Source organism: Lepus europaeus, chromosome 21 (genome assembly GCF_033115175.1).
Source record: "Lepus europaeus isolate LE1 chromosome 21, mLepTim1.pri, whole genome shotgun sequence".
NCBI lineage: Eukaryota > Metazoa > Chordata > Mammalia > Lagomorpha > Leporidae > Lepus > Lepus europaeus.
This window is the reverse complement of record NC_084847.1, coordinates 37,251,992-37,324,080: the sequence shown is the minus strand read 5'-3', so window position 1 is coordinate 37,324,080 and position 72,089 is coordinate 37,251,992.

Genomic DNA, 72,089 nt, shown 5'->3' with positions numbered 1-72,089 from the left:
TGTAGAGCTGGTGTCTGCATGTGGAACCAATCAGAGTTTCCCAGTACAAAATTAAATGTTCCCTGATTAAAAAAAATCTTTAAAAACAATAAAGTCCATCTATAATATCCAGAAAACACAAACACAGAATCTGCGGCAATATCCGGCATTGAGTTAGCCAAAACACAACCGGATATTTCCGGTTTCATTCAGTCAAATCCGGACAAAGTGGTGTGGAATTCGTATGCAATGGTCCCAGAAAATCACAATAAATATGTTTTGGGGTAAAGCAAAGTCTTTTCGTTAGGCAAGTGTATAAAATGTCATCTATACATGCAGAAATATCATGTTTGTTTGCCGCAGTTCCTCAAGTTTTCTCGCTAGAAAATACGAATGTGTAGAGCTTGTGTCTCCATGTGGAACCAATCAGAGTTTCCCAGTACAAAATTAAATGTTCCTTGATAAAAAAAAACAATAAAAACCATAAAGTCCATCGATCATATCCAGAAAGCACAAACACAGAGGCTGCGTCAATATCTGGGATTCGGTTAGCCAAAAAAAAAAGGATATTTCTGGTTTCATCCACTCATTTCCGGACAAAGTGGTGTGCAATTTCTATGCAATGGAAAGATAAAATCACAGTAAAAAAGGTTTTGGAGAAAAGCAAAGTCTTTTCATTAGGCAAATGCATAAAATGCCATTTCCACAAACAAAATATAATGTTTGTATGCCGCAGTTCCTCTAGCATTCTACCTGGAAGATACGAATGTGTAAACCTGATGTCTCCATGTGGAACGAATCAGAGTTTCTCAGTACAAAATTAAATGTTTCCTGATAAAAAAAAATCTTTCAAAGCAATAAAGTCCTTTGATTTTATCCAGAAAACACAAACACAGAGGCTGTCGCAATATCTGGATATCACTTAGCCAAAACACAACCGGATATTTCAAGTTTTCGTTAGGCAATTCCATAAAATGCCATCTATACAAACAGAAATATCAAGTTTGTTTGCTGCAGTTCCTTTAGATTTATCCCGAGAATATATGAAAGTGCAGAGCTGATGTCTCCATGAGGAACCAAATAGAGTTTCCCAAATCAAAATTAAATGTTCTCTGATAAAGAAAAAAAATTTCAGAACAATAAAGTCCTTCGATAATATCCAGAAAACACAAACACAGAGGCTGTTGCAATAACTGGGATTCAGCTAGCCAAAACAAAACCGGATTTTTCAAGTTTCATCCAGTCATATCCGGACAAAGTGGTGTGTAATTCGTATGCAATGGACAGACAAACTCACAGTAAAAATGGTTTTGGAGAAAAGCAAAGTCTTTTCGTTAGGTAAGTGCCTAAAATATCATGTATACAAACAGAAATATCATGTTTGTTTGCCGTATTTCCTCTAGATTTCTCCATAGAAAAGACGAATGTGTAGAGCTGGTGTCTCCATGTGGAACCAGTGAGTGTTTCCCAGTACAAAATTAAATGTTCCCTGATAAAAAAAACTTTCAAAACAATAAAATCCTTCAATAATATCCAGAAAACACAAACACAGGGGCTGTGGCAATTTTGGATTGAATTAGCCAAAACACAATCAGATATTTTCGCTATCATCCAGTCATATCCAGACAAAGTGGTGTGGAATGCGTATGCAATAGACAGAGAATTACAGTGAAAGTGGTATTGGAGAAAAGCAAAGTCTTTTCGTTAGGCAAGTGCATAAAATGTCATGAATACAAACAGAAATATCATGTTTGTTTGACACAGTTCCTCTAGTTTTCTCCTAGAAAATATGAATGTGTAGAGTTAGTGTGTCCATGTGGAACCACTGAGTGTTTCCCAGTACAAAATGAAATGTTCCCTGATAAAAAAACCTTTCAAAACAATAATGATCTTTGATAATATCCAGAAAACACAAACACAGAGGCTGTCGCAATATCTGGGATTCAGTTAGCCAAAACACAACCGGATATTTCTGGTTTCATTCACTCATATCCGGACAAAATGGTATGGAATGCGTTTGCAATGGCCGAGATAATCACAGTGAAAATGGTTATGGAGAAAAGCAAAGTCTTTTTGTTAGGCAAGTGCATAAAATGTCATGTATACAAACAGAAATATCATGTTTGTTTGCCACAGTTCCTCTAGCTTTCTCCCTAGAAAATGCGAAGGTGTAGAGCTTCTGTATCCATGTGGAACCACTGAGTGTTTCGCAGTACAAAATCAAATGTTCCCTGATAAAAAAAAAAAACTTTCAAAACAGTAAAGTCCATCGATAATATCCAGAAAACTCAAACACAGGGGATGCGGCAATATCAGGGATACAGCTAGCCAAAACACAACCGCAATCTTTCCGGTTTCATCCAGTGATATCCGGACAATTCGTGTGGAATTCGTATGCAATGGACCGAGAATATCACAATAAAAATGATTTTGGAGAAAAGCAAAATCTTTTCGTTATGCAAGTGCATAAAATATCATGTATACAAACGTAAAATCATGTTTGTTGGCCGCAGTTCCTCTAGCTTTCTCCTAGAAAATACGAATGTTTAGAGCTGGTGTCTGCATGTGGAACTAATTAGAGTTTCGCAGTACAATATTAACTGTTCCCTGATTAAAAAAAACTTTCAAAACAATAAATTCTATCGATAATATCTAGAAATCACAAACACAGGGGCTGTGGCAATTTCTGGGATTGAGTTCGCCAAAACACAAGCAGATATTTCCGGTATCATCCTGTCATATCGGTACAAAGTTTTGTGGATTCGTATCTAATGGATTCAGAAAATTACAGTGAAAATGGTTTTGGAGAAAAGCAAAGTCTTATCATTAGGTAAGTGCAAAAAATTTCATATATACAAACAGAAATATCATGATTGTTTGCCGCAGTTCCTCTAGGTTTCTCCTAGAAAATACAAATGTGTAGAGCTGGTGTCTCCATGTGGAACCAATTAGAGTTTCCCAGTACAAAATTAAATGTTCCCTGATAAAAAAAAAACTTTCAAAACTAAAAAGTCCTTCGATAATATCCAGAAAACAGAAACACAAAGGCTGTCGCAATATCTGGGATACAGTTAGCAAAAACACAACCGCATATTTTGGTTTCATCCACTCATATCCAGACAAAGTGGTGTGGAATTCGAATGCAATGGTCTGAGAAAATCACAGTAAAAATGGTTTTGGAGAAAAGCAAAGTCTTTTCGTTAGGCACGTGCATAAAATGCCATCTATAGAAACAGAAATATCATGTTTGTTTGCCGCAGTTCCTCTAGCTTTCTCTCTAAAAATACGAATGTGTAGAGTTGGTGTCTCCATGTGGAACCAGTGAGTGTATCCCAGTACAAAATTAAATGATCCTTGATAAAAAAAAACTTTCAAATAATAATGTACATTGATAATATCCAGAAAACACAAACCCACTGGCTGTGGCAATATCTGGGGTTCAGTTAGCCAAAACACAACCGCATATTTCCGAATTCATCCAGTCTTATCCGGCCAAAGTGGTGTGGAATTCGTATGCAATGGACCGAGATAATCACAGTGAAAATGGTTTTGGAGAAAAGCAAAGTCTTTTCGTTAGGCAGGTGCATAAAATGACATCTATATAAACAGAAATATCATGATTGTTTGCCGCAGTTCCTCTAGCTTTCTCGCTATAAAATATGAATGTGTAGAGCTGGTGTCTCCATGTGCAACCACTGAGTGTTTCCCAGTAGAAAACTAAATGTTTCCTGATAAAAAAATCATTCAAAACAATAAATTCCATCGATAATATCCAGAAAACACAAAGAGAAGGATCTGTGGCAATATCTGGGATTCAGTTAGCCAAAACACAACCGGATATTTCCCCTTTCATCCAGTTATATCCGGACAAAGTGGTGTGTAATTCGTATGCAATGGACTGAGAAAATCACAGTAAAAATTGTTTTGGAGAAAAGCAAAGTCTTTTCGTCAGGCAAGTACATAAAATGCCATCTATATAAACAGAAATATGATTGTTTGCCGCAGTTCCTCTAGCTTTCTCAGTAGAATATACAACTGTGTATAGCTGGTGTCCCCATGTGGAACCAATTAGAGTTTCCGAGTAGAAAATTAAATGTTTCCTGATTAAAAAAATACTTTCAAAACAATGAAGTCCTTCGATATTATCCAGAAAACACAAACACAGGGGCTGTGGCAATATCTGGGATTGAGTTAGCCAAAACAAAACCGGATATTTCCGGTTCATCCAGTCATATCCGGACAATGTGGTGTGCAATTCGTATGCAATAGACTGAGAAAATTACAGTGAAAATTGTTTTGGAGAAAAGCAAAGTCTTTTTGTTAGGCAAGTGCATAAAATGTCATGTATACAAATAGAAATATCGTGATTGTTTGCCGCAGTTCCTCTAGCTTTCTCGCTAAAAAATACGAATGTGTAGAGCTGGTGTCTCCATGTGGAACCACTGAGTGTTTCCCAGTACAAAACTAAATGTTTCCTGATAAAAAATTTTTCAAAACAATAAAGTCCTTCGATAATATCCAGAAAACACAAACACAGAATCTGTGGCAATATCGGGGATTGAGTTAGCCAAAACAAAACCGGATATTTCCGGTTTCATCCAGTCATATCCGGACAAAGTGATGTGGAACTTAAGAAATAGACAAACAGAATCACAATAAGTATGGTTTTGGAAAAAGCAAAGTATTTTCATTAGGCAAGAGGATCAAATGCCATATATTCAAACAGAAATATTATGTTTGTTTGCCGCAGTTCCTCTAGTTTTCTCCTAGAAAATACGAATGTGCAGAGCTGGTGTCTCCATGTGGAACCAATCAGAGTTTCCCAGTACAAAATTAAATGTTCAGCTGGCGCTGTGGCTTAACAGGCTAATCCTCCACCTTGCGGTGCCGGCACACCAGATTCTAGTCCCGGTTGGGGCGCCGGATTCTAGCCCGGTTGCCCCTCTTCCAGGCCAGCTCTCTGCAATGGCCCGGGAAGGTAGTAGAGGATGGCCCAAGTGCTTGGGCCCTGCACCCGCATGGGAGACCAGGAGAAGCACCTGGCTCCTGCCTTCGGATCAGCGAGATGCGCCGGCTGCAGCGGCCATTGGAAGGTGAACCAACGACAAAAAGGAAGACCTTTCTCTCTGTCTCTCTCTCTCACTATCCACTCTGCCTGTCAAAAAAAAAATTAAATGTTCCCTGAAAAAAAAAACTTTAAAAACAATAAATTCCATCGATAATATCCAGAAAACACAAACATAGATGCTGCGGCAATATCTGGGATTCAGTTACCCAAAACAAAACCGTATATTTCCGGTTTCATCCAGTCATATCCAGACAAATTGGTGTGGAATTCATATGCAATGGACAGACAAAATCACAATAAAAATGTTTTGGGGGAAAGCAAAGTCTTTTCTTTAGGCAAGTGCATAAAATGTCATCTATACAAGCAGAAATATCATGTTTTTTTTGCCGCAGTTCCTCTAGCTTTCTCGCTAGGAAATACTAAGGTGTAGAGCTTGTGTCTCCATGTGGATCCAATTAGTTTCCCAGTACAAAATTAAATGTTCCCTGATGAAAAAAAAAATCTTTCAACACAATAAAGTCCTTCGATAATATCCAGAAAACACAAACACATAGGCTGTCGCAATATCTGGATATCAGTTAGCCAAAACACAACCGGATATTTCCGGTTTCATCCAGTCATATCCGGACAAAGTGGTGTGGAATTCGTATGCAATGGACAGACAAAATCACAGTAAAAATGGTTTTGGAGAAAAGCAAAGACTTTTCGATAGGCAAGTGCATAATATGTCATCTATAGAAGCAGAAATATCATGATTGTTTGCCACAGTTACTCTAGCTTTTTCGCTAGAAAATATGAATGTGTAGAGCTGGTGTCTGCATGTGGAACCAGTGAGTGTTTCCCAGTACAAAATTAAATGTTCCCTGATAAATAAATCTTTTAAAACAATAAAGTCCTTCGATAATATCCAGAAAACAGAAACAAAGTGGCTGTAGCAATATCTGGATATCAGTTAGCCAAAACACAACCGGATATTTCCGGTTTCATCCAGTCATATGCGAACAAATTGGTGTGGAATTCGTATGCAATGGACCCAGAAAATCACAGTAAAAATGTTTTTGAGAAAAGCAAAATCTTTTCGTTAGGCAAGTGCATAAAATGTCATGTATACAAACAGAAATATCATGTTTGTTTGCCACAGTTCCTCCAAATTTCTCCTAGAAAATACGAATGTGTAGAGCTGGTGTCTCCATGTGGAACCAACTAGAGTTTCCCAGTACAAAATTCAATGTTCCCTGATAAAAAAAAATTTCAAAACAATAAAGTCCATCAATCATATCCAGAAAACACAAACACAGGCTCTTCGGCAATATCTGGGTTTCAGTTAGCCAAAACAGAACCGGATATTTCCGGTTTCATCCACTCATATACGGACAAAGTGGTGTGCAATTCGTATGCAATGGATAGACAAAATCACTATAAAAATGGCTTTGGAGAAAAGCAAAGTCTTTTTGTTATTCAAGTGCATAAAGTGTCAGGTATACAAACAGAAATATTATGTTTGTTTGCCACAGTTCCTCTTGATTTCTCCCTAGAAAATATGAATGTGTAGAGCTGGTGTCACCATGCGGAACCAATTAGTGTTTCCCAGTACAAAACTAAATGTTCCCTGATAAAAAACATTCAAAACAATAAAGTCCTTTGATTATATCCAGAAAACACAAACACAGAATCTGTGGCAATATCGGGGATTGAGTTAGCCAAAACAAAACTGGATATTTCCAGTTTCATCCAGTCATATCCGGACAAAGTGATGTGGAATTTATGAAATAGACAAACAAAATCACAGTAAAAATGGTTTTGGAGAAAAGCAAAGTCTTTTCGTTAGGCAAGTTCTTAAAATGTCATTGATACAAACAGATATATTATGTTTGTTTGCTGCAGTTCCTCTAGTTTTCTCCTAGAAAATACGAATGTGCAGAGCTGGTGTCTCCATGTGGAACCAATCAGAGTTTCCCAGTACAAAATTAAATGTTCAGCTGGCGCTGTGGCTTAACAGGCTAATCCTCCACCTTGCGGTGCCGGTACACCAGGTTCTAGTTCCGGTTGAGGTGCCGGATTCTAGCCCGGTTGCCCCTCTTCCAGGCCAGCTCTCTGCAATGGCCCGGGAAGGCAGTGGAGGATGGCCCAAGTGCTTGGGCCCTGCACCCGCATGGGAGACCAGGAGAAGCACCTGGCTCCTGCCTTCGGATCAGCGAGATGCGCCGGCTGCAGCGGCCATTGGAAGGTGAACCAACAACAAAAAGGAAGACCTTTATTTCTGTCTCTCTCTCTCACTATTCACTCTGCCTGTGAAAAAAAAATTAAATGTTCCCTGATAAAAAAAAAAACTTTAAAAACAATAAATTCCATCGATAATATCCAGAAAACTCAAACACAGAGGCTGCGGCAATATCTGGGATTCAGTTACCCAAAACAAAACCGTATATTTCCGGTTTCATCCAGTCATATCCAGACAAATTGGTGTGGAATTCATATGGAATGGACAGACAAAATCACAATAAAAATGTTTTGGGGGAAAGCAAAGTCTTTTCGATAGGCAAGTGCATAATATGTCATCTATAGAAGCAGAAATATCATGATTGTTTGCCACAGTTCCTCTAGCTTTTTCGCTAGAAAATACAAATGTGTAGAGCTGGTGTCTGCATGTGGAACCAGTGAGTGTTTCCCAGTACAAAATTAAATGTTCCCTGATAAATAAATCTTTCAAAACAATAAAGTCCTTCGATAATATCCAGAAAACAGAAACAAAGTGGCTGTAGCAATATCTGGATATCAGTTAGCCAAAACACAATCGGATATTTCCGGTTTCATCCAGTCATATGCGGACAAATTGGTGTGGAATTCGTATGCAATGGACCCAGAAAATCACAATAAAAATGTTTTTGAGAAAAGCAAAGTCTTTTCGTTAGGCAAGATCATAATATGTCATCTATACAAGCAGAAATATCATGTTTGTTTGCCGCAGTTCCTCTAGATATCTCTATACAAAATACGAATGTGTAGAGCTGATGTCTCCATGTGGAAATAGTGAGTGCTTCCCAGTACAAAATTAAATGTTCACTGACAAAAAAAAAAACTTTCAAAACAATAAAGTCCATCGCTAATATCCAGAAAACAAAGACAGCCTCTTTGGCAATATCTGGGTTTCAGTTAGCCAAAACAGAACCGGATATTTCCGGTTTCATCCACTCATATACGGACAAAATGTGGGGGAATTCGTATGCAATGGACAGACAAAATCACAGTAAAAATCGTTTTGGAGAAAAGCAAAGGCTTTTCGTTAGGCAAGTGCATAAAATGTCATGCATACAAACAGAAATATCATGTTTGTTTGCCGCAGTTCCTCTAGGGTTCTCGTTAGAAAATACGAAGGTGCAGAATAGTTTCTCCATGTGAAACCAGTGAGTGTTTCTCATTAGGAAATTAAATGTTCCCTTATAAAAAAAAACTTTCAAAACCATAAAGTGTCGATATTATCCAGAAAACACAAACACAGAGGCTGTTGCAATATGTGGGATTGAGTTAGCCAAAACACATCCGCATATTTCCGGTTTCATGCAGTCATATCCGGAAAGAGTAGTATGCAATTGGTATGCAATGGACCGAGAAAATCACAGTAAAAATGGTTTTGGAGAAAAGCAAAGTCTTTTCATTAGGCAAATGCAAAAAATGACATGTATACAAACAGAAATATCATGTTTGTTTGCCGCAGTTCTTCTAGCTTTCTCCTAGAAAATACGAATGTGTAGAGCTGGTGTCTCCATGTGGAACCACTGAGTGTTTCCTAGTAAAAAATTAAATGTTCCCTGATAAAAAAAAACTTTCAAAACAATAAATTCCATTGATAATATCCAGAAAACACAAACACAGGCTCTTCGGCAATATCTGGGTTTCAGTTAGCCAAAAGAGAACCGGATATTTCCGGTTTCATCCACTCATATATGGACAAAGTGGTGTGCAATTCATGTGCAATGGAGAGACAAAATCACAATAAAAATGGTTTTGGAGAAAAGCAAAGTCTTTTTGTTAGGCAAGTGCATAAAATGTCGTGTATACAAACAGAAATATTATGTTAGTTTGCCGCAGTTCCTCTAGATTTCTCCCTAAAAAATACGAATGTGTAGAGCTGGTGTCACCATGTGGAACCAATCACAGTTTCCCAGTACAAAATTAAATGTTCCCTGATAAAAAAATCATTCAAAACAATAAATTCCATCGATAATATCCAGAAAACACAAACACAGGGGCTGCGGCAATATCTGGGATTCAGTTAGCCAAAACACAACCGGATATTTCCCCTTTCATCCAGTTATATCCGGACAAAGTGGTGTGTAATTCGTATGCAATGGACTGAGAAAATCACAGTAAAAATTGTTTTGGAGAAAAGCAAAGTCTTTTCGTCAGGCAAGTACATAAAATGCCATCTATATAAACAGAAATATGATTGTTTGCCGCAGTTCCTCTAGCTTTCTCAGTAGAATATACAACTGTGTATAGCTGGTGTCCCCATGTGGAACCAATTAGAGTTTCCGAGTAGAAAATTAAATGTTTCCTGATTAAAAAAATACTTTCAAAACAATGAAGTCCTTCGATATTATCCAGAAAACACAAACACAGGGGCTGTGGCAATATCTGGGATTGAGTTAGCCAAAACAAAACCGGATATTTCCGGTTCATCCAGTCATATCCGGACAATGTGGTGTGCAATTCGTATGCAATAGACTGAGAAAATTACAGTGAAAATTGTTTTGGAGAAAAGCAAAGTCTTTTTGTTAGGCAAGTGCATAAAATGTCATGTATACAAATAGAAATATCGTGATTGTTTGCCGCAGTTCCTCTAGCTTTCTCGCTAAAAAATACGAATGTGTAGAGCTGGTGTCTCCATGTGGAACCACTGAGTGTTTCCCAGTACAAAACTAAATGTTTCCTGATAAAAAATTTTTCAAAACAATAAAGTCCTTCGATAATATCCAGAAAACACAAACACAGAATCTGTGGCAATATCGGGGATTGAGTTAGCCAAAACAAAACCGGATATTTCCGGTTTCATCCAGTCATATCCGGACAAAGTGATGTGGAACTTAAGAAATAGACAAACAGAATCACAATAAGTATGGTTTTGGAAAAAGCAAAGTATTTTCATTAGGCAAGAGGATAAAATGCCATATATTCAAACAGAAATATTATGTTTGTTTGCCGCAGTTCCTCTAGTTTTCTCCTAGAAAATACGAATGTGCAGAGCTGGTGTCTCCATGTGGAACCAATCAGAGTTTCCCAGTACAAAATTAAATGTTCAGCTGGCGCTGTGGCTTAACAGGCTAATCCTCCACCTTGCGGTGCCGGCACACCAGATTCTAGTCCCGGTTGGGGCGCCGGATTCTAGCCCGGTTGCCCCTCTTCCAGGCCAGCTCTCTGCAATGGCCCGGGAAGGTAGTAGAGGATGGCCCAAGTGCTTGGGCCCTGCACCCGCATGGGAGACCAGGAGAAGCACCTGGCTCCTGCCTTCGGATCAGCGAGATGCGCCGGCTGCAGCGGCCATTGGAAGGTGAACCAACGACAAAAAGGAAGACCTTTCTCTCTGTCTCTCTCTCTCACTATCCACTCTGCCTGTCAAAAAAAAAAATTAAATGTTCCCTGAAAAAAAAAAAAACTTTAAAAACAATAAATTCCATCGATAATATCCAGAAAACACAAACATAGATGCTGCGGCAATATCTGGGATTCAGTTACCCAAAACAAAACCGTATATTTCCGGTTTCATCCAGTCATATCCAGACAAATTGGTGTGGAATTCATATGCAATGGACAGACAAAATCACAATAAAAATGTTTTGGGGGAAAGCAAAGTCTTTTCTTTAGGCAAGTGCATAAAATGTCATCTATACAAGCAGAAATATCATGTTTTTTTGCCGCAGTTCCTCTAGCTTTCTCGCTAGGAAATACTAAGGTGTAGAGCTTGTGTCTCCATGTGGATCCAATTAGTTTCCCAGTACAAAATTAAATGTTCCCTGATGAAAAAAGAATCTTTCAACACAATAAAGTCCTTCGATAATATCCAGAAAACACAAACACATAGGCTGTCGCAATATCTGGATATCAGTTAGCCAAAACACAACCGGATATTTCCGGTTTCATCCAGTCATATCCAGACAAAGTGGTGTGGAATTCGTATGCAATGGACAGACAAAATCACAGTAAAAATGGTTTTGGAGAAAAGCAAAGACTTTTCGATAGGCAAGTGCATAATATGTCATCTATAGAAGCAGAAATATCATGATTGTTTGCCACAGTTACTCTAGCTTTTTCGCTAGAAAATATGAATGTGTAGAGCTGGTGTCTGCATGTGGAACCAGTGAGTGTTTCCCAGTACAAAATTAAATGTTCCCTGATAAATAAATCTTTCAAAACAATAAAGTCCTTCGATAATATCCAGAAAACAGAAACACAAAGGCTGTAGCAATATCTGGATATCAGTTAGCCAAAACACAACCGGATATTTCCGGTTTCATCCAGTCATATGTGAACAAATTGGTGTGGAATTCGTATGCAATGGACCCAGAAAATCACAGTAAAAATGGTTTTGGAGAAAAGCAAAATCTTTTCGTTAGGCAAGTGCATAAAATGTCATGTATACAAACAGAAATATCATGTTTGTTTGCCACAGTTCCTCCAAATTTCTCCTAGAAAATACGAATGTGTAGAGCTGGTGTCTCCATGTGGAACCAACTAGAGTTTCCCAGTACAAAATTCAATGTTCCCTGATAAAAAAAAATTTCAAAACAATAAAGTCCATCAATCATATCCAGAAAACACAAACACAGGCTCTTCGGCAATATCTGGGTTTCAGTTAGCCAAAACAGAACCGGATATTTCCGGTTTCATCCACTCATATACGGACAAAGTGGTGTGCAATTCGTATGCAATGGATAGACAAAATCACAATAAAAATGGCTTTGGAGAAAAGCAAAGTCTTTTTGTTATTCAAGTGCATAAAGTGTCAGGTATACAAACAGAAATATTATGTTTGTTTGCCACAGTTCCTCTTGATTTCTCCCTAGAAAATATGAATGTGTAGAGCTGGTGTCACCATGCGGAACCAATTAGTGTTTCCCAGTACAAAACTAAATGTTCCCTGATAAAAAACATTCAAAACAATAAAGTCCTTTGATTATATCCAGAAAACACAAACACAGAATCTGTGGCAATATTGGGGAATGAGTTAGCCAAAACAAAACTGGATATTTCCAGTTTCATCCAGTCATATCCGGACAAAGTGATGTGGAATTTATGAAATAGACAAACAAAATCACAGTAAAAATGGTTTTGGAGAAAAGCAAAGTCTTTTCGTTAGGCAAGTTCTTAAAATGTCATTGATACAAACAGATATATTATGTTTGTTTGCTGCAGTTCCTCTAGTTTTCTCCTAGAAAATACGAATGTGCAGAGCTGGTGTCTCCATGTGGAACCAATCAGAGTTTCCCAGTACAAAATTAAATGTTCAGCTGGCGCTGTGGCTTAACAGGCTAATCCTCCACCTTGCGGTGCTGGTACACCAGGTTCTAGTTCCGGTTGAGGTGCCGGATTCTAGCCCGGTTGCCCCTCTTCCAGGCCAGCTCTCTGCAATGGCCCGGGAAGGCAGTGGAGGATGGCCCAAGTGCTTGGGCCCTGCACCCGCATGGGAGACCAGGAGAAGCACCTGGCTCCTGCCTTCGGATCAGCGAGATGCGCCGGCTGCAGCGGCCATTGGAAGGTGAACCAACGACAAAAAGGAAGACCTTTATTTCTGTCTCTCTCTCTCACTATTCACTCTGCCTGTCAAAAAAAATTAAATGTTCCCTGATAAAAAAAAAAAAACTTTAAAAACAATAAATTCCATCGATAATATCCAGAAAACTCAAACACAGAGGCTGCGGCAATATCTGGGATTCAGTTACCCAAAACAAAACCGTATATTTCCGGTTTCATCCAGTCATATCCAGACAAATTGGTGTGGAATTCATATGGAATGGACAGACAAAATCACAATAAAAATGTTTTGGGGGAAAGCAAAGTCTTTTCGATAGGCAAGTGCATAATATGTCATCTATAGAAGCAGAAATATCATGATTGTTTGCCACAGTTCCTCTAGCTTTTTCGCTAGAAAATACAAATGTGTAGAGCTGGTGTCTGCATGTGGAACCAGTGAGTGTTTCCCAGTACAAAATTAAATGTTCCCTGATAAATAAATCTTTCAAAACAATAAAGTCCTTCGATAATATCCAGAAAACAGAAACAAAGTGGCTGTAGCAATATCTGGATATCAGTTAGCCAAAACACAATCGGATATTTCCGGTTTCATCCAGTCATATGCGGACAAATTGGTGTGGAATTCGTATGCAATGGACCCAGAAAATCACAATAAAAATGTTTTTGAGAAAAGCAAAGTCTTTTCGTTAGGCAAGATCATAATATGTCATCTATACAAGCAGAAATATCATGTTTGTTTGCCGCAGTTCCTCTAGATATCTCTATACAAAATACGAATGTGTAGAGCAGATGTCTCCATGTGGAAATAGTGAGTGCTTCCCAGTACAAAATTAAATGTTCACTGACAAAAAAAAACTTTCAAAACAATAAAGTCCATCGCTAATATCCAGAAAACAAAGACAGCCTCTTTGGCAATATCTGGGTTTCAGTTAGCCAAAACAGAACCGGATATTTCCGGTTTCATCCACTCATATACGGACAAAATGTGGGGGAATTCGTATGCAATGGACAGACAAAATCACAGTAAAAATCGTTTTGGAGAAAAGCAAAGGCTTTTCGTTAGGCAAGTGCATAAAATGTCATGCATACAAACAGAAATATCATGTTTGTTTGCCGCAGTTCCTCTAGGGTTCTCGTTAGAAAATACGAAGGTGCAGAATAGTTTCTCCATGTGAAACCAGTGAGTGTTTCTCATTAGGAAATTAAATGTTCCCTTATAAAAAAAAAACTTTCAAAACCATAAAGTGTCGATATTATCCAGAAAACACAAACACAGAGGCTGTTGCAATATGTGGGATTGAGTTAGCCAAAACACATCCGCATATTTCCGGTTTCATGCAGTCATATCCGGAAAGAGTAGTATGCAATTGGTATGCAATGGACCGAGAAAATCACAGTAAAAATGGTTTTGGAGAAAAGCAAAGTCTTTTCATTAGGCAAATGCAAAAAATGACATGTATACAAACAGAAATATCATGTTTGTTTGCCGCAGTTCTTCTAGCTTTCTCCTAGAAAATACGAATGTGTACAGCTGGTGTCTCCATGTGGAACCACTGAGTGTTTCCCAGTAAAAAATTAAATGTTCCCTGATAAAAAAAAACTTTCAAAACAATAAAGTCCATTGATAATATCCAGAAAACACAAACAAAGGCTCTTCGGCAATATCTGGGTTTCAGTTAGCCAAAAGAGAACCGCATATTTCTGGTTTCATCCACTCATATATGGACAAAGTGGTGTGCAATTCATGTGCAATGGAGAGACAAAATCACAATAAAAATGGTTTTGGAGAAAAGCAAAGTCTTTTTGTTAGGCAAGTGCATAAAATGTCGTGTATACAAACAGAAATATTATGTTAGTTTGCCGCAGTTCCTCTAGTTTTCTCCCTAGAAAATACGAATGTGTAGAGCTGGTGTCTCCATGTGGAAGCAATTAGTTTCCCAGTACAAAATTAAATGTTCCCTTATTAAAAAATCTTTCAAAACAATAAAGTCCTTCGATTATATCCAGAAAATACAAACACAGATGCAGTCGCAATATCAGGATATGAGATAGCAAAAACAAAACCGGATATTTCCGGTTTCATCCAGTCATATCCGGACAAAGTGGTATGGAATTCATATGCAATGGACAGGCAAAATCACAGTAAAAATGGTTTTGGAGAAAAGCAAAGTCTTTCCGTACGCAAGTGCATAAAATGTCATCTATACAAGCAGAAATATCATGTGTGTTTACCGCAGTTCCTCTAGCTTTCTCGTTAGAAAATACGAATGTGTAGAGCTGGTGTCTCCATGTGGTTCCAATTAGTTTCCCAGTACAAAATTAAATGTTCCCTGATAAAAAAAAATTCAACACAATAAAGTCCTTTGATAATATCCAGAAAACACAAACACAGAAGCTGTCGTAATATTGGGATTGAGTTAGCCAAAACAAAACCAGATATTTCCGGTTTCATCCAGTCACATCCGGACAAAGTGGTGTGGAATTCGTATGTAATGGACTGAGAAAATTACAGTGAAAATAGTTTTGGAGAAAAGCAAAATCCTTTCGTTAGGCAAGTGCGTATAATGCCATCTATACAAACAGAAATATCATGATTGTTTGCCACAGTTCCTCTACCTTTCTCCCCAGAAAATATGAATGTGTAGAGCTGGTGTCTCCATGTGAAACCAATTAGAGTTTCCCAGTACAAAATTAAATGTTCCCTGATTAAAAAAACTTTCAAAACAATAATGTCCACTGATAATATCCAGAAAACACAAATACAGGGGCTGTGGAAATATTTGGGATTGAGTTAGCCAAAACACAAGCAGATATTGCCAGGTTTCATCCAGTCATTTCAGGACAAAGTGGTGTGCAATTCGTATGCAATGGAGAGACAAAATCACAGTAAAAGTGGTTTTTGAGAAAAGCAAAGTCTTTTGGTTAGGCATGTGGATAAACTGCCAGCTATACAAACAGAAATATCATGTTTGTTTGCCGCAGTTCCTCTAGCTTTCTCGCTGGAAAATACGAATGTGTAGAGAGGTTGTCTCCATGTGGAACCAATTAGAGTACCCCAGTACAAAAGTACATGTTCCCTGATAAAAAACAAACAAAAAAACATTCAAAACAATAAAGTCCATTGATAATATCCAGAAAACACAAACACAGGTGCTGTAGCAATATCCGGTATTCAGTTAGCCAAAACAACGGGATATTACCAGTTTCATCCAGTCATATCCGGACAAAGTGGTGTGGAATTCGAACGCAATAGACCAAGAAAATCACAGTAAAAATGGTTTTGGAGAAAAGCAAAGTCTTTTCCTTAGGCAAGTGCATAAAATGTCATGTATACAAACAGAAATATCATGTTTGTTTGCCGCAGTTCCTCTAGCTTTCTCCTAGAAAATAAGAATGTGTAGAGCTGGTGTCTCCATGTGGAAACAATTAGAGTTTCCCAGTAAAAAATTAAATGTTCCCTGATTAAAAAAATTTTTCAAAACAATAAAGTCCATTGATAATATCCAGAAAGCACAAAAACATGAGCTGTGGCAATATTTGGGATTCAGTTAGCCAAAACACAAGCGGATATTTCCGGTTTCATCCAGTCATATCTGGACAAATTGGTCTGGAATTCTTATGAAATGGACCGAGAAAATCAGAGTAAAAATGGTTCTGGAGAAAAGCAAAGTTTTTCGTTAGGCAAGTGCATAAAATGCCATGTATACAAACAGAATTATCATGTTTATTCGCCGCAGTTCCTCTAGCTGTCTCACTAGAAAATACGAATGTGTAGAGCTGGTTTCTGCATGTGGAACGAATTAGAGTTTCCCAGTACAAAATTAAATTTCCCTGAAAAAAAAACATTCAAAACAATAAAGTCCTTCGATAATATCCAGAAAACACAAACACAGAGGCTGTGGCAATATCTGGGATTCAGTTAGCTAAAACACAAGCAGATATTTCCAGTTTCATCCAGTGGTATCCGGAGAAAGTGGTGTAATTCCTATGCAATGGACCGAGAAAATCACAGTAAAATGGTTTTGTAGAAAAGCAAAGTCCTTTCGTTAGGCAAGTGCATAAAATGTAATGTATACAAGCAGAAATATCATGTTTGTTCGCCACAGTTCCTCTAGCTTTCTCGCTAGAAAATACGAATGTGTAGTGCTGGTTTCTGCATGTGGAACGAATTAGAATTTCCCAGTACAAAATTAAATTTTCCCTGAAAAAAAAAACATTCAACACAATAAAGTCCTTCGATAATATCCAGAAAACACAAACACAGAGGCTGTCGCAATATCTGGGATTCAGTTAGCTAAAACACAAGCGGATATTTCCAGTTTCATCCAGTCATATCCGAACAAAGTGGTGTAATTCCTATGCAATGGACCAAGAAAATCACAGTAAAATGGTTATGTAGAAAAGAAAAGTCCTCTCGTTAGGCAAGTGCATAAAATGTAATGTATACAAGCAGAAATATCATGTTTGTTTGCCACAGTTCCTCTAGCTTTCAAGCTAGAAAATACAAATATGTAGAACTGGTTTCTGCATGTGGAACCACTGAGTGTTTCCCAGTACAAAATTAAATGTTCCGTGATAAAAAAAAAACTTTCAACAATATATATATATATATATATATATATATATATATATATATATATATTCCCTGATAAAAAAACAAAGTCCTTTGATAATAACAAGAAAACACAAAAACAGGGGCTGTGGCAATATCTGGGATTGAGTTAGCCGAAACATAACCGGATATTTCAGGTTTAAATCAGTCATATCTGGACAAAGTGGTTTGGAATTTTTATGCAATTGACTGAGGCAATCACAGTAAAAATGGTTTTGGAGAAAAGGAAAGTCTTTTCGTTAGGCAAGTGCATAAAATGCCATCTATATAAAGAGAAATACTATGATTGTTTGCTGCAGTTCCTCTAGCTTTCTCGCTAGGAAATACGAATGTGTAGAGCTGGTGTCTCCATGTGGATCCACGGAGTGTTTCCCAGGACAAAACTAAATGTTTCCTGATAAAAAACCTTTCAAAACAATAAAGTCCTTCCATAATATCCAGAAAAGAGAAACACAGGGGCTGTCACAATATCTGGGATTGAGTTAGCTAAAACACAAGCGGATATTTTCGGTTTCATCCATCATATCCTGACAAAGTCGTGTGGAATACTTATGACATGGACTGAGAAAATTTACAGTGAAAGTGGTTTTGGAGAAAAGTTTTTTCATTAGGCATGTGCATAAAATGTCTTGTATACAAACAGAAATATCATGTTTGTTTGGGGCAGTTCCTCTATATTTCTCCCCAGAAAATACGAATGTGTAGAGCTGGTGTCTCCATGTGGAACCAATTAGAGTTTCGCAGTAGAAAATTGAATGTTACCGGATTAAAAAAAATTGAAAACAATAAAGTCCATTGATAATATCCAGAAAACACAAACACAAGGGCTGTGGCAATATCTGGGATTGAGTTAGCCAAAACAAAACCAGATATTTCTGGTTTCATCCAGTCATATCCGGACAAAGTGGTGTGGAATTCATATGCAATGGACAGAAAAAATCACAGTAAAAATGGTTTTGGAGAAAAGCAAAGTCTTTTCGTTAGGAAAGTGCATAAAATGCCATCTATACTAACAGAAATATGATTGTTTGCCGCAGTTCCTCTAGCTTTCTCCCTAGAAAATACGAATGTGCAGAGCTGGTGTCTCCATGTGGAACCACTGAGTGTTTCCCAGTACAAAATTAAATGTTCCCTGATAAAAATCATTCAAAACAATAAAGTCCTTTGATAATATCCAGAAAACACAAACACAGGGGCTGTGGCATATCTGGGATTGAGTTAGAGAAACCAAAACCGGATATTTCAGGTTCCATCCAGTCATGTCCGGACAAAATGGAGTGCAATTCGTATAAAATGGATGGAGAAACTCACAGTAAAAATGGTTTTGGAGAATAGCAAAGGCTTTTCGTTAGGCAAGTGCATAAAATGTCATGTATACTAACAGAAATATCATGTTTGTTTGCCGCAGTTCCTCTAGGTTTCTCGTAGAAAATACGAATGTGTAGAGCTGTTGTCTCCATCTGGAACCAGAGTTTCCTAGAACAAAATTAAATGTTCCCTGATTAAAAAAAAAAAAACTTTCAAAACAATAAATTCATTCGATAATATCCAGAAAACACAAACACAGGATCTGTGGCAATGTCTGTTATTGAGTTAGCCAAAATAAAACCGGATATTTCCAGTTTCATCCAGTCATATCCGGACAAAGTGCTGTGGAAATCCTATGCAATGGACTGAGAAAATCACAGTAAAAATGGTTTTGGAGAAAAAAAAAGTCTTTCGTTATTCAAGTGCATAGAATGTCATGTATACAAACAGAAATATCATGCTTGTTTGCCGCAGTTCCTCTAGCATTCTCGCTAGAGAATACGAATGTGTAGAGCTGGTTTCTCCATGTGGAACCACTGAGTGTTTCCCAGTACAAAATTAAATGTTCCCTGATAAAAAAAAAGTTTCAAAACAGTAATGACCATGGATAATATCCAGAAAATACAAACAGAGGGGCTGTGGCAATATCTGTGATTGAGTTAGCCAAACCAAAACAGATATTTCCGGTTTCAACCAGTCATATCCGGACAAAGTGGTGTGGAATTCGTTTGCAATGGACTGAGAAAATTACGGTGAAACTGGTATTTTCGTTACGCAGGTGCATAAAATGTCATGTATGCAAACAGAAATATAATATTTGTTTGCCGCAGTTCCTCTAGCTTTTTCCTAGAAAATACGAATGTGTAGAGCTGGTTTCTCCATGTGGAAGCCCTGAGTGTTTCCCAGTACAAAATTAAATGTTCCCTGATAAAAAAAATTCAAAACAGTAATGACCATTGATAATATCCAGAAAACACAAACACAGAGGCTGTGGCAATCTGGGATTGAGTTAGCCAAAACAAAACCGGATATTTCCGGTTTCATGCAGTCATATCCGGACAAAGTGGTGTGGAATTTGTATGCAATAGACCAAGCAAATCATAGTAAAATGCCTTTGGAGAAAAGGAAAGTCATTTCATTAGGCAGGTGCATAAAATGTCATGTATACAAACAGAAATATCATGTTTGTTTGCCGCAGTTCCTCTAGGTTTCTCGTAGAAAATACGAATGTGTAGAGCTGTTGTCTCCATCTGGAACCAGAGTTTCCTAGAACAAAATTAAATGTTCCCTGATTAAAAAAAAAAAAACTTTCAAAACAATAAATTCATTCGATAATATCCAGAAAACACAAACACAGGATCTGTGGCAATGTCTGTTACTGAGTTAGCCAAAATAAAACCGGATATTTCCAGTTTCATCCAGTCATATCCGGACAAAGTGCTGTGGAAATCCTATGCAATGGACTGAGAAAATCACAGTAAAAATGGTTTTGGAGAAAAAAAAAAGTCTTTCGTTATTCAAGTGCATAGAATGTCATGTATACAAACAGAAATATCATGCTTGTTTGCCGCAGTTCCTCTAGCATTCTCCTAGAAAATACGAATGTGTAGAGCTGGTTTCTCCATGTGGAACCACTGAGTGTTTCCCAGTACAAAATTAAATGTTCCCTGATAAAAAAAAGTTTCAAAACAGTAATGACCATGGATAATATCCAGAAAATACAAACAGAGGGGCTGTGGCAATATCTGTGATTGAGTTAGCCAAACCAAAACAGATATTTCCGGTTTCAACCAGTCATATCCGGACAAAGTGGTGTGGAATTCGTTTGCAATGGACTGAGAAAATTACGGTGAAACTGGTATTTTCGTTACGCAGGTGCATAAAATGTCATGTATGCAAACAGAAATATAATATTTGTTTGCCGCAGTTCCTCTAGCTTTTTCCTAGAAAATACGAATGTGTAGAGCTGGTTTCTCCATGTGGAAGCCCTGAGTGTTTCCCAGTACAAAATTAAATGTTCCCTGATTAAAAAAAAAAACTCTCAAAACAATAATGTTATTCGATAATATCAAAAAAGCAAAAACACAGTTGCTGTGGCAATATCTGTTATTGAGTTAGCCAAAACAATACCGGATATTTCCGTTTTCATCCAGTCATATCCGGTCAAAGTGCTGTGGAAATCCTATGCAATGGACCAAGAATATCACAGTAAAAATGGTTTTGGAGAAAAAAAAGTCTTTTCGTTAGGAAAGTGCATAGAATGTTATCTATACAAACAGAAATATCATGTTTGCTTGCTGTAGTTCCTCTAGCTTTCTCCAAGAAAATATGAAAGTGTAGAGCTGATTTCTGCATGAGGAAGCAGTGAGTATTTCCCAGTACAAAATTAAAATATCATATATACAAACAGAAATACCATGTTTGTTTGCCGCAGTTCCTCTAAGTTTCTCCTAGAAAATATGAATGTGTAGAGCTGGTGTCTCCATGTGGACCAATTAGAGTTTCCCAGTATAAAATTAAATGTTCCCTGATAAAAAAAAAACTTTCAAAACAATAATGTCCATTGATAATATCCAGAAAACACAAACTCAGGGTTGTGGCAATATCTGGGATTGAGTTAGCCAAAACACAAGCGGATATTTCGCCTTTCATCCAGTCATATCCTTACAAAGTGGTGTGGAATTCCTATGCAGTGGACCGAGAAAATCAGAGTAAAAATGGTTTTAGAGAAAAGCAAAGTATTTTCGTTAGGCACGTGCATAAAATGCCAACTATACAAACGAAAATATCATGGTTGTTTGCCGCAGTTCCTTTAGATTTCTGCCCAGAAAATACGAATGGAGAAATCTTCCATGCTCATGGATTGGAAGAATCAATATCATCAAAATGTCTATTCTCCCAAAAGCAATTTATACATTCAATGCAATACCAATCAAGATACCGAAGACATTCTTTCAGATCTCGAAAAAATGATACTGAAATTCATATGGAGACACAGAAGACCTCGAATAGCCAAAGCAATCTTGTACAACAAAAACAAAGCCGGAGGCATCACAATACCTGATTTTAGGACATACTACAGGGCAGTTGTTATCAAAACAGCATGGTACTGGTACAGAAACAGATGGATAGACCAATGGAACAGAATAGAAACACCAGAAATCAATCCAAATATCTACAGCCAACTTATATTTGATCAAAGATCCAAAACTAATCCCTGGAATAAGGACAGTCTATTCAATAAATGGTGCTGGGAAAACTGGATTTCCATATGCAGAAGCTTAAAGCAAGACCCATACCTTTCACCTTACACAAAAATTCACTCAACGTGGATTAAAGACTTAAATCTACAGCCCGAAACCATCAAATTATTAGAGAGCATTGGAGAAACCCTGCAAGATATAGGTACAGGCAAAGACTTTTTGGAAAAGACCCCAGGAGCACAGGCAGTCAAAACCAAAATTAACATTTGGGATTGCATCAAATTGAGAAGTTTCTGTACTTCGAAAGAAATAATCAGGAAAGTGAAGAGGCAACCGACAGAATGGGAGAAAATATTTGCAAACTATACTACAGATAAAGGGTTGATAACCAGAATCTACAAAGAAATCAAGAAATTCCACAACAACAGAACAAACAACCCACTGAAGAGATGGGCCAAGGACCTCAATAGACACTTTTCAAAAGAAGAAATCCAAATGGCCAACAGACACATGAAAAAATGTTCAAGATCACTAGCAATCAGAGAAATGCAAATCAAAACCACAATGAGGTTTCACCTCACCCCGGTGAGAATGGCTCACATCCAGAAATCTACCAACAATAGATGCTGGAGAGGATGTGGGGAAAAAGGGACACTAACCCACTGTTGGTGGGAATGCAAACTGGTTAAGCCATTATGGAAGTCAGTCTGGAGATTCCTCAGAAACCTGAACATAACCCTACCATACAACCCAGCCATCCCACTCCTTGGAATTTACCCAAAGGAAATTAATTTGGCTAATAAAAAAGCCATCTGCACATTAATGTTTATTGCAGCTCAATTCACAATAGCTAAGACCTGGAACCAACCCAAATGCCCATCAACAGTAGACTGGATAAAGAAATTATGGGACATGTACTCCATAGAATACTATACAGCAGTAAGGAACAATGAAACCCAGTCATTTGAAACAAGATGGAGGGATCTGGAAAACATCATGCTGAGTGAATTAAGCCAGTCCCAAAGAGACAAATATCATTTCTTTTCCCTGATCGGCGACAACTAACTGAGCACCAAAGGGGAAACCTACGGAAATGAAATGGACACTATAAGAAACAATGACCTGATCAGCTTAGGTCCTGACTCTAGATATAGAATGTAATACTTTATCCTTATACTTTGCGTTTCTGTGTGGGCACAAACTGATGAGCTCTTTACTAATGATATACTGAAGTGATCCTTTGTATATAAAGAGAATTGGAAATGAAAAAAAAAATAACAACCTGGTATTGAAGGGGAAATGGCATAGAAAGTTAATTAATTTGAAAAAAAAAATCATGTGGGTTCTCTGTCTTTAATGTGCTGTACATTGCTATTTGATGCTATAATTAGTAATCCAATGGTAGTTTTTTTCACTTTGTAGTGCTATATGGGCAAAATGTTGAAAACTCTACCTAATATATACTAAGCTGATCTTCTGTATACAAAGAGAATTGAAAATGAATCCTTACATGAATGGAAGGGGAGAGGGAGCGGGAGAGGGGAGGGTTGCGGGCGGGAGGGAATTTACGGGAGGGGGGAAGCCATTGTAACCCATAAGCTGTACTTTGGAAATTTATATTCATTAAATAAAAGTTAAAAAAAAAATCTGAAAAAAAAAAAAGAAAAAAAAAAGAAAATACGAATTGTAGAGCTGGTTTCTTCATGTGGAGCCAGTGAGTGTTTCCCAGTACAAAATTAAATGTTCCCTAGTTAAAAAAAAAACTTTCAAAACAATAATGTCCATCGATAATATCCAGAAAACACAAACACAGGATCTGGCAATATCTGGGATTCAATGGCCAAACCAATACCGGATATTTCAGGTTTCTTCCAGTCATATCCGGACAAAGTGGAGTGCAATTCGTATGCAATGGACCGACAAAAATCACAGTAAAAATGTTTTTGGAGAAAAGCAAACTCTTTCAGTTTGGCAAGTGCAAAAAAAATCATCTATACAAACCGAAATATCCTGACGGTTTGCCGCAGTTCCTGTAGCTTTCTCCCTAGAAAATACGAAAGTGTAGAGCTGTTTTCTCCATGTGGAATCACTGAGTGTTTCCCAGTACAAAATTAAATGTTCCCTGATAAAAAAAAAAACCTTTCAAAACAATAATGTTCATTGATAATATCCAGCAAACACAAACACAGGGGCTGTGGCAATATCTGGGATTGAGTTAGCTAAAACAAAACTAGATATTTCCGGTTTCATCCAGACATATAAGGAAAAAGTTGTGTGGAATTCGTATGGAAGGGACTGAGAAAATTACAGTGAAAATGGTTTTAAAAAAAGCAAAGACTTTTCCTTAGGGAAGTGCATAAAATGCCATCTATACAAACAGAAATATCATGTTTGTTTGCCGCAGTTCCTCAAGCTTTCTCCCTAGAAAATACGAAAGTGTAGAGCTGATTTCTGCAAGTGGAAACAGTGAGTATTTCCCAGTATAAAATTAAATGTTCCCTGATAAAGAAAAACTTTCAAAACTGTAGTGACCATTGATAATATCCAGAAAACACAAACAGAGGTGCTTTGGCATTTTGGGATTGAGTTAGCAAAAAAAAACAAAAACAAACAAAAAAAACGGATATTTTCGGTTTCATCCAGTCATATCCGGACAAAGTGGTGTGGAATTCATATGAAATGGACTGGGAAATTACGGTGAAACTGTTATTGGAGAAAATCAAAGTATTTTCCTCAGGCAGGTACCTAAACTGTCATGTATACAAACAGAAATATCGTGTTTGTTTGCCGCAGTTCCTCTAGCTTTCTCTTAGAAAATACGAATGTGTAGAGCTGCTTTCTCCATGTGGAACCTATTAGAGTTTCCCAGTACAAAATTAAATGTTCCCTGATAATAAACATTCAAAACAAGAAAGTCCATAGATAATATCCAGAAAACACAAACACAGGGGCTGTGGCAATATCTAGATTCAGTTAGCCAAAACAAAACCGGATATTTCCCCTTTCATCCAGTCTTATCCGGACAAATTGGTGTGGAATTCGTATGCAATGGACCGAGAAAATCACAGTAAAAATGGTTTTGGAGAAAAGCAAAGTCCTTTCGTTAGGCAAGTGCATAGAATGCCATCTATACAAACCGAAATATCATGATTGTTTGCCGCAGTTCCTCTAGCTTTCTCCTAGAAGATACAAATGTGTAGAGCAGGTGTCTCCCTTTAGAACGAATTAGAGTTTCCCAGTACAAAATTAAATGCTCCCAGATTAAAAAAAAAAAACTTTCAAAACAATAATGTCCATCGATAACATCCAGAAAATACAAACAAAGGCTGTGGCAATATCTGTGATTGAGTTAGCCAAAACAAAACCGGATTTTCTGGTTTCATCGAGACATATCCGGACAAAGTAGAGTGCAATTCGTATGCAATGGACTGAGAAAATCACAGTAAAAATGGTTGTGGACAAAAGCAAAGTGCTTTCGTTAGGCAAGTGCATAAAATGCCATCTATACAAACAGAAATATCATGTTTGTTTGCCGCAGTTCCTCTAGCTTTCTCCCAGAAAATACGAATGTGTAGAGCTGGAGTCTCCATGAGGAACCAATTAGAGTTTCCCAGTACAAAATTAAATGTTCCCTGATAAAAACACATTTAAATAAATAAAGTCCTTCGATAATATCCAGAAAACGCAAACACAGAGGCTGTCGCAATATCTGGGATTGAGTTAGCCAAAACACAAGAGGATATTTCCCCTTTCATCCAGTCATATCCGTACAAAGTGGTCTGCAATTCGTATGCAATCGACTGAGAGAATTACAGTGAACGTGGTTTTGGAGAAAAGCAAAGGCTTTTCATTAAGCAGGTGCATAAAATGTCATGTATACAAACAAAAATATCATGTTTGTTTGTCACAGTTCCTGTAGCTTTCTCCCAGAAAATGCGAAAGTTTAGAGCCGCTGTCTTAATGTGGAACCAATTAGAGTTTCCCAGTACAAAATTAAATGTTTCCTGATAAAAAAAATGATTCAAAACAATAATGTCCTTCAGTAATATGCAGAAAACACAAACACAGGGGCTTTTGCAATATCTGGGATTGAGTTAGCCAAAACAAAACCGGATATTTCCAGTTTCATCCAGGCATATCCACACAAAGTGGTGTGGGATTCGTATGCAATGGACAGACAAAATCACAGTAACAATGGTTTTGGAGAAAAGGAAAGTCTTTTCGTTAGACAAGTGCATAAAATGTCATGTATACAAACAGAAATATCATGTATGTTTGCCGCAGTTCCTCTAGTTTTCTCGCTAGAATAAACGAATAGCAAGAACTGGTTTCTGCATGTGGAACCAGTGATTGTTTCCCAGTACAAAATTAAATGCTCCCTGATTAAAAAAAAAAAAAAAACGTTCCAAACAATAACGACCATTGATAATATCCAGAAAACACAAACACAGGGGCTGTGGCAAAATCTAGGATTGAGTTAGCCAAAACAAAACCGGATATTTCCGGTTTCATGCAGTCATATCCGGACAAAGTGGTGTGGAATTTGTATGCAATAGACCAAGCAAATCATAGTAAAAATGGTTTTGGAGAAAAGCAAAGTCTTTTCAATAGACAAGTGCATAAAATGGCATGTATACAAACAGAAATATCATGTTTGCTTGCCGCAGTTCCTCTAGCTTTCTCGCTTAGAAAATACGAATATGCAGAGTTGGTGTCTCCATGTGGAACCACTGAGTGTTTTCCAGTACAAAATTAAATGTTCCCTGATAAAAAAAAAAAACTTTCAAAACAATAGTGACCATTGATAATATCCAGAAAACACAAACGCAGAGGCTGTGGCAATCTGGGATTGAGTTAGCCAAAAAAAAAAACCGGATATTTCCCATTTCATCCATTCATATCCGGACAAAGTGGTGTGGAATTTCTATGCAATAGACTGAGAAAATTACAGTAAAAATGGTTTTGGAGAAAAGCAAAGTCTTTTCGTTAGGCAAGTGCATAAAATGATATCTATACAAACAGAAATATCATGTTTGTTTGCCGCAGTTCCTCCAGCTTTCTCGCTATAAAATACGAATGTGTAGAGCTGGTGTCTCCATGTGGAACGACTGAGTGTTTCCCAGAACAAAATTAAATGTTCCCTGATGAAAAAAAAATTCAAAACAATAATGACCATTTGTATATCCAGAAAACACAAACACAGAGGCTGTGGCAATCTGGGATTGAGTTAGCCAAAACAAAACCGGATATTTCCGGTTTCATGCAGTCATATCTGGACAAAGTGGTGTGGAATTTGTATGCAATAGACCAAGCAAATCATAGTAAAAATGGTTTTGGAGAAAAGCAAAGTCCTTTCTTTAGGCAAGTGCATAAAATGTCATGTATACAAACAGAAATATCATGTTTGTTTGCTGCAGTTCCTCTAGTTTTCTCATAGAATACAAGAATAGGAAGAACTGGTTTCTGCATGTGGAACCAGTGATTGTTTCCCAGTACAAAATTAAATGCTCCCTGATTAAAAATAAAAGGTTCAAAACAATAATGTCCATTGATAATATCCAGAAAACACAAACACAGGGGCTGTGGCAATATCAGGGATTGAGTTAGCCAAAACAAAACCGGATATTTCCGGTTTCATGCAGTCATATCCGGACAAAGTGGTGTGGAATTTTTATGCAATAGACCATGGAAATCATAGTAAAAATGGTTTTGGAGAAAAGCAAAGTCTTTTTTTAGACAAGTGCATAAATTGTCATGTATACAAACAAAAATATCATGTTTGTTTGCCGCAGTTCCTCTAGCTTTCTCGCTAGAAAATACGAATGTGTACAGCTGGTGTCTCCATGTGGAACCAATTAGAGTTTCGCAGTATAAAATTAAATGTTCCCTGATTAAAAAAAAGTTTCAAAACAATAAAGTCCTTTGATAATATCCAGAAAACACAAACACAGAGACTGTGGTAATATCTGGGATTGAGTTAGCCAAAAGAAAACTGGATATTTCCAGTTTCAACCAGTCATATCCGGAAAAAGTGGTGTGGAATTCCTATGCAATGGACCGAGAAAATCACAGTAAATATGCTTTTGGAGAAAAGCGAAGTCCTTTCTTTAGGCAAGTGCATAAAATGTCATGTATACAAACAGAAATATCATGTTTGTTTGCCGCAGTTCCTCTAGTTTTCTCCCTAGAATACACGAATAGGAAGAACTGGTTTCTGCATGCGGAAACAGTGATTGTTTCCCTGTACAAAATTAAATGCTCCCTGATAAAAAAAAACGTTTCAAACAATAATGACCATTGATAATATCCAGAAAACACAAACACAGGGGCTATGGCAATATCTGGGATTGAGTTAGACACAACAAAACCGGATATTTTGGGTTTCATGCAGTCATATCAAGACAAAGTGGTTTGGAAAAAGCAAATCATAGTAAAAATGGTTTTTTAGAAAAGCAAAGTCTTTCCGTTGCACATGTGCATAAAATGCCATCTATACAAACAGAAATATCATGTTTGTTTGCCGCAGTTCTTCTAGCTTTCTCCTAGAAAATACGAATGTGTAGAGCTGGTGTCTCCATGTGGAACCACTGAGTGTTTCCCAGAACAAAATTAAATGTTCCCTGATGAAAAAAAAAAAAAAACGTTCCAAACAATAATGACCATTGATAATATCCAGAAAACACAAACACAGAGGCTGTGGCAATCTGGGATTCAGTAAGCCAAAACAAAAGCGGATATTTCCGGTTTCATGCAGTCATATCCGGACAAAGTGGTGTGGAATTTGTATGCAATAGACCAAGCAAATCATAGTAAAAATGGTTTTGGAGAAAAGCAAAGTCTTTTCGTTAGCCAAGTGCATAAAATGCCATCTATACAAACAGAAATATCATGTTTGTTTGCCGCAGTTCTTCTAGGTTTCTCCTAGAAAATACGAATGTGTAGAGCTGGTGTCTCCATGTGGAACCAATTAGAGATTCCCTGTACAAAATTAAATGTTCCCTGATAAAAAACATTCCAAACAATAAAGTCCTTTGATAATATCCAGAAAACACAAACAAACACAAGAGGCTGTGGCAATATCTGTGATTGAGTTAGCCAAAACAAAAGCGGATATTTGCCCTTTCATCCAGTCATATCCGGACAAAGTGGTGTGGAATTTGTATGCAATGGACTGAGAGAATTACAGTACAAATGGTTTTGGAGAAAAGCGAAGTCTTTTCATTAGGAAGGTGCATAAAATGTCATGTATACAAACAAAAATATCATGTTTGTTTATTGCAGTTCCTCTAGCATTCTCCGTATAAATTACAAATGCTTAGAGCTGGTGTCTCCATGTGGAACCAATTAGAGTTTCCCAGTACAAAATTAAATGTTCCCAGATTAAAAAAAAAGTTTCAAATCAATAAAATCCTTCGATAATATCCAAAAACACAAACACATTGGCTGTGTCAATATCTGGAACTGAGTTAGCCTAAACAAAACCGGATATTTCCGGTTTCACCCAGTCATATCCGGTAAAAGTGGTGTGGAATTCCTATGCAATGGACCGTGAAAATCACAGTAAAAATGGTTTTGGAGAAAAGCAAAGTTTTTTCGTTAGGCATGTGCATAAAATGCCATCTATACAAACAGAAATATCATGTTTGTTTGCCGCAGTTCCTCTAGCTTTCTCCCTAGAAAATATGAATGTGTAGAGCTGGTGTCTCCATGTGCAAGTAATTAGAGTTTCCCAGTACAAAATAAAATGTATCCTGATAAAAAAAATTTTAAAACAATAATGACCATTGATAATATACAGAGAACACAAACACAGGGGCTGTGGCAATATCTGGGATTGAGTTAGCCAAAACAAAACCGGATATTTCTGGTTTCATCCAGTCATGTCCGGAAAAAGTGGTGTGGAATTCGTATGCAATGGACGGAAAAAATCATAGTAAAAATGGTTTTGTAGAAAAGCAAAGTCTTTTCGTTAGGCAAGTGCATAAAATGCCATCTATATAAAAAGAAATATCATGTTTGTTTGCCGCAGTTCCTCTAGCTTTCTCCTAGAAAATACGAATGTGTAGAGCTGGTGTCTCCATGTGGAACCAATTAGAGTTTCCCAATGAAAAATTAAATTTTCCCTCATAAAAAAAAACCAAAACTTTCAAAACAAAAATTCCTTCGATAACATACATAAAACTCAAACACAGAGGCTGTCGCAATAGCTGGGATTCAGTTAGCCAAAACACAACCGGATATTTCTCGTTTCATCCAGTCATATCCGGACAAAGTGATGTGGAATTCCTATGCAATGGACAGACAAAATCACAGTAAAAATGGTTTTGGAGAAAAGCAAAGTCTTTTCTTTAGGCAGGTGTATAAAATGCCATCTATACAAACAGAAATATCATGTTTGTTTGTCGCAGTTCCTCTAGCTTTCTCGCTAGAAAATAGGAATGTGTAGAGCTGGTGTCTCCATCCGGAACCAATTAGAGTTTCTCAGTACAAAATTAAATGGTCCCTAATAAAAACACCTTCAAAGCAATAAAGTCCGTCGATAATATCCAGAAAACACAAACACTGGGGCTGTGGCAATATCTGGGATTGAGTTAGCCAAAACAAAACTGGATATTTCCGGTTTCATCCACTCATATCCTGGCAAAGTGGTGTGGGATTCGTATGCAATAGAGCAAGCAAATTATAGTAAAAATGGTTTTGGATAAAAGTGAAGTCTTTTCGTTAGACAAGTGCATTAAATGTCCTGTATACAAACAGAAATATCATGTTTGTTTGCCGCAGTTCCTCAAGCTTTCTCCTAGAAAATATGAATGTGTAGAGCTGGTGTCTCCATGTGGAACCAATTAGTTTCCCAGTAGAAAATTAAATGTTCCCTGATAAGAAAAAAAATTTCAAAACAATAATGACCATTGGTAATATCCAGAAAACACAAACACAGAGGCTGTGGCAATCTGGGATTGAGATAGCAAAAACAAAACCGGATATTTCCGGTTTCATGCAGTCATATCTGGACAAAGTGGTGTGGAATTTGTATGCAATACACCAAGCAAATCATAGTAAAAATGGTTTTGGAGAAAAGCAAAGTCTTTTCGTTGGACAAGTGCATAAAATGTCATGTATACAAACAGAAATATCATGTTTGTTTGCCGCAGTTCTTCTAGCTTTCTCCTAGAAAATACGAATGTGTAGAGCTGGTGTCTCAATGTGGAACCAATTAGAGTTTCCCAGTACAAAATTAAATGTTCCCTGATAAAAAACATTCAAAACAATAAAGTCCTTTGATAATATCCAGAAAACACAAACACAGAGGCTGTCGCAATATCTGTGATTGAGTTAGCCAAAACACAAGCAGATATTTCCCCTTTCATTCAGTCATATCCGGACAAAGTGGTGTGGAATTTGTATGCAATAGACCAAGAAAATCATAGTAAAAATGGTTTTGGAGAAAAGCAAAGTCATTTCATTAGGCAGGTGCATAAAATGTCATGTGTACAAACAGAAATATCATGTTTGCTGCAGTTCCTCTAGAATTCTCCGTATAAATTACAAATGTTTAGAGCTGGATTCTCCATGTGGAACCACTGAGGGATCCCCAGTACAAAATTAAATGTTCCCTGATAAAAAAAAATGTTTCAAAACAATAAAGTCCTTTGAAAATATCCAGAAAACACAAACACAGGGGCTATGGCAATATCTGGGATTGAGTTAGCCAAAACAAAACCGGATATTTCCGGTTTCATGCAGTCATATCCGGACAAAGTGGTGTGGAATTCCTATGCAATGAACAGAGAAAATTATAGTAAAAATGATTTTGGAGAAAAGCAAAGTCCTTTCTTTAGGCAAGTGCATAAAATGTCATGTATACAAACACAAATATCATGTTTGTTTGCCGCAGTTCTCTAGTTTTCTCCCTATAATACACGAAAAGGAAGAACTGGTTTCTGCATGTGGATCCAGTGATTGTTTCCCTGTACAAAATTAAATGCTCCCTGATAAAAAAAAAACCTTCAAAACAATAATGACCATTGATAATATCCAGAAAACACAAACACAGGGGCTGTGGCAATATCTGGGATTGAGTTAGCAAAACAAAACCGGATATTTCCGGTTTCATGCAGTCATATCCGGACAAAGTGGTGTGGAATTCCTATGTAATGGACCGAGAAAATCATAGTAAAAATGGTTTTGGAGAAAAGCAAAGTCTTTTCGTTGGACAAGTGCATAAAATGTCATGTATACAAACAGAAATATCATGTTTGTTTGCCACAGTTCCTCTAGTTTCTTGCTGAGAAAATACGAATGTGTAGAGCTGATCTCCATGTGGAACAACTGAGTGTTTCCCAGAAAAAAATTAAATGTTCCCTGATGAAAAAAAAAAACTTTCAAAACAATAATGACCATTGGTAATATCCAGAAAACACAAAAACAGAGGCTGTGGCAATCTGGGATTGAGTTAGCCAAAACAAAACCGGATATTTCCGGTTTCATGCAGTCATATCCGGAAAAAGTCCTGTGGAATTCCTATGTAATGGACCGAGAAAATCATAGTAAAAATGGTTTTGGAGAAAAGCAATGTCTTTTCATTGGACAAGTGCATAAAATGTCATGTATACAAACAGAAATATCATGTTTTTTTGCCGCAGTTCTAGCTTTCTCCTAGAAAATACGAATGTGTAGAGCTGGTGTCTCCATGTGGAACCAATTAGAGTTTCCCAGTACAAAATTAAATGATCCCTGATAAAAACCATTCAAAACAATAAAGTCCTTTGATAATATCCAGAAAACACAAACACAGAGGCTGTCGCAATATCTGGGATTGAGTTAGCCAAAACAAAAGCGGATATTTCCCCTTTCATCCAGTCATATCCGGACAAAGTGGTGTGGAATTTGTATGCAATAGACCAAGCAAATCATAGTAAAATGGTTTTGGAGAAAAGCAAAGTCATTTCATTAGGCAGGTGCATAAAATGTCATGTGTACAAAACAGAAATATCATGTTTGTTTGCTGCAGTTCCTCTAGCATTCTCCGTATAAATTACAAATGTTTAGAGCTGGTTTCTCCATGTGGAACCACTTAGGGTTTCCCAGAACAAAATTAAATGTTCCCTGATAAAAAAAATGTTTCAAAACAATAAAGTCCTTTGATAATATCCAGAAAACACAAACACAGGGGCTGTGGCAATATCTGGGATTGAGTTAGCCAAAAAAAAACCGGATATTTCCGGTTTCATCCAGTCATATCTGGAAAAAGTGGTGTGGAATTCCTATGCAATGAACCGAGAAAATCACAGTAAAAATGGTTTTGGAGAAAAGCAAAGTCCTTTCTTTAGGCAAGTTCATAAAATGTCATGTATACAAACACAAATATCATGTTTGTTTGCCGCAGTTCTCTAGTTTTCTCCCTATAATACCCGAATAGGAAGAACTGGTTTCTGCATGTAGATCCAGTGATTGTTTCCCAGTACAAAATTAAATGTTCCCTGATGAAAAAAACATTCAAAACAATAAAGTCCTTTGATAATATCCAGAAAACACAAACACAGAGGCTGTGGCAATCTGGGATTGAGTTAGCCAAAACAAAACCGGATATTTCCGGTTTCATGCAGTCATATCCGGACAAAGTGGTGTGGAATTTGTATGCAATAGACCAAGCAAATCATAGTAAAAATGGTTTTGGAGAAAAGCATACTCATTTCTTTAGGCAAGTGCATAAAGTGTCATGTATACAAACAGAAATATCATGTTTGTTTCCCGCAATTCCTCTAGTTTTCTCCCTAGAATACACGAAGAGGAAGAACTGGTTTCTGCATGTGGAACCAGTGATTGTTTCCCTGTACAAAATTAAATGCTCCCTGATTAAAAAAAACGTTCCAAACAATAATGATCATTGATAATATCCAGAAAACACAAACACAGGGGCTGTGGTAATCTGGGATTGAGTTAGCCAAAACAAAACCGGATATTTCCGGTTTCATGCAGTCATATCCGGACAAAGTGGTGTGGAATTTGTATGCAATAGACCAAGCAAATCATAGTAAAAATGGTTTTGGAGAAATGCAAACTCATTTCTTTAGGCAAGTGCATAAAATGTCATGTATACAAACAGAAATATCATGTTTGTTTGCCGCAGTTCCTCTAGTTTCTCACTTAGAAAATACGAATGTGTAGAGCTGATCTCCATGTGGAACCACTGAGTGTTTCCGAGAACAAAATTAAATGTTCCCTGATGAAAAAAAAAACTTTCAAAACAATAATGACCATTGATAATATCCAGAAAACACAAACACAGAGGCTGTGGCAATCTGGGATTGAGTTAGCCAAAACAAAACCGGATATTTCCGGTTCCAAGCAGTCATATCCGGACAAAGTGGTGTGGAATTTGTATGCAATAGACCAGCAAATCATAGTAAAAATGGTTTTGGAGAAAAGCAAACTCCTTTCTTTAGGCAGGTGCATAAAATGTCATGTGTACAAACAGAAATATCATGTTTGTTTGCCGCAGTTCCTCTAGTTTCTCGCTGAGAAAATACGAATGTGTAGAGCTGGTGTCTCCATGTGGAACCACTGAGTGTTTCCCAGTACAAAATTAAATGTTCACTGATTAAAAAAACTTTCAAAACAATAATGATCATTGATAATATCCAGAAAACACAAACACAGAGGCTGTGGCAGTATCTGGGATTGAGTTAGCCAAAACAAAACCGGATATTTCCGGTTTCATGCAGTCATATCCGGACAAAGTGGTGTGGAATTTGTATGCAATAGACCAAGCAAATCATAGTAAAAATGGTTTTGGAGAAAAGCAAAGTCCTTTCTTTAGGCAAGTGCATAAAATGTCATGTATACAAACAGAAATATCATGTTTGCTTGTCGCAGTTCCTCTAGTTTTCTCCCAAGAATACACGAATAGGAAGAACTGGTTTCTGCATGTGGAACCAGTGATTGTTTCCCTGTACAAAATTAAATGCTCCCTGATTAAAAAAAACGTTCAAAACAATAATGACCATTGATAATATCCAGAAAACAGAAACACAGGGGCTGTGGCAATATCTGGGATTGAGTTAGCCAAAAAAATACCGGATATTTCTGGTTTCATGCAGTCATATCCGGACAAAGTGGTGTGGAATTTGTATGCAATAGACCAAGCAAATCATAGTAAAAATGGTTTTGGAGAAAAGCAAACTCCTTTCTTTAGGCAAGTGCATAAAATGTCATGTATACAAACAGAAATATCATGTTTGTTTGCCGCAATTCCTCTAGTTTCTTGCTTAGAAAATACGAATGTGTAGAGCTGGTGTCTCCATGTGGAACCAATTAGAGTTTCCCAGTACAAAATTAAATGTTCCCTGATAAAAAAAAATTCAAAACAATAATGACCATTGATAATATCCAGAAAACACAAACACAGAGGCTGTGGCAATCTGGGATTGAGTTAGCCAAAACAAAACCGGATATTTCCGGTTTCATGCAGTCATATCCGGACAAAGTGGTGTGGAATTTGTATGCAATAGACCAAGCAAATCATAGTAAAATGGTTTTGGAGAAAAGCAAAGTCATTTCCTTAGGCAGGTGCATAAAATGTCATGTATACAAACAGAAATATCATGTTTTTTTGCTGTATTTCCTCTAGCATTCTCCGTATAAATTACAAATGTTTAGAGCTGGTTTCTCCATGTGGAACCACTGAGGGTTTCCCAGTACAAAATTAAATGTTCCCTGATAAAAAAAAATGTTTCAAAACAATAAAGTCCTTTGATAATATCCAGAAAACACAAACACAGGGCCTGTGGCAATATCTGGGATTGAGTTAGCCAAAACAAAACCGGATATTTCCGGTTTCATGCAGTCATATCCGGACAAAGTGGTGTGGAATTCCTATGCAATGAACCGAGAAAATCATAGTAAAAATGGTTTTGGATAAATGCAAAGTCCTTTCTTTAGGCAAGTGCATAAAATGTCATGTATACAAACAGAAATATCATGTTTGTTTGCTGCAGTTCCTCTAGTTTTCTCCCTAGAATACACGAAAAGGAAGAACTGGTAACTGCATGTGGATCCAGTGATTGTTTCCCTGTACAAAATTAAATACTCCCTGATAAAAAAAAAACGTTCAAAACAATACTAACCATTGATAATATCCAGAAAACACAAACACAGGTGCTGTGGCAATATCTGGGATTGAGTTAGCAAAACAAAACCGGATATTTCCGGTTTCATCCAGTCATATCCGGACAAACTATTGTGGAATTCCTATGTAATGGACCGAGAAAATCATAGTAAAAATGGTTTTGGAGAAAAGCAAAGTCCTTTCTTTAGGCAAGTGCATAAAATGTCATGTATACAAATAGAGATATCATGTTTGTTTGCCGCAGTTCCTCTAGTTTTCTCCCTAGAATACACGAATAGGAAGAACTGGTTTCTGCATGTGGAACCAGTGATTGTTTCCCTGTACAAAATTAAATGCTCCCTTATTAAAAAAAAAACGTTCAAAACAATAATGACCATTGATAATATCCAGAAAAACCAAACACAGGGGCTGTGGCAATATCTGGGATTGAGTTAGCCAAAACAAAACCGGATATTTCCAGTTTCATGCAGTCATATCCGGACAAAGTGGTGTGGAATTTGTATGCAATAGACCAAGCAAATCATAGTAAAATTGGTTTTGGAGAAAAGCAAAGTCCTTTATTTAGGCAAGTGCATAAAATGTCATTTATACAAACAGAAATATCATGTTTGTTTGCCGCAGTTCCTTTAGTTTCTCGCTTGGAAAATAAAATGTGTAGAGCTGGTGTCTCCATGTGGAACCACTGAGTGTTTCCCAGTACAAAATTAAATGTTCCCTGATAAAAAAAACTTTCAAAACAATAATGATCATGGATAATATCCAGAACACACAAACACAGAGGCTGTGGCAATCTGGGATTGAGTTAGCCAAAAGAAAACCGGATATTTCCGGTTTCATGCAGTCATATCCGGACAAAGTGGTGTGGAATTTGTATGCAATAGACCAAGCAAATCATAGTAAAAATGGTTTTGGAGAAAAGCATACTCATTTCTTTAGGCAAGTGCATAAATTGTCATGTATACAAACAGAAATATCATGTTTGTTTCCCGCAATTCCTCTAGTTTTCTCCCTAGAATACACGAAGAGGAAGAACTGGTTTCTGCATGTGGAACCAGTGATTGTTTCCCTGTACAAAATTAAATGCTCCCTGATTAAAAAAAACGTTCCAAACAATAATGATCATTGATAATATCCAGAAAACACAAACACAGGGGCTGTGGTAATCTGGGATTGAGTTAGCCAAAACAAAACCGGATATTTCCGGTTTCATGCAGTCATATCCGGACAAAGTGGTGTGGAATTTGTATGCAATAGACCAAGCAAATCATAATAAAAATGGTTTTGGAGAAATGCAAACTCATTTCTTTAGGCAAGTGCATAAAATGTCATGTATACAAACAGAAATATCATGTTTGTTTGCCGCAGTTCCTCTAGTTTCTCACTTAGAAAATACGAATGTGTAGAGCTGATCTCCATGTGGAACCACTGAGTGTTTCCGAGAACAAAATTAAATGTTCCCTGATGAAAAAAAAAACTTTCAAAACAATAATGACCATTGATAATATCCAGAAAACACAAACACAGAGGCTGTGGCAATCTGGGATTGAGTTAGCCAAAACAAAACCGGATATTTCCGGTTCCAAGCAGTCATATCCGGACAAAGTGGTGTGGAATTTGTATGCAATAGACCAGCAAATCATAGTAAAAATGGTTTTGGAGAAAAGCAAACTCCTTTCTTTAGGCAGGTGCATAAAATGTCATGTATACAAACAGAAATATCATGTTTGTTTGCCGCAGTTCCTCTAGTTTCTCGCTGAGAAAATACGAATGTGTAGAGCTGATGTCTCCATGTGGAACCACTGAGTGTTTCCCAGTACAAAATTAAATGTTCACTGATTAAAAAAACTTTCAAAACAATAATGATCATTGATAATATCCAGAAAACACAAACACAGAGGCTGTGGCAGTATCTGGGATTGAGTTAGCCAAAACAAAACCGGATATTTCCGGTTTCATGCAGTCATATCCGGACAAAGTGGTGTGGAATTTGTATGCAATAGACCAAGCAAATCATAGTAAAAATGGTTTTGGAGAAAAGCAAAGTCCTTTCTTTAGGCAAGTGCATAAAATGTCATGTATACAAACAGAAATATCATGTTTGCTTGTCGCAGTTCCTCTAGTTTTCTCCCAAGAATACACGAATAGGAAGAACTGGTTTCTGCATGTGGAACCAGTGATTGTTTCCCTGTACAAAATTAAATGCTCCCTGATTAAAAAAAACGTTCAAAACAATAATGACCATTGATAATATCCAGAAAACAGAAACACAGGGGCTGTGGCAATATCTGGGATTGAGTTAGCCAAAAAAATACCGGATATTTCCGGTTTCATGCAGTCATATCCGGACAAAGTGGTGTGGAATTTGTATGCAATAGACCAAGCAAATCATAGTAAAAATGGTTTTGGAGAAAAGCAAACTCCTTTCTTTAGGCAAGTGCATAAAATGTCATGTATACAAACAGAAATATCATGTTTGTTTGCCGCAATTCCTCTAGTTTCTTGCTTAGAAAATACGAATGTGTAGAGCTGGTGTCTCCATGTGGAACCAATTAGAGTTTCCCAGTACAAAATTAAATGTTCCCTGATAAAAAAAAATTCAAAACAATAATGACCATTGATAATATCCAGAAAACACAAACACAGAGGCTGTGGCAATCTGGGATTGAGTTAGCCAAAACAAAACCGGATATTTCCGGTTTCATGCAGTCATATCCGGACAAAGTGGTGTGGAATTTGTATGCAATAGACCAAGCAAATCATAGTAAAATGGTTTTGGAGAAAAGCAAAGTCATTTCATTAGGCAGGTGCATAAAATGTCATGTATACAAACAGAAATATCATGTTTTTTTGCTGTATTTCCTCTAGCATTCTCCGTATAAATTACAAATGTTTAGAGCTGGTTTCTCCATGTGGAACCACTGAGGGTTTCCCAGTACAAAATTAAATGTTCCCTGATAAAAAAAAATGTTTCAAAACAATAAAGTCCTTTGATAATATCCAGAAAACACAAACACAGGGCCTGTGGCAATATCTGGGATTGAGTTAGCCAAAACAAAACCGGATATTTCCGGTTTCATGCAGTCATATCCGGACAAAGTGGTGTGGAATTCCTATGCAATGAACCGAGAAAATCATAGTAAAAATGGTTTTGGATAAATGCAAAGTCCTTTCTTTAGGCAAGTGCATAAAATGTCATGTATACAAACAGAAATATCATGTTTGTTTGCTGCAGTTCCTCTAGTTTTCTCCCTAGAATACACGAAAAGGAAGAACTGGTAACTGCATGTGGATCCAGTGATTGTTTCCCTGTACAAAATTAAATACTCCCTGATAAAAAAAAAACGTTCAAAACAATACTAACCATTGATAATATCCAGAAAACACAAACACAGGTGCTGTGGCAATATCTGGGATTGAGTTAGCAAAACAAAACCGGATATTTCCGGTTTCATCCAGTCATATCCGGACAAACTATTGTGGAATTCCTATGTAATGGACCGAGAAAATCATAGTAAAAATGGTTTTGGAGAAAAGCAAAGTCCTTTCTTTAGGCAAGTGCATAAAATGTCATGTATACAAATAGAGATATCATGTTTGTTTGCCGCAGTTCCTCTAGTTTTCTCCCTAGAATACACGAATAGGAAGAACTGGTTTCTGCATGTGGAACCAGTGATTGTTTCCCTGTACAAAATTAAATGCTCCCTTATTAAAAAAAAAACGTTCAAAACAATAATGACCATTGATAATATCCAGAAAAACCAAACACAGGGGCTGTGGCAATATCTGGGATTGAGTTAGCCAAAACAAAACCGGATATTTCCAGTTTCATGCAGTCATATCCGGACAAAGTGGTGTGGAATTTGTATGCAATAGACCAAGCAAATCATAGTAAAATTGGTTTTGGAGAAAAGCAAAGTCCTTTATTTAGGCAAGTGCATAAAATGTCATTTATACAAACAGAAATATCATGTTTGTTTGCCGCAGTTCCTTTAGTTTCTCGCTTGGAAAATAAAATGTGTAGAGCTGGTGTCTCCATGTGGAACCACTGAGTGTTTCCCAGTACAAAATTAAATGTTCCCTGATAAAAAAAACTTTCAAAACAATAATGATCATGGATAATATCCAGAACACACAAACACAGAGGCTGTGGCAATCTGGGATTGAGTTAGCCAAAAGAAAACCGGATATTTCCGGTTTCATGCAGTCATATCCGGACAAAGTGGTGTGGAATTTGTATGCAATAGACCAAGCAAATCATAGTAAAAATGGTTTTGGAGAAAAGCATACTCATTTCTTTAGGCAAGTGCATAAAGTGTCATGTATACAAACAGAAATATCATGTTTGTTTCCCGCAATTCCTCTAGTTTTCTCCCTAGAATACACGAAGAGGAAGAACTGGTTTCTGCATGTGGAACCAGTGATTGTTTCCCTGTACAAAATTAAATGCTCCCTGATTAAAAAAAACGTTCCAAACAATAATGATCATTGATAATATCCAGAAAACACAAACACAGGGGCTGTGGTAATCTGGGATTGAGTTAGCCAAAACAAAACCGGATATTTCCGGTTTCATGCAGTCATATCCGGACAAAGTGGTGTGGAATTTGTATGCAATAGACCAAGCAAATCATAGTAAAAATGGTTTTGGAGAAATGCAAACTCATTTCTTTAGGCAAGTGCATAAAATGTCATGTATACAAACAGAAATATCATGTTTGTTTGCCGCAGTTCCTCTAGTTTCTCACTTAGAAAATACGAATGTGTAGAGCTGATCTCCATGTGGAACCACTGAGTGTTTCCGAGAACAAAATTAAATGTTCCCTGATGAAAAAAAAAACTTTCAAAACAATAATGACCATTGATAATATCCAGAAAACACAAACACAGAGGCTGTGGCAATCTGGGATTGAGTTAGCCAAAACAAAACCGGATATTTCCGGTTCCAAGCAGTCATATCCGGACAAAGTGGTGTGGAATTTGTATGCAATAGACCAGCAAATCATAGTAAAAATGGTTTTGGAGAAAAGCAAAGTGCTTTCTTTAGGCAAGTGCATAAAATGTCATGTGTACAAACAGAAATATCATGTTTGTTTGCCGCAGTTCCTCTAGTTTCTCGCTGAGAAAATACGAATGTTTAGAGCTGGTGTCTCCATGTGGAACCACTGAGTGTTTCCCAGTACAAAATTAAATGTTCACTGATTAAAAAAACTTTCAAAACAATAATGATCATTGATAATATCCAGAAAACACAAACACAGAGGCTGTGGCAGTATCTGGGATTGAGTTAGCCAAAACAAAACCGGATATTTCCGGTTTCATGCAGTCATATCCGGACAAAGTGGTGTGGAATTTGTATGCAATAGACCAAGCAAATCATAGTAAAAATGGTTTTGGAGAAAAGCAAAGTCCTTTCTTTAGGCAAGTGCATAAAATGTCATGTATACAAACAGAAATATCATGTTTGCTTGTCGCAGTTCCTCTAGTTTTCTCCCAAGAATACACGAATAGGAAGAACTGGTTTCTGCATGTGGAACCAGTGATTGTTTCCCTGTACAAAATTAAATGCTCCCTGATTAAAAAAAACGTTCAAAACAATAATGACCATTGATAATATCCAGAAAACAGAAACACAGGGGCTGTGGCAATATCTGGGATTGAGTTAGCCAAAAAAATACCGGATATTTCCGGTTTCATGCAGTCATATCCGGACAAAGTGGTGTGGAATTTGTATGCAATAGACCAAGCAAATCATAGTAAAAATGGTTTTGGAGAAAAGCAAACTCCTTTCTTTAGGCAAGTGCATAAAATGTCATGTATACAAACAGAAATATCATGTTTGTTTGCCGCAATTCCTCTAGTTTCTTGCTTAGAAAATACGAATGTGTAGAGCTGGTGTCTCCATGTGGAACCAATTAGAGTTTCCCAGTACAAAATTAAATGTTCCCTGATAAAAAAAAATTCAAAACAATAATGACCATTGATAATATCCAGAAAACACAAACACAGAGGCTGTGGCAATCTGGGATTGAGTTAGCCAAAACAAAACCGGATATTTCCGGTTTCATGCAGTCATATCCGGACAAAGTGGTGTGGAATTTGTATGCAATAGACCAAGCAAATCATAGTAAAATGGTTTTGGAGAAAAGCAAAGTCATTTCATTAGGCAGGTGCATAAAATGTCATGTATACAAACAGAAATATCATGTTTTTTTGCTGTATTTCCTCTAGCATTCTCCGTATAAATTACAAATGTTTAGAGCTGGTTTCTCCATGTGGAACCACTGAGGGTTTCCCAGTACAAAATTAAATGTTCCCTGATAAAAAAAAAATGTTTCAAAACAATAAAGTCCTTTGATAATATCCAGAAAACACAAACACAGGGCCTGTGGCAATATCTGGGATTGAGTTAGCCAAAACAAAACCGGATATTTCCGGTTTCATGCAGTCATATCCGGACAAAGTGGTGTGGAATTCCTATGCAATGAACCGAGAAAATCATAGTAAAAATGGTTTTGGATAAATGCAAAGTCCTTTCTTTAGGCAAGTGCATAAAATGTCATGTATACAAACAGAAATATCATGTTTGTTTGCTGCAGTTCCTCTAGTTTTCTCCCTAGAATACACGAAAAGGAAGAACTGGTAACTGCATGTGGATCCAGTGATTGTTTCCCTGTACAAAATTAAATACTCCCTGATAAAAAAAAAACGTTCAAAACAATACTAACCATTGATAATATCCAGAAAACACAAACACAGGTGCTGTGGCAATATCTGGGATTGAGTTAGCAAAACAAAACCGGATATTTCCGGTTTCATCCAGTCATATCCGGACAAACTATTGTGGAATTCCTATGTAATGGACCGAGAAAATCATAGTAAAAATGGTTTTGGAGAAAAGCAAAGTCCTTTCTTTAGGCAAGTGCATAAAATGTCATGTATACAAATAGAGATATCATGTTTGTTTGCCGCAGTTCCTCTAGTTTTCTCCCTAGAATACACGAATAGGAAGAACTGGTTTCTGCATGTGGAACCAGTGATTGTTTCCCTGTACAAAATTAAATGCTCCCTTATTAAAAAAAAAACGTTCAAAACAATAATGACCATTGATAATATCCAGAAAAACCAAACACAGGGGCTGTGGCAATATCTGGGATTGAGTTAGCCAAAACAAAACCGGATATTTCCAGTTTCATGCAGTCATATCCGGACAAAGTGGTGTGGAATTTGTATGCAATAGACCAAGCAAATCATAGTAAAATTGGTTTTGGAGAAAAGCAAAGTCCTTTATTTAGGCAAGTGCATAAAATGTCATTTATACAAACAGAAATATCATGTTTGTTTGCCGCAGTTCCTTTAGTTTCTCGCTTGGAAAATAAAATGTGTAGAGCTGGTGTCTCCATGTGGAACCACTGAGTGTTTCCCAGTACAAAATTAAATGTTCCCTGATAAAAAAAACTTTCAAAACAATAATGATCATGGATAATATCCAGAACACACAAACACAGAGGCTGTGGCAATCTGGGATTGAGTTAGCCAAAAGAAAACCGGATATTTCCGGTTTCATGCAGTCATATCCGGACAAAGTGGTGTGGAATTTGTATGCAATAGACCAAGCAAATCATAGTAAAAATGGTTTTGGAGAAAAGCATACTCCTTTCTTTAGGCAAGTGCATAAAGTGTCATGTATACAAACAGAAATATCATGTTTGTTTCCCGCAATTCCTCTAGTTTTCTCCCTAGAATACACGAAGAGGAAGAACTGGTTTCTGCATGTGGAACCAGTGATTGTTTCCCTGTACAAAATTAAATGCTCCCTGATTAAAAAAAACGTTCCAAACAATAATGATCATTGATAATATCCAGAAAACACAAACACAGGGGCTGTGGCAATCTGGGATTGAGTTAGCCAAAACAAAACCGGATATTTCCGGTTTCATGCAGTCATATCCGGACAAAGTGGTGTGGAATTTGTATGCAATAGACCAAGCAAATCATAGTAAAAATGGTTTTGGAGAAATGCAAACTCATTTCTTTAGGCAAGTGCATAAAATGTCATGTATACAAACAGAAATATCATGTTTGTTTGCCGCAGTTCCTCTAGTTTCTCACTTAGAAAATACGAATGTGTAGAGCTGATCTCCATGTGGAACCACTGAGTGTTTCCGAGAACAAAATTAAATGTTCCCTGATGAAAAAAAAAACTTTCAAAACAATAATGACCATTGATAATATCCAGAAAACACAAACACAGAGGCTGTGGCAATCTGGGATTGAGTTAGCCAAAACAAAACCGGATATTTCCGGTTCCAAGCAGTCATATCCGGACAAAGTGGTGTGGAATTTGTATGCAATAGACCAAGCAAATCATAGTAAAAATGGTTTTGGAGAAAAGCAAAGTGCTTTCTTTAGGCAAGTGCATAAAATGTCATGTATACAAACAGAAATATCATGTTTGCTTGTCGCAGTTCCTCTAGTTTTCTCCCAAGAATACACGAATAGGAAGAACTGGTTTCTGCATGTGGAACCAGTGATTGTTTCCCTGTACAAAATTAAATGCTCCCTGATTAAAAAAAAACTTTCAAAACAATAATGACCATTGGTAATATCCAGAAAACACAAACACAGAGGCTGTGGCAATCTGGGATTGAGTTAGCCAAAACAAAACCGGATATTTCCGGTTTCATGCAGTCATATCCGGACAAAGTGGTGTGGAATTCGTATGCAATAGACCAAGCAAATCATAGTAAAAATGGTTTTGGAGAAAAGCAAAGTCTTTTCGTTGGACAAGTGCATAAAATGTCATGTATACAAACAGAAATATCATGTTTTTTTGCCGCAGTTCTAGCTTTCTCCTAGAAAATACGAATGTGTAGAGCTGGTGTCTCCATGTGGAACCAATTAGAGTTTCCCAGTACAAAATTAAATGTTCCCTGATAAAAAACATTCAAAACAATAAAGTCCTTTGATAATATCCAGAAAACACAAACACAGAGGCTGTCGCAATATCTGGGATTGAGTTAGCCAAAACAAAACCGGATATTTCCGGTTTCATGCAGTCATATCCGGACAAAGTGGTGTGGAATTCGTATGCAATAGACCAAGCAAATCATGGTAAAAATGGTTTTGGAGAAAAGCAAAGTCATTTCATTAGGCAGGTGCATAAAATGTCATGTGTACAAACAGAAATATCATGTTTGTTTGCTGCAGTTCCTCTAGAATTCTCCGTATAAATTACAAATGTTTAGAGCTAGTTTCTCCATGTGGAACCACTGAGGGTTTCCCAGTACAAAATTAAATGTTCCCTGATAAAAAAAAATGTTTCAAAACAATAAAGTCCTTTGATAATATCCAGAAAACACAATCACAGGGGCTATGGCAATATCTGGGATTGAGTTAGCCAAAACAAAACCGGATATTTCCGGTTTCATCCAGTCATATCTGGAAAAAGTGGTGTGGAATTCCTATGCAATGAACCGAGAAAATCACAGTAAAAATGGTTTTGAAGAAAAGCAATGTCCTTTCTTTAGGCAAGTGCATAAAATGTCATGTATACAAACAGAAATATCATGTTTCTTTGCCGCAGTTCCTCTAGTTTCTCGCTTAGAAAATACGAATGTGTAGAGCTGGTGTCTCCATGTGGAACCACTGAGTGTTTCCCAGTACAAAATTAAATGTTCCCTGATGAAAAAAAATTCAAAACAATAATGACCATTGATAATATCCAGAAAACACAAACACAGAGGCTGTGGCAATCTGGGATTCAGTTAGACAAAACAAAACCGGATATTTCCGGTTTCATGCAGTCATATCCGGACAAAGTGGTGTGGAATTTGTATGCAATAGACCAAGCAAATCATAGTAAAAATGGTTTTGGAGAAAAGCAAAGTCCTTTCTTTAGGCAAGTGCATAAAATGTCATGTATACAAACAGAGATATCATGTTTGTTTGCCGCAGTTCCTCTAGTTTTCTCCCTAGAATACACGAATAGGAAGAACTGGTTTCTGCATGTGGAACCAGTGATTGTTTCCCTGTACAAAATTAAATGCTCCCTGATAAAAAAAAAAGTTCAAAACAATAATGACCATTGATAATATCCAGAAAACACAAACACAGGGGCTGTGGCAATATCTGGGATTGAGTTAGCCAAAAAAATACCGGATATTTCCGGTTTCATGCAGTCATATCCGGACAAAGTGGTGTGGAATTTGTATGCAATACCGAAGCAAATCATAGTAAAAATGGTTTTGGAGAAATGCAAACTCATTTCTTTAGGCAAGTGCATAAAATGTCATGTATACAAACAGAAATATCATGTTTGGTTGCCAAAGTTCCTCTAGTTTCTCGCTTAGAAAATACGAATGTGTAGAGCTGGTGTCTCCATGTGGAACCACTGAGTGTTTCACAGTACAAAATTAAATGTTCCCTGATAAAAAAAAATTCAAAACAATAATGACCATTGGTAATATCCAGAAAACACAAACACAGAGTCTGTGGCAATCTGGGATTGAGTTAGCCAAAACAAAACGGGATATTTCCGGTTTCATGCAGTCATATCCGGACAAAGTGGTGTGGAATTTGTATGCAATAGACCAAGCAAATCATAGTAATAATGCTTTTGGAGAAAAACAAGGTCATTTCATTAGGCAGGTGCATAAAATGTGTTGTATACAAACAGAAATGTCATGTTTTTTTGCTGCATTTCCTCTAGAATTCTCCGTATAAATTACAAATGTTTAGAGCTGGTTTTTCCATGTGGAACCACTGAGGGTTTCCCAGTACAAAATTAAATGTTCCCTGATAAAAAAAATGTTTCAAAAACAATAAAGTCCTTTGAAAATATCCAGAAAACACAAACACAGGGGCTATGGCAATATCTGGGATTGAGTTAGCCAAAACAAAACCGGATATTTCCGGTTTCATGCAGTCATATCCGGACAAAGTGGTGTGGAATTCATATGCAATGAACTGAGAAAATCATAGTAAAAATGGTTTGGATAAATGCAAAGTCCTTTCTTTAGGCAAGTGCATAAAATGTCATGTATACAAACAGAAATATCATGTTTGTTTGCTGCAGTTCCTCTAGTTTTCTCCCTAGAATACACGAAAAGGAAGAACTGGTTTCTGCATGTGGATCCAGTGATTGTTTCCCTGTACAAAATTAAATACTCCCTGATAAAAAAAACGTTCAAAACAATACTAACCATTGATAATATCCTGAAAACACAAACACAGGTGCTGTGGCAATATCTGGGATTGAGTTAGCAAAACAAAACCGGATATTTCCGGTTTCATCCAGTCATATCCGGACAAAGTATTGTGGAATTCCTATGTAATGGACCGAGAAAATCATAGTAAAAATGGTTTTGGAGAAAAGCAAAGTCCTTTCTTTAGCAAAGTGCATAAAATGTCATGTATACAAACAGAAATATCATGTTTGCTTGCCGCAGTTCCTCTAGTTTCTTGCTTAGAAAATACGAATGTGTAGAGCTGGTGTCTCCATGTGGAACCACTGAGTGTTTCACAGTACAAAATTAAATGTTCCCTGATAAAAAAAAATTCAAAACAATAATGACCATTGGTAATATCCAGAAAACACAAACACAGAGTCTGTGGCAATCTGGGATTGAGTTAGCCAAAAGAAAACCGGATATTTCCGGTTTCATGCAGTCATATCCGGACAAAGTGGTGTGGAATTTGTATGCAATAGACCAAGCAAATCATAGTAAAATGGTTTTGGAGAAAAACAAGGTCATTTCATTAGGCAGGTGCATAAAATGTGTTGTATACAAACAGAAATGTCATGTTTATTTGCTGCATTTCCTCTAGAATTCTCCGTATAAATTACAAATATTTAGAGCTGGTTTTTCCATGTGGAACCACTGAGGGTTTCCCAGTACAAAATTAAATGTTCCCTGATAAAAAAAAAATGTTTCAAAAACAATAAAGTCCTTTGAAAATATCCAGAAAACACAAACACAGGGGCTATGGCAATATCTGGGATTGAGTTAGCCAAAACAAAACCGGATATTTCCGGTTTCATGCAGTCATATCCGGACAAAGTGGTGTGGAATTCCTATGCAATGAACCGAGAAAATCATAGTAAAAATGGTTTTGGATAAATGCAAAGTCCTTTCTTTAGGCAAGTGCATAAAGTGTCATGTATACAAACAGAAATATCATGTTTGTTTGCTGCAGTTCCTCTAGTTTTCTCCCTAGAATACACGAAAAGGAAGAACTGGTTTCTGCATGTGGATCCAGTGATTGTTTCCCTGTACAAAATTAAATACTCCCTGATAAAAAAAACGTTCAAAACAATACTAACCATTGATAATATCCAGAAAACACAAACACAGGTGCTGTGGCAATATCTGGGATTGAGTTAGCAAAACAAAACCGGATATTTCCGGTTTCATCCAGTCATATCCGGACAAAGTATTGTGGAATTCCTATGTAATGGACCGAGAAAATCATAGTAAAAATGGTTTTGGAGAAAAGCAAAGTCCTTTCTTTAGGCAAGTGCACAAAATGTCATGTATACAAACAGAGATATCATGTTTGTTTGCCGCAGTTCCTCTAGTTTTCTCCCTAGAAAACACGAATAGGAAGAACTGGTTTCTGCATGTGGATCCAGTGATTGTTTCCCTGTACAAAATTAAATGCTCCCTGATTAAAAAAAACGTTCAAAACAATAATGACCATTGATAATATCCAGAAAACACAAACACAGGGGCTGTGGCAATATCTGGGATTGAGTTAGCCAAAAAAATACCGGATATTTCCGGTTTCATGCAGTCATATCCGGACAAAGTGGTGTGGAATTTGTATGCAATAGACCAAGCAAATCATAGTAAAAATGGTTTTGGAGAAAAGCAAACTCCTTTCTTTAGGCAAGTGCATAAAATGTCATGTATACAAACAGAAATATCATGTTTGTTTGCCGCAGTTCCTCTAGTTTCTCGCTTAGAAAATACGAATGTGTAGAGCTGGTGTCTCCATGTGGAACCAGTTAGAGTTTCCCAGTACAAAATTAAATGTTCCCTGATAAAAAAAAATTCAAAACAATAATGACCATTGATAATATCCAGAAAACACAAACACAGAGGCTGTGGCAATCTGGGATTGAGTTAGACAAAACAAAACCGGATATTTCCGGTTTCATGCAGTCATATCCGGACAAAGTGGTGTGGAATTCGTATGCAATAGACCAAGCAAATCATAGTAAAAATGGTTTTGGAGAAAAGCAAAGTCTTTTCGTTGGACAAGTGCATAAAATGTCATGTATACAAACAGAAATATCATGTTTTTTTGCCGCAGTTCTAGCTTTCTCCTAGAAAATACGAATGTGTAGAGCTGGTGTCTCCATGTGGAACCACTGAGTGTTTCACAGTACAAAATTAAATGTTCCCTGATAAAAAAAAATTCAAAACAATAATGACCATTGGTAATATCCAGAAAACACAAACACAGAGTCTGTGGCAATCTGGGATTGAGTTAGCCAAAACAAAACGGGATATTTCCGGTTTCATGCAGTCATATCCGGACAAAGTGGTGTGGAATTTGTATGCAATAGACCAAGCAAATCATAGTAATAATGCTTTTGGAGAAAAACAAGGTCATTTCATTAGGCAGGTGCATAAAATGTGTTGTATACAAACAGAAATGTCATGTTTTTTTGCTGCATTTCCTCTAGAATTCTCCGTATAAATTACAAATGTTTAGAGCTGGTTTTTCCATGTGGAACCACTGAGGGTTTCCCAGTACAAATTAAATGTTCCCTGATAAAAAAAATGTTTCAAAAACAATAAAGTCCTTTGAAAATATCCAGAAAACACAAACACAGGGGCTGTGGCAATATCTGGGATTGAGTTAGCCAAAACAAAACCGGATATTTCCGGTTTCATGCAGTCATATCCGCACAAAGTGGTGTGGAATTCGTATGCAATAGACCAAGGAAATCATAGTAAAATGGTTTTGGAGAAAAGCAAAGTGCTTTCTTTAGGCAAGTGCATAAAATATCATGTATACAAACAGAAATATCATGTTTGATTGCTGCAGTTCCTCTAGTTTTCTCCCTAGAATACACGAAAAGGAAGAACTGGTTTCTGCATGTGGATCCAGTGATTGTTTCCCTGTACAAAATTAAATACTCCCTGATAAAAAAAAACGTTCAAAACAATACTAACCATTGATAATATCCTGAAAACACAAACACAGGTGCTGTGGCAATATCTGGGATTGAGTTAGCAAAACAAAACCGGATATTTCCGGTTTCATCCAGTCATATCCGGACAAAGTATTGTGGAATTCCTATGTAATGGACCGAGAAAATCATAGTAAAAATGGTTTTGGAGAAAAGCAAAGTCCTTTCTTTAGCAAAGTACATAAAATGTCATGTATACAAACAGAAATATCATGTTTGCTTGCCGCAGTTCCTCTAGTTTCTCGCTTAGAAAATACGAATGTGTAGAGCTGGTGTCTCCATGTGGAACCACTGAGTGTTTCACAGTACAAAATTAAATGTTCCCTGATAAAAAAAATTCAAAACAATAATGACCATTTGTAATATCCAGAAAACACAAACACAGAGTCTGTGGCAATCTGGGATTGAGTTAGCCAAAACAAAACCGGATATTTCCGGTTTCATGCAGTCATATCCGGACAAAGTGGTGTGGAATTCCTATGCAATGAACCGAGAAAATCATAGTAAAAATGGTTTTGGATAAATGCAAAGTCCTTTCTTTAGGCAAGTGCATAAAATGTCATGTATACAAACAGAAATATCATGTTTGTTTGCTGCAGTTCCTCTAGTTTTCTCCCTAGAATACACGAAAAGGAAGAACTGGTTTCTGCATGTGGATCCAGTGATTGTTTCCCTGTACAAAATTAAATACTCCCTGATAAAAAAAACGTTCAAAACAATACTAACCATTGATAATATCCAGAAAACACAAACACAGGTGCTGTGGCAATATCTGGGATTGAGTTAGCAAAACAAAACCGGATATTTCCGGTTTCATGCAGTCATATCCGGACAAAGTATTGTGGAATTCCTATGTAATGGACCGAGAATATCATAGTAAAAATGGTTTTGGAGAAAAGCAAAGTCCTTTCTTTAGGCAAGTGCATAAAATGTCATGTATACAAACAGAGATATCATGTTTGTTTGCCGCAGTTCCTCTAGTTTTCTCCCTAGAATACACGAATAGGAAGAACTGGTTTCTGCATGTGGATCCAGTGATTGTTTCCCTGTACAAAATTAAATGCTCCCTGATTAAAAAAAACTTTCAAAACAATAATGACCAATGATAATATCCAGAAAACACAAACACAGGGGCTGTGGCAATATCTGGGATTGAGTTAGCCAAAAAAATACCGGATATTTCCGGTTTCATGCAGTCATATCCGGACAAAGTGGTGTGGAATTTGTATGCAATAGACCAAGCAAATCATAGTAAAAATGGTTTTGGAGAAAAGCAAACTCCTTTCTTTAGGCAAGTGCATAAAATGTCATGTATACAAACAGAAATATCATGTTTGTTTGCCGCAGTTCCTCTAGATTCTCGCTTAGAAAATACGAATGTGTAGAGCTGGTGTCTCCATGTGGAACCAGTTAGAGTTTCCCAGTACAAAATTAAATGTTCCCTGATAAAAAAAAATTCAAAACAATAATGACCATTGATAATATCCAGAAAACACAAACACAGAGGCTGTGGCAATCTGGGATTCAGTTAGACAAAACAAAACCGGATATTTCCGGTTTCATGCAGTCATATCCGGACAAAGTGGTGTGGAATTCGTATGCAATAGACCAAGCAAATCATAGTAAAAATGGTTTTGGAGAAAAGCAAAGTCTTTTCGTTGGACAAGTGCATAAAATGTCATGTATACAAACAGAAATATCATGTTTTTTTGCCGCAGTTCTAGCTTTCTCCTAGAAAATACGAATGTGTAGAGCTGGTGTCTCCATGTGGAACCAATTAGAGTTTCCCAGTACAAAATTAAATGTTCCCTGATAAAAAACATTCAAAACAATAAAGTCCTTTGATAATATCCAGAAAACACAAACACAGAGGCTGTCGCAATATCTGGGATTGAGTTAGGCAAAACAAAACCGGATATTTCCGGTTTCATGCAGTCATATCCGGACAAAGTGGTGTGGAATTCGTATGCAATAGACCAAGCAAATCATGGTAAAAATGGTTTTGGAGAAAAGCAAAGTCCTCTCTTTAGGCAGGTGCATAAAATGTCATGTGTACAAACAGAAATATCATGTTAATTTGCTGCAGTTCCTCTAGAATTCTCCGTATAATTACAAATGTTTAGAGCTAGTTTCTCCATGTGGAACCACTGAGGGTTTCCCAGTACAAAATTAAATGTTCCCTGATAAAAAAAATGATTCAAAACAATAAAGTCCTTTGATAATATCCAGAAAACACAAACAGGGGCTGTGGCAATATCTGGGATTGAGTTAGCCAAAAAAAAACCGGATATTTCCGGTTTCATCCAGTCATATCTGGAAAAAGTGGTGTGGAATTCCTATGCAATGAACCGAGAAAATCACAGTAAAAATGGTTTTGAAGAAAAGCAATGTCCTTTCTTTAGGCAAGTGCATAAAATGTCATGTATACAAACAGAAATATCATGTTTCTTTGCCGCAGTTCCTCTAGTTTTTCGCTTAGAAAATACGAATGTGTAGAGCTGGTGTCTCCATGTGGAACCACTGAGTGTTTCCCAGTACAAAATTAAATGTTCCCTGATGAAAAAAAATTCAAAACAATAATGACCATTGATAATATCCAGAAAACACAAACACAGAGGCTGTGGCAATCTGGGATTCAGTTAGACAAAACGAAACCGGATATTTCCGGTTTCATGCAGTCATATCCGGACAAAGTGGTGTGGAATTTGTATGCAATAGACCAAGCAAATCATAGTAAAAATGGTTTTGGAGAAAAGCAAAGTCCTTTCTTTAGGCAAGTGCATAAAATGTCATGTATACAAAAAGAAATATCATGTTTGCTTGCCGCAGTTCCTCTAGTTTTCTCCCTAGAATACACGAATAGGAAGAACTGGTTTCTGCATGTGGAACCAGTGATTGTTTCCCTGTACAAAATTAAATGCTCCCTGATAAAAAAAAACGTTCAAAACAATAATGACCATTGATAATATCCAGAAAACACAAACACAGGGGCTGTGGCAATATCTGGGATTGAGTTAGCCAAAAAAATACCGGATATTTCCGGTTTCATGCAGTCATATCTGGACAAAGTGGTGTGGAATTTGTATGCAATACCCAAGCAAATCATAGTAAAAATGGTTTTGGAGAAATGCAAACTCATTTCTTTAGGCAAGTGCATAAAATGTCATGTATACAAACAGAAATATCATGTTTGCTTGCCAAAGTTCCTCTAGTTTCTCGCTTAGAAAATACGAATGTGTAGAGCTGGTGTCTCCATGTGGAACCACTGAGTGTTTCACAGTACTAAATTAAATGTTCTCTGATAAAAAAAAATTCAAAACAATAATGACCATTGGTAATATCCAGAAAACACAAACACAGAGTCTGTGGCAATCTGGGATTGAGTTAGCCAAAACAAAACGGGATATTTCCGGTTTCATGCAGTCATATCCGGACAAAGTGGTGTGGAATTTGTATGCAATAGACCAAGCAAATCATAGTAATAATGCTTTTGGAGAAAAACAAGGTCATTTCATTAGGCAGGTGCATAAAATGTGTTGTATACAAACAGAAATGTCATGTTTTTTTGCTGCATTTCCTCTAGAATTCTCCGTATAAATTACAAATGTTTAGAGCTGGTTTTTCCATGTGGAACCACTGAGGGTTTCCCAGTACAAAATTAAATGTTCCCTGATAAAAAAAATGTTTCAAAAACAATAAAGTCCTTTGAAAATATCCAGAAAACACAAACACAGGGGCTATGGCAATATCTGGGATTGAGTTAGCCAAAACAAAACCGGATATTTCCGGTTTCATGCAGTCATATCCGGACAAAGTGGTGTGGAGTTCATATGCAATGAACCGAGAAAATCATAGTAAAAATGGTTTTGGATAAATGCAAAGTCCTTTCTTTAGGCAAGTGCATAAAATGTCATGTATACAAACAGAAATATCATGTTTGTTTGCTGCAGTTCCTCTAGATTTCTCCCTAGAATACACGAAAAGGAAGAACTGGTTTCTCCATGTGGAGCCAGTGATTGTTTCCCTGTACAAAATTAAATACTCCCTGATAAAAAAAAAACGTTCAAATCAATACTAACCATTGATAATATCCTGAAAACACAAACACAGGTGCTGTGGCAATATCTGGGATTGAGTTAGCAAAACAAAACCGGATATTTCCGGTTTCATCCAGTCATATCCGGACAAAGTATTGTGGAATTCCTATGTAATGGACCGAGAAAATCATAGTAAAAATGGTTTTGGAGAAAAGCAAAGTCCTTTCTTTAGCAAAGTGCATAAAATGTCATGTATACAAACAGAAATATCATGTTTTTTTGCTGCATTTCCTCTAGCATTCTCCGTATAAATTACAAATGTTTAGAGCTGGTTTCTCCATGTGGAGCCAGTGATTGTTTCCCAGTACAAAATGAAATGTTCCCTGATAAAAAAAAAATGTTTCAAAACAATAAAGTCCTTTGATAATATCCAGAAAACACAAACACAGGGGCTGTGGCAATATCTGGGATTGAGTTAGCCAAAACAAAACCAGATATTTCGGGTTTCATGCAGTCATATCCGGACAAAGTGGTGTGGAATTTGTATGCAATAGACCAAGCAAATCATAGTAAAATGGTTTTGGAGAAAAGCAAAGTCTTTTCGTTGGACAAGTGCATAAAATGTCATGTATACAAACAGAAATATCATGTTTGCTTGCCGCAGTTCCTCTAGTTTCTCGCTTAGAAAATACGAATGTGTAGAGCTGGTGTCTCCATGTGGAACCAATTAGAGTTTCCCAGTACAAAATTAAATGTTCCCTGAAAAAAAAATTCAAAACAATAATGACCATTGATAATATCCAGAAAACACAAACACAGAGGCTGTGGCAATCTGGGATTGAGTTAGCCAAAACAAAACCGGATATTTCCGGTTTCATGCAGTCATATCCGGACAAAGTGGTGTGGAATTTGTATGCAATAGACCAAGCAAATCATAGTAAAATGGTTTTGGAGAAAAGCAAGGTCATTTCATTAGGCAGGTGCATAAAATGTGTTTTATACAAACAGAAATGTCATGTTTTTTTGCTGCAGTTCCTCTAGCATTCTCCGTATAAATTACAACTGTTTAGAGCTGGTTTCTCCATGTGGAAACACTGAGGGTTTCCCAGTACAAAATTAAATGTTCCCTGATAAAAAAATGTTTCAAAACAATAAAGTCCTTTGATAATATCCAGAAAACACAATCACAGGGGCTATGGCAATATCTGGGATTGAGTTAGCCAAAACAAAACCGGATATTTCCGGTTTCATGCAGTCATATCCGGACAAAGTGGTGTGGAATTCCTATGCAATGAACCGAGAAAATCATAGTAAAAATGGTTTTGGATAAATGCAAAGTCCTTTCTTTAGGCAAGTGCATAAAATGTCATGTATACAAACAGAAATATCATGTTTGTTTGCTGCAGTTCCTCTAGTTTTCTCCCTAGAAAACAAGAAAAGGAAGAACTGGTTTCTGCATGTGGATCCAGTGATTGTTTCCAGTACAAAATTAAATACTCCCTGATAAAAAAAAAACGTTCAAAACAATACTAACCATTGATAATATCCAGAAAACACAAACACAGGTGCTGTGGCAATATCTGGGATTGAGTTAGCAAAACAAAACCGGATATTTCCGGTTTCATCCAGTCATATCCGGACAAAGTATTGTGGAATTCCTATGTAATGGACCGAGAAAATCATAGTAAAATGGTTTTGGAGAAAAGCAAAGTCCTTTCTTTAGGCAAGTGCATAAAATGTCATGTATACAAACAGAAATATCATGTTTGTTTGCCCCAGTTCCTCTAGTTTTCTCCCTAGAATACACGAATAGGAAGAACTGGTTTCTGCATGTGGAACCAGTGATTGTTTCCCTGTACAAAATTAAATGCTCCCTTATTAAAAAAAAAACGTTCAAAACACTAATGACCATTGATAATATCCAGAAAACCCAAACACAGGGGCTGTGGCAATATCTGGGATTGAGTTAGCCAAAACAAAACCGGATATTTCCCCTTTCATCCAGTCATATCCGGACAAAGTGGTGTGGAATTTGTATGCAATAGACCAAGCAAATCATAGTAAAATGGTTTTGGAGAAAAGCAAACTCCTTTCTTTAGGCAAGTGCATAAAATGTCATGTATACAAACAGAAATATCATGTTTGTTTGCCGCAGTTCCTCTAGTTTCTCGCTTAGAAAATACGAATGTGTAGAGCTGGTGTCTCCATGTGGAACCAATTTTAGTTTCCCAGTACAAAATGAAATGTTCCCTGATAAAAAAACATTCAAAACAATAAAGTCCTTTGATAATATCCAGAAAACACAAACACAGAGGCTGTCGCAATATCTGTGATTGAGTTAGCCAAAAAAAAAAAGCGGATATTTCCCCTTTCATCCAGTCATATCCGGACAAAGTGGTGTGGAATTTGTATGCAATAGACCAAGCAAATCATAGTAAAAATGGTTTTGGAGAAAAGCAAAGTCATTTCATTAGGCAGGTGCATAAAATGTCATGTATACAAACAGAATTATCATGTTTGTTTGCGGCAGTTCCTCTAGCATTCTCCGTATAATTTACAAATGTTTAGAGCTGGTTTCTCCATGTGGAACCACTGAGGGTTTCCCAGTACAAAATTAAATGTTCCCTCATAAAAAAAATGTTTCAAAACAATAAAGTCCTTTGATAATATCCAGAAAACACAAACACAGGGGCTATGGCAATATCTGGGATTGAGTTAGGCAAAACAAAACCGGATATTTCCGGTTTCATGCAGTCATATCCGGACAAAGTGGTGTGGAATTTGTATGCAATAGACCAAGCAAATCATAGTAAAAATGGTTTTGGAGAAAAGCAAAGTCCTTTCTTTAGGCAAGTGCATAAAATGTCATGTATACAAACAGAAATATCATGTTTCTTTGCCGCAGTTCCTCTAGTTTTTCGCTTAGAAAATACGTATGCGTACAGCTGGTGTCTCCATGTGGAACCACTGAGTGTTTCCCAGTACAAAATTAAATGTTCCCTGATAAAAAAAAACTTTCAAAACAATAATGATCATTGATAATATCCAGAAAACACAAACACAGAGGCCGTGGCAATATCTGGGATTGAGTTAGCCAAAACAAAACTGGATATTTCCGGTTTCATGCAGTCATATCTGGACAAAGTGGTGTGGAATTTATATGCAATAGACCAAGGAAATCATAGTAAAAATGGTTTTGGAGAAAAGCAAAGTGCTTTCTTTAGGCAAGTGCATAAAATGTCATGTATACAAACAGAAATATCATGCTTGTTTGCCGCAGTTCCTCTAGTTTTCTCCCTAGAATACCCGAATAGGAAGAACTGGTTTCTGCATGTGGATCCAGTGATTGTTTTCCTGTACAAAATTAAATGCTCCCTGATAAAAAAAAAACGTTCAAAACAATAATGACCATTGATAATATCCAGAAAACACAAACACAGAGGCTGTGGCAATCTGGGATTGAGTTAGCCAAAACAAAAGCGGATATTTCCGGTTTCATGCAGTCATATCCGGACAAAGTGGTGTGGAATTTGTATGCAATAGACCAAGCAAATCATAGTAAAAATGGTTTTGGAGAAAAGCAAACTCCTTTCTTTAGGCAAGTGCATAAAATGTCATGTATACAAACAGAAATATCATGTTTGTTTGCTGCAGTTCCTCTAGATTTCTCCCTAGAATACACGAAAAGGAAGAACTGGTTTCTGCATGTGGAGCCAGTGATAGTTTCCCTGTACAAAATTAAATACTCCCTGATTAAAAAAAAAAACGTTCAAAACAATACTAACCATTGATAATATCCAGAAAACACAAACACAGGGGCTGTGGCAATATCTGGGATTGAGTTAGCCAAAACAAAACCGGATATTTCCGGTTTCATCCAGTCATATCCGGACAAAGTATTGTGGAATTCCTATGTAATGGACCGAGAAAATCATAGTAAAAATGGTTTTGGAGAAAAGCAAAGTCCTTTCTTTAGCAAAGTGCATAAAATGTCATGTATACAAACAGAAATATCATGTTTGCTTGCCGCAGTTTCTCTAGTTTCTCGCTTAGAAAATACGAATGTGTAGAGCTGGTGTCTCCATGTGGAACCACTGAGTGTTTCACAGTACAAAATTAAATGTTCCCTGATAAAATAAAATTCAAAACAATAATGACCATTTGTAATATCCAGAAAACACAAACACAGAGTCTGTGGCAATCAGGGATTGAGTTAGCCAAAACAAAACCGGATATTTCCGGTTTCATGCAGTCATATCTGGACAAAGTGGTGTGGAATTTGTATGCAATAGACCAAGCAAATCATAGTAAAATGGTTTTCGAGAAAAACAAGGTCATTTCATTAGGCAAGTGCATAAAATGTGTTGTATACAAACAGAAATGTCATGTTTATTTGCTGCATTTCCTCTAGAATTCTCCGTATAAATTACAAATGTTTAGAGCTGGTTTTTCCATGTGGAACCACTGAGGGTTTCCCAGTACAAAATTAAATGTTCCCTGATAAAAATAAATGTTTCAAAAACAATAAAGTCCTTTGATAATATCCAGAAAACACAAACACAGGGGCTATGGCAATATCTGGGATTGAGTTAGCCAAAACAAAACCGGATATTTCCGGTTTCATGCAGTCATATTTGGACAACGTGGTGTGGAATTCCTATGCAATGAACCGAGAAAATCATAGTAAAAATGGTTTTGGATAAATGCAAAGTCCTTTCTTTAGGCAAGTGCATAAAATGTCATGTATACAAACAGAAATATCATGTTTGTTTGCTGCAGTTCCTCTAGTTTTCTCCCTAGAATACACGAAAAGGAAGAACTGGTTTCTGCATGTGGAGCCAGTGATTGTTTCCCTGTACAAAATTAAATACTCCCTGATAAAAAAAAAAACGTTCAAAACAATACTAACCATTGATAATATCCAGAAAACACAAACACAGGTGCTGTGGCAATATCTGGGATTGAGTTAGCAAAACAAAACCGGATATTTCCGGTTTCATCCAGTCATATCCGGACAAAGTATTGTGGAATTCCTATGTAATGGACCGAGAAAATCATAGTAAAAATGGTTTTGGAGAAAAGCAAAGTCCTCTCTTTAGGCAGGTGCATAAAATGTCATGTGTACAAACAGAAATATCATGTTAATTTGCTGCAGTTCCTCTAGAATTCTCCGTATAATTACAAATGTTTAGAGCTAGTTTCTCCATGTGGAACCACTGAGGGTTTCCCAGTACAAAATTAAATGTTCCCTGATAAAAAAAATGATTCAAAACAATAAAGTCCTTTGATAATATCCAGAAAACACAAACAGGGGCTGTGGCAATATCTGGGATTGAGTTAGCCAAAAAAAAACCGGATATTTCCGGTTTCATCCAGTCATATCTGGAAAAAGTGGTGTGGAATTCCTATGCAATGAACCGAGAAAATCACAGTAAAAATGGTTTTGAAGAAAAGCAATGTCCTTTCTTTAGGCAAGTGCATAAAATGTCATGTATACAAACAGAAATATCATGTTTCTTTGCCGCAGTTCCTCTAGTTTTTCGCTTAGAAAATACGAATGTGTAGAGCTGGTGTCTCCATGTGGAACCACTGAGTGTTTCCCAGTACAAAATTAAATGTTCCCTGATGAAAAAAAATTCAAAACAATAATGACCATTGATAATATCCAGAAAACACAAACACAGAGGCTGTGGCAATCTGGGATTCAGTTAGACAAAACAAAACCGGATATTTCCGGTTTCATGCAGTCATATCCGGACAAAGTGGTGTGGAATTTGTATGCAATAGACCAAGCAAATCATAGTAAAAATGGTTTTGGAGAAAAGCAAAGTCCTTTCTTTAGGCAAGTGCATAAAATGTCATGTATACAAAAAGAAATATCATGTTTGCTTGCCGCAGTTCCTCTAGTTTTCTCCCTAGAATACACGAATAGGAAGAACTGGTTTCTGCATGTGGAACCAGTGATTGTTTCCCTGTACAAAATTAAATGCTCCCTGATAAAAAAAAACGTTCAAAACAATAATGACCATTGATAATATCCAGAAAACACAAACACAGGGGCTGTGGCAATATCTGGGATTGAGTTAGCCAAAAAAATACCGGATATTTCCGGTTTCATGCAGTCATATCTGGACAAAGTGGTGTGGAATTTGTATGCAATACCCAAGCAAATCATAGTAAAAATGGTTTTGGAGAAATGCAAACTCATTTCTTTAGGCAAGTGCATAAAATGTCATGTATACAAACAGAAATATCATGTTTGCTTGCCAAAGTTCCTCTAGTTTCTCGCTTAGAAAATACGAATGTGTAGAGCTGGTGTCTCCATGTGGAACCACTGAGTGTTTCACAGTACTAAATTAAATGTTCTCTGATAAAAAAAAATTCAAAACAATAATGACCATTGGTAATATCCAGAAAACACAAACACAGAGTCTGTGGCAATCTGGGATTGAGTTAGCCAAAACAAAACGGGATATTTCCGGTTTCATGCAGTCATATCCGGACAAAGTGGTGTGGAATTTGTATGCAATAGACCAAGCAAATCATAGTAATAATGCTTTTGGAGAAAAACAAGGTCATTTCATTAGCCAGGTGCATAAAATGTGTTGTATACAAACAGAAATGTCATGTTTTTTTGCTGCATTTCCTCTAGAATTCTCCGTATAAATTACAAATGTTTAGAGCTGGTTTTTCCATGTGGAACCACTGAGGGTTTCCCAGTACAAAATTAAATGTTCCCTGATAAAAAAAATGTTTCAAAAACAATAAAGTCCTTTGAAAATATCCAGAAAACACAAACACAGGGGCTATGGCAATATCTGGGATTGAGTTAGCCAAAACAAAACCGGATATTTCCGGTTTCATGCAGTCATATCCGGACAAAGTGGTGTGGAGTTCATATGCAATGAACCGAGAAAATCATAGTAAAAATGGTTTTGGATAAATGCAAAGTCCTTTCTTTAGGCAAGTGCATAAAATGTCATGTATACAAACAGAAATATCATGTTTGTTTGCTGCAGTTCCTCTAGATTTCTCCCTAGAATACACGAAAAGGAAGAACTGGTTTCTCCATGTGGAGCCAGTGATTGTTTCCCTGTACAAAATTAAATACTCCCTGATAAAAAAAAAACGTTCAAATCAATACTAACCATTGATAATATCCTGAAAACACAAACACAGGTGCTGTGGCAATATCTGGGATTGAGTTAGCAAAACAAAACCGGATATTTCCGGTTTCATCCAGTCATATCCGGACAAAGTATTGTGGAATTCCTATGTAATGGACCGAGAAAATCATAGTAAAAATGGTTTTGGAGAAAAGCAAAGTCCTTTCTTTAGCAAAGTGCATAAAATGTCATGTATACAAACAGAAATATCATGTTTTTTTGCTGCATTTCCTCTAGCATTCTCCGTATAAATTACAAATGTTTAGAGCTGGTTTCTCCATGTGGAGCCAGTGATTGTTTCCCAGTACAAAATGAAATGTTCCCTGATAAAAAAAAAATGTTTCAAAACAATAAAGTCCTTTGATAATATCCAGAAAACACAAACACAGGGGCTGTGGCAATATCTGGGATTGAGTTAGCCAAAACAAAACCGGATATTTCGGGTTTCATGCAGTCATATCCGGACAAAGTGGTGTGGAATTTGTATGCAATAGACCAAGCAAATCATAGTAAAATGGTTTTGGAGAAAAGCAAAGTCTTTTCGTTGGACAAGTGCATAAAATGTCATGTATACAAACAGAAATATCATGTTTGCTTGCCGCAGTTCCTCTAGTTTCTCGCTTAGAAAATACGAATGTGTAGAGCTGGTGTCTCCATGTGGAACCAATTAGAGTTTCCCAGTACAAAATTAAATGTTCCCTGAAAAAAAAATTCAAAACAATAATGACCATTGATAATATCCAGAAAACACAAACACAGAGGCTGTGGCAATCTGGGATTGAGTTAGCCAAAACAAAACCGGATATTTCCGGTTTCATGCAGTCATATCCGGACAAAGTGGTGTGGAATTTGTATGCAATAGACCAAGCAAATCATAGTAAAATGGTTTTGGAGAAAAGCAAGGTCATTTCATTAGGCAGGTGCATAAAATGTGTTTTATACAAACAGAAATGTCATGTTTTTTTGCTGCAGTTCCTCTAGCATTCTCCGTATAAATTACAACTGTTTAGAGCTGGTTTCTCCATGTGGAAACACTGAGGGTTTCCCAGTACAAAATTAAATGTTCCCTGATAAAAAAATGTTTCAAAACAATAAAGTCCTTTGATAATATCCAGAAAACACAATCACAGGGGCTATGGCAATATCTGGGATTGAGTTAGCCAAAACAAAACCGGATATTTCCGGTTTCATGCAGTCATATCCGGACAAAGTGGTGTGGAATTCCTATGCAATGAACCGAGAAAATCATAGTAAAAATGGTTTTGGATAAATGCAAAGTCCTTTCTTTAGGCAAGTGCATAAAATGTCATGTATACAAACAGAAATATCATGTTTGTTTGCTGCAGTTCCTCTAGTTTTCTCCCTAGAAAACAAGAAAAGGAAGAACTGGTTTCTGCATGTGGATCCAGTGATTGTTTCCAGTACAAAATTAAATACTCCCTGATAAAAAAAAACGTTCAAAACAATACTAACCATTGATAATATCCAGAAAACACAAACACAGGTGCTGTGGCAATATCTGGGATTGAGTTAGCAAAACAAAACCGGATATTTCCGGTTTCATCCAGTCATATCCGGACAAAGTATTGTGGAATTCCTATGTAATGGACCGAGAAAATCATAGTAAAATGGTTTTGGAGAAAAGCAAAGTCCTTTCTTTAGGCAAGTGCATAAAATGTCATGTATACAAACAGAAATATCATGTTTGTTTGCCCCAGTTCCTCTAGTTTTCTCCCTAGAATACACGAATAGGAAGAACTGGTTTCTGCATGTGGAACCAGTGATTGTTTCCCTGTACAAAATTAAATGCTCCCTTATTAAAAAAAAAACGTTCAAAACAATAATGACCATTGATAATATCCAGAAAACCCAAACACAGGGGCTGTGGCAATATCTGGGATTGAGTTAGCCAAAACAAAACCGGATATTTCCCCTTTCATCCAGTCATATCCGGACAAAGTGGTGTGGAATTTGTATGCAATAGACCAAGCAAATCATAGTAAAATGGTTTTGGAGAAAAGCAAACTCCTTTCTTTAGGCAAGTGCATAAAATGTCATGTATACAAACAGAAATATCATGTTTGTTTGCCGCAGTTCCTCTAGTTTCTCGCTTAGAAAATACGAATGTGTAGAGCTGGTGTCTCCATGTGGAACCAATTTTAGTTTCCCAGTACAAAATGAAATGTTCCCTGATAAAAAAACATTCAAAACAATAAAGTCCTTTGATAATATCCAGAAAACACAAACACAGAGGCTGTCGCAATATCTGTGATTGAGTTAGCCAAAAAAAAAAGCGGATATTTCCCCTTTCATCCAGTCATATCCGGACAAAGTGGTGTGGAATTTGTATGCAATAGACCAAGCAAATCATAGTAAAAATGGTTTTGGAGAAAAGCAAAGTCATTTCATTAGGCAGGTGCATAAAATGTCATGTATACAAACAGAATTATCATGTTTGTTTGCGGCAGTTCCTCTAGCATTCTCCGTATAATTTACAAATGTTTAGAGCTGGTTTCTCCATGTGGAACCACTGAGGGTTTCCCAGTACAAAATTAAATGTTCCCTCATAAAAAAAATGTTTCAAAACAATAAAGTCCTTTGATAATATCCAGAAAACACAAACACAGGGGCTATGGCAATATCTGGGATTGAGTTAGGCAAAACAAAACCGGATATTTCCGGTTTCATGCAGTCATATCCGGACAAAGTGGTGTGGAATTTGTATGCAATAGACCAAGCAAATCATAGTAAAAATGGTTTTGGAGAAAAGCAAAGTCCTTTCTTTAGGCAAGTGCATAAAATGTCATGTATACAAACAGAAATATCATGTTTGTTTGCCGCAGTTCCTCTAGTTTCTCGCTTAGAAAATACGTATGCGTACAGCTGGTGTCTCCATGTGGAACCACTGAGTGTTTCCCAGTACAAAATTAAATGTTCCCTGATAAAAAAAAACTTTCAAAACAATAATGATCATTGATAATATCCAGAAAACACAAACACAGAGGCCGTGGCAATATCTGGGATTGAGTTAGCCAAAACAAAACTGGATATTTCCGGTTTCATGCAGTCATATCTGGACAAAGTGGTGTGGAATTTATATGCAATAGACCAAGGAAATCATAGTAAAAATGGTTTTGGAGAAAAGCAAAGTGCTTTCTTTAGGCAAGTGCATAAAATGTCATGTATACAAACAGAAATATCATGCTTGTTTGCCGCAGTTCCTCTAGTTTTCTCCCTAGAATACCCGAATAGGAAGAACTGGTTTCTGCATGTGGATCCAGTGATTGTTTTCCTGTACAAAATTAAATGCTCCCTGATAAAAAAAAAACGTTCAAAACAATAATGACCATTGATAATATCCAGAAAACACAAACACAGAGGCTGTGGCAATCTGGGATTGAGTTAGCCAAAACAAAAGCGGATATTTCCGGTTTCATGCAGTCATATCCGGACAAAGTGGTGTGGAATTTGTATGCAATAGACCAAGCAAATCATAGTAAAAATGGTTTTGGAGAAAAGCAAACTCCTTTCTTTAGGCAAGTGCATAAAATGTCATGTATACAAACAGAAATATCATGTTTGTTTGCTGCAGTTCCTCTAGATTTCTCCCTAGAATACACGAAAAGGAAGAACTGGTTTCTGCATGTGGAGCCAGTGATAGTTTCCCTGTACAAAATTAAATACTCCCTGATTAAAAAAAAAAACGTTCAAAACAATACTAACCATTGATAATATCCAGAAAACACAAACACAGGGGCTGTGGCAATATCTGGGATTGAGTTAGCCAAAACAAAACCGGATATTTCCGGTTTCATCCAGTCATATCCGGACAAAGTATTGTGGAATTCCTATGTAATGGACCGAGAAAATCATAGTAAAAATGGTTTTGGAGAAAAGCAAAGTCCTTTCTTTAGCAAAGTGCATAAAATGTCATGTATACAAACAGAAATATCATGTTTGCTTGCCGCAGTTTCTCTAGTTTCTCGCTTAGAAAATACGAATGTGTAGAGCTGGTGTCTCCATGTGGAACCACTGAGTGTTTCACAGTACAAAATTAAATGTTCCCTGATAAAATAAAATTCAAAACAATAATGACCATTTGTAATATCCAGAAAACACAAACACAGAGTCTGTGGCAATCAGGGATTGAGTTAGCCAAAACAAAACCGGATATTTCCGGTTTCATGCAGTCATATCTGGACAAAGTGGTGTGGAATTTGTATGCAATAGACCAAGCAAATCATAGTAAAATGGTTTTCGAGAAAAACAAGGTCATTTCATTAGGCAAGTGCATAAAATGTGTTGTATACAAACAGAAATGTCATGTTTTTTTGCTGCATTTCCTCTAGAATTCTCCGTATAAATTACAAATGTTTAGAGCTGGTTTTTCCATGTGGAACCACTGAGGGTTTCCCAGTACAAAATTAAATGTTCCCTGATAAAAATAAATGTTTCAAAAACAATAAAGTCCTTTGATAATATCCAGAAAACACAAACACAGGGGCTATGGCAATATCTGGGATTGAGTTAGCCAAAACAAAACCGGATATTTCCGGTTTCATGCAGTCATATTTGGACAACGTGGTGTGGAATTCCTATGCAATGAACCGAGAAAATCATAGTAAAAATGGTTTTGGATAAATGCAAAGTCCTTTCTTTAGGCAAGTGCATAAAATGTCATGTATACAAACAGAAATATCATGTTTGTTTGCTGCAGTTCCTCTAGTTTTCTCCCTAGAATACACGAAAAGGAAGAACTGGTTTCTGCATGTGGAGCCAGTGATTGTTTCCCTGTACAAAATTAAATACTCCCTGATAAAAAAAAAAACGTTCAAAACAATACTAACCATTGATAATATCCAGAAAACACAAACACAGGTGCTGTGGCAATATCTGGGATTGAGTTAGCAAAACAAAACCGGATATTTCCGGTTTCATCCAGTCATATCCGGACAAAGTATTGTGGAATTCCTATGTAATGGACCGAGAAAATCATAGTAAAAATGGTTTTGGAGAAAAGCAAAGTCCTTTCTTTAGGCAAGTGCATAAAATGTCATGTATACAAACAGAGATATCATGTTTGTTTGCCGCAGTTCCTCTAGTTTTCTCCCTAGAATACACGAATAGGAAGAACTGGTTTCTGCATGTGGATCCAGTGATTGTTTCTCTGTACAAAATTAAATGCTCCCTGATTAAAAAAAACATTCAAAACAATAATGACCATTGATAATATCCAGAAAACACAAACACAGGGGCTGTGGCAATATCTGGGATTGAGTTAGCCAAAAAAATACCGGATATTTCCGGTTTCATGCAGTCATATCCGGACAAAGTGGTGTGGAATTTGTATGCAATAGACCAAGCAAATCATAGTAAAAATGGTTTTGGAGAAAAGCAAACTCCTTTCTTTAGGCAAGTGCATAAAATGTCATGTATACAAACAGAAATATCATGTTTGTTTGCGGCAGTTCCTCTAGTTTCTCGCTTAGAAAATACGAATGTGTAGAGCTGGTGTCTCCATGTGGAACCAGTTAGAGTTTCCCAGTACAAAATTAAATGTTCCCTGATAAAAAAAATTCAAAACAATAATGACCATTGATAATATCCAGAAAACACAAACACAGAGGCTGTGGCAATCTGGGATTCAGTTAGACAAAACAAAACCGGATATTTCCGGTTTCATGCAGTCATATCCGGACAAAGTGGTGTGGAATTTGTATGCAATAGACCAAGCAAATCATAGTAAAAATGGTTTTGGAGATAAGCAAAGTCTTTGCGTTGGACAAGTGCATAAAATGTCATGTATACAAACAGAAATATCATGTTTGTTTGCCGCAGTTCCTCTAGTTTCTCACTTAGAAAGTACGAATGTGTAGAGCTGGTGTCTCCATGTGGAACCACTGAGTGTTTCCCAGTACAAAATTAAATGTTCCCTGAAAAAAAAATTCAAAACAATAATGACCATTGATAATATCCAGAAAACACAAACACAGAGGCTGTGGCAATCTGGGATTCAGTTAGACAAAACAAAACCGGATATTTCCGGTTTCATGCAGTCATATCCGGACAAAGTGGTGTGGAATTTGTATGCAATAGACCAAGCAAATCATAGTAAAAATGGTTTTGGAGAAAAGCAAAGTCCTTTCTTTAGGCAAGTGCATAAAATGTCATGTATACAAAAAGAAATATCATGTTTGCTTGCTGCAGTTCCTCTAGTTTTCTCCCTAGAATACACGAATAGGAAGAACTGGTTTCTGCATGTGGAACCAGTGATTGTTTCCCAGTACAAAATTAAATGCTCCCTGATAAAAAAAAACGTTCAAAACAATAATGACCATTGATAATATCCAGAAAACACAAACACAGGGGCTGTGGCAATATCTGGGATTGAGTTAGCTAGAAAAATACCGGATATTTCCGGTTTCATGCAGTCATATCCGGACAAAGTGGTGTGGAATTTGTATGCAATAGACCAAGCAAATCATAGTAAAATGGTTTTGGAGAAAAGCAAAGTCATTTCATTAGGCAGGTGCATAAAATGTCATGTATACAAACAGAAATATCATGTTTTTTTGCTGCATTTCCTCTAGCATTCTCCGTATAAATTACAAATGTTTAGAGCTGGTTTCTCCATGTGGAACCACTGAGGGTTTCCCAGTACAAAATGAAATGTTCCCTGATAAAAAAAAATGTTTCAAAACAATAAAGTCCTTTGATAATATCCAGAAAACACAAACACAGGGGCTGTGGCAATATCTGGGATTGAGTTAGCCAAAACAAAACCGGATATTTCCGGTTTCATGCAGTCATTTCCGGACAAAGTGGTGTGGAATTTGTATGCAATAGACCAAGCAAATCATAATAAAATGGTTTTGGAGAAAAGCAAAGTCTTTTCGTTGGACAAGTGCATAAAATGTCATGTATACAAACAGAAATATCATCTTTGCTTGCCGCAGTTCCTCTAGTTTCTCGCTTAGAAAATACGAATGTGTAGAGCTGGTGTCTCCATGTGGAACCAATTAGAGTTTCCCAGTACAAAATTAAATGTTCCCTGAAAAAAAAATTCAAAACAATAATGACCATTGATAATATCCAGAAAACACAAACACAGAGGCTGTGGCAATCTGGGATTGAGTTAGCCAAAACAAAACCGGATATTTCCGGTTTCATGCAGTCATATCCGGACAAAGTGGTGTGGAATTTGTATGCAATAGACCAAGCAAATCATAGTAAAATGGTTTTGGAGAAAAGCAAGCTCATTTCATTAGGCAGGTGCATAAAATGTGTTTTATACAAACAGAAATGTCATGTTTTTTTGCTGCAGTTCCTCTAGCATTCTCCGTATAAATTACAACTGTTTAGAGCTGGTTTCTCCATGTGGAACCACTGAGGGTTTCCCAGTACAAAATTAAATGTTCCCTGATAAAAAAAATGTTTCAAAACAATAAAGTCCTTTGATAATATCCAGAAAACACAAACACAGGGGCTATGGCAATATCTGGGATTGAGTTAGCCAAAACAAAACCGGATATTTCCGGTTTCATGCAGTCATATCCGGACAAAGTGGTGTGGAATTCCTATGCAATGAACCGAGAAAATCATAGTAAAAATGGTTTTGGATAAATGCAAAGTCCTTTCTTTAGGCAAGTGCATAAAATGTCATGTATACAAACAGAAATATCATGTTTGTTTGCTGCAGTTCCTCTAGTTTTCTCCCTAGAAAACAAGAAAAGGAAGAACTGGTTTCTGCATGTGGAGCCAGTGATTGTTTCCCTGTACAAAATTAAATACTCCCTGATTAAAAAAAACGTTCAAAACAATACTAACCATTGATAATATCCAGAAAACACAAACACAGGTGCTGTGGCAATATCTGGGATTGAGTTAGCAAAACAAAACCGGATATTTCCGGTTTCATCCAGTCATATCCGGACAAAGTATTGTGGAATTCCTATGTAATGGACCGAGAAAATCATAGTAAAAATGGTTTTGGAGAAAAGCAAAGTCCTTTCTTTAGGCAAGTGCATAAAATGTCATGTATACAAACAGAGATATCATGTTTGTTTGCCGCAGTTCCTCTAGTTTTCTCCCTAGAATACACGAATAGGAAGAACTGGTTTCTGCATGTGGATCCAGTGATTGTTTCTCTGTACAAAATTAAATGCTCCCTGATTAAAAAAAACATTCAAAACAATAATGACCATTGATAATATCCAGAAAACACAAACACAGGGGCTGTGGCAATATCTGGGATTGAGTTAGCCAAAAAAATACCGGATATTTCCGGTTTCATGCAGTCATATCCGGACAAAGTGGTGTGGAATTTGTATGCAATAGACCAAGCAAATCATAGTAAAAATGGTTTTGGAGAAAAGCAAACTCCTTTCTTTAGGCAAGTGCATAAAATGTCATGTATACAAACAGAAATATCATGTTTGTTTGCGGCAGTTCCTCTAGTTTCTCGCTTAGAAAATACGAATGTGTAGAGCTGGTGTCTCCATGTGGAACCAGTTAGAGTTTCCCAGTACAAAATTAAATGTTCCCTGATAAAAAAAATTCAAAACAATAATGACCATTGATAATATCCAGAAAACACAAACACAGAGGCTGTGGCAATCTGGGATTCAGTTAGACAAAACAAAACCGGATATTTCCGGTTTCATGCAGTCATATCCGGACAAAGTGGTGTGGAATTTGTATGCAATAGACCAAGCAAATCATAGTAAAAATGGTTTTGGAGATAAGCAAAGTCTTTTCGTTGGACAAGTGCATAAAATGTCATGTATACAAACAGAAATATCATGTTTGTTTGCCGCAGTTCCTCTAGTTTCTCACTTAGAAAGTACGAATGTGTAGAGCTGGTGTCTCCATGTGGAACCACTGAGTGTTTCCCAGTACAAAATTAAATGTTCCCTGAAAAAAAAATTCAAAACAATAATGACCATTGATAATATCCAGAAAACACAAACACAGAGGCTGTGGCAATCTGGGATTCAGTTAGACAAAACAAAACCGGATATTTCCGGTTTCATGCAGTCATATCCGGACAAAGTGGTGTGGAATTTGTATGCAATAGACCAAGCAAATCATAGTAAAAATGGTTTTGGAGAAAAGCAAAGTCCTTTCTTTAGGCAAGTGCATAAAATGTCATGTATACAAAAAGAAATATCATGTTTGCTTGCTGCAGTTCCTCTAGTTTTCTCCCTAGAATACACGAATAGGAAGAACTGGTTTCTGCATGTGGAACCAGTGATTGTTTCCCAGTACAAAATTAAATGCTCCCTGATAAAAAAAAACGTTCAAAACAATAATGACCATTGATAATATCCAGAAAACACAAACACAGGGGCTGTGGCAATATCTGGGATTGAGTTAGCTAGAAAAATACCGGATATTTCCGGTTTCATGCAGTCATATCCGGACAAAGTGGTGTGGAATTTGTATGCAATAGACCAAGCAAATCATAGTAAAATGGTTTTGGAGAAAAGCAAAGTCATTTCATTAGGCAGGTGCATAAAATGTCATGTATACAAACAGAAATATCATGTTTTTTTGCTGCATTTCCTCTAGCATTCTCCGTATAAATTACAAATGTTTAGAGCTGGTTTCTCCATGTGGAACCACTGAGGGTTTCCCAGTACAAAATGAAATGTTCCCTGATAAAAAAAAATGTTTCAAAACAATAAAGTCCTTTGATAATATCCAGAAAACACAAACACAGGGGCTGTGGCAATATCTGGGATTGAGTTAGCCAAAACAAAACCGGATATTTCCGGTTTCATGCAGTCATATCCGGACAAAGTGGTGTGGAATTTGTATGCAATAGACCAAGCAAATCATAATAAAATGGTTTTGGAGAAAAGCAAAGTCTTTTCGTTGGACAAGTGCATAAAATGTCATGTATACAAACAGAAATATCATCTTTGCTTGCCGCAGTTCCTCTAGTTTCTCGCTTAGAAAATACGAATGTGTAGAGCTGGTGTCTCCATGTGGAACCAATTAGAGTTTCCCAGTACAAAATTAAATGTTCCCTGAAAAAAAAATTCAAAACAATAATGACCATTGATAATATCCAGAAAACACAAACACAGAGGCTGTGGCAATCTGGGATTGAGTTAGCCAAAACAAAACCGGATATTTCCGGTTTCATGCAGTCATATCCGGACAAAGTGGTGTGGAATTTGTATGCAATAGACCAAGCAAATCATAGTAAAATGGTTTTGGAGAAAAGCAAGCTCATTTCATTAGGCAGGTGCATAAAATGTGTTTTATACAAACAGAAATGTCATGTTTTTTTGCTGCAGTTCCTCTAGCATTCTCCGTATAAATTACAACTGTTTAGAGCTGGTTTCTCCATGTGGAACCACTGAGGGTTTCCCAGTACAAAATTAAATGTTCCCTGATAAAAAAAATGTTTCAAAACAATAAAGTCCTTTGATAATATCCAGAAAACACAAACACAGGGGCTATGGCAATATCTGGGATTGAGTTAGCCAAAACAAAACCGGATATTTCCGGTTTCATGCAGTCATATCCGGACAAAGTGGTGTGGAATTCCTATGCAATGAACCGAGAAAATCATAGTAAAAATGGTTTTGGATAAATGCAAAGTCCTTTCTTTAGGCAAGTGCATAAAATG